The following is a 72,089-nucleotide window of genomic DNA, read 5'->3' as shown; positions in this document are numbered from 1 at the left end:
ACCACAATGCTCGTATCATCAGCGAACACTGTAAATTTACACTGCTTATTGATGGATAAAGGCAGGTCATTAACATATATGAGGAACAGCAAAGGCCCAAGCACTGATCCCTGTGGCACTCCATGCTGCACAATTCCCCACTCAGAGTCCACTATATATTGTGATACACTATCTGAAACATCTAGAATAATCTTCTGCTTCCTATTTTCGAGGTATGATTTTAACCAGTTCCCTACAGGTCCTGTAATTCCATAATGACAGGCCTTCTTGAAGAGTATCTGGTGATCTACACAGTCGAACGCCTTTGATAGGTCGCATAAGACACCAATTGGCAGCCTCTTGCTGTTTATAGACTCTAGAACATCATCTGTGAATGAGAAAATTGCGTTATCTATTGAAACTCCCTTTTGAAAACCAAACTGCTGACTGTTAATGATGTTCAGGTCACCAAGGTGTGCCACAATCCTGTTGTACAGAGCTTTTTCTAGGACTTTTGAAAATGTTGTTAATAGAGAGATAGGGCGATAGTTTGACACATTTGTAGCATCCCCTGCTTTGTACAGGGGCCTGACAACAGAGTATTTCATTCTGTCTGGAAACACTCCTTGTTGCATGGATGTGTTGCAGATGTGAGACAAAACTTCGGTCACTTCACTACAGCAAGCCTTCAACAGCTTGCTTGAAATATCGTCGATACCAGCAAAATGTGTATTTTTCAAAGACTGTATGATTTTTTTGATTTCATTGGCAGTAATGGGAAGCACACTTATTTGACTGAAAGGTTCTGCAAAATTATTTTTCATTATACAGGCAGCTTTATCTACAGAACCATGGCAACTTATCTGTGTTGAGACAGTTAAAAAATGTTGGTTAAAGATTTCAACAATTTCCTCACTATTAGTTATCTCTGAGTTGTCAACAGTTAAAACAATATTTTTGTTTTTGGTGTAGTTTACAGTCCCTGTTTCTCTCTTTATCACATTCCAGATTGTTTTAATTTTATTTTCAGAATTAGTAATTTCAGATGCTATACACATACTTTTAGAGTTTTTAATTACTTTGGCAAGAATTTTACAGTAGAGGTTATAATGTTTTAGCTGAGCAGGGTTGTTAGAAGTCTTTGATGCTATGTAGAGTTGTCTTTTTCTCTGACAGTGAGCCATGTTTTTTTTGCAGACCTAGCAGGTTGGACTCTGTATGACTTTTTTGGAAATACACTTTCAAAGGTACCTGCTATCTCATTTGTGAATAAATTGTATTTTGAATTAGCAGTTTCTGCTAGATAAACAGGTGTCCAGTCAGTATGCTGAAGACATGATCTGAACGTTTGAATAGCTTCCTCACTTATTTTCCTTACTGTTTTCCATCTAAGTGAGGTGTCACTCAGAGGAATTCCCAAGCTGTTGAAAGTAACTCATTGTCCGTCATGGTCAGACAGACCATTTATAACCATTTCAATATTAATATGGTTGACTTTACTCTGATCAACAAAAACGTTATCAATGAGAGTACTGGAAGAGGTTGTGGTTCTGGTGGGCGAGCTAACCACGGGAACAAGGTTGTACGTGCACATGAGATTTTCAAACTCCACCTTGCAGGGAGAATTAACCAAGAAATCTATGTTGAAATCCCCAACAACTACCATGCCCCTATTTTTTCTACTTAAGTACAACAAAAGAGTATCTAATTGTTTAACAAACACTTTAAAATTACCAGATGGTGCCCTGTAAACTGCCACAACTGTTAATCTGGAGACAGTGTCTGGCACCTCTATAGCACATACTTCAAAATGTAGCTCAAAGCAGAATCTTTGTACATCTATTGCCGTGAACAAGACATTGTTTTTTACATATACAGCTACTCCTCCTTTGTCCATATAGTTCCTGCAATAAGACGTTGCCAAAACATAGTTGGGAATAGGGACCACTTCAATACCAGCAGTGATGTGTTCTGTTAGACACAGAATGTGGGCACTGTTTATACCTTTTGTGTCTTCTATATTTACTGTGAACTGATCCAGCTTGCAGTATAGGCCTCTTATGTTCTGATGAAACACTGTTAACTTTTGTTTGTCTTTAATAGTATTGCTGTTTGAGTGAACTTTCGTTTGTGTATTAATTACTTGTTGCAGATTTTTGTTACTGGACCAAATCCTGCTAGAGTTGGCCCAGCTCACTAGTTTCCCTCGTTAGTTAGGGCTATGACTGGTCTGCTTTCATGATTGTTATTGTTTAGGCCTATTATTTCATAAAAAGCTTTTCCGATGTCTGCTGCTAGTTTATTTTTGCCAAACTGATTTAGATGTAGTCCATGCTTTGTGAAGCAGTGTCTCTCATACCTGTCTGTATCCAGTAGTGTCACATTCGTAAACTTAGTGCAAAAGTGTTTCAGTTTACTATTCGTTAGGCGAATTTTTCTGTTCACACAAGACCAGTCTGCCAGGTCACATCTCGTGGGCACAGTTGTTAGTATTATGTTTGTATGCTGTAATAACTGCAGCAATACGAGTAGCTTTTTAATGAAAGTGCTGGCCTCGTTGCAATAAACATCGTTTGCTCCTGTGATTATCGCAACACAGTCTTTTTCCGTGAATTTAGCACATTCTGTGTGTATGTCTTCTACCACATTCATGAATTTTGCTCCTGGTTTAACAATTGCTGATATACACGAACCATCTTGAGCAGAGTTCGACATGCATGTCGAAATATTGCGAGCATGACTGTCTCCAAATATTTTTACGTTATTTTTCCATTGTGTTTGTTTACGTACACGATCGGAACTTTTTCTTATGCAACCACGCGTGTTTTGTGTACACGTGTTGCCGTCTACTACAATTTTAGATGCACTGTTTTTGTTATTTGAATTATCACTGTTTATCAAGCACTGAACTTTGTCCACTGTTGAGGCTTCTTTATTCACTTGTGGGTTTCCTTTCTTGTATATGAATGTGGCGTCATTGACGGTTACGTTTTCACGACGTACATAACACCGATCTACACACACTGTCGAAGCACTACTGTTTTGTAGAGCTGTATATTGGTCTTGGAGGACAGCGTATTTCACTTCTAGCACTTCAGTATCGGTTTTAGCATTCTGATTATTTCGTCCTTATTTTTGATAATGTTTGAAAATTTACTTTCACACGTGACTGCTATGCACGGCTCACAGGTCCACAAATAGGCATCAGTTACGAGTTTTAAGTTGATCTTGCAGCAATTTTCATGAAACCAATACTTGCAGGTTCTACACTGAATTTCTTTATGAACTTTTCTGATACACAATTTACAATTACTATTACTTTTATCTTCATAACTGGGAGCTGAACCTACACATACTTTCTCTATAGGCGCCATCTTGATGCTATCCAAACACATTATTGCAAATTTATTGCTAAGTTTTGTTCCGTGAGTATTGAGTTACTTTACTGAATCACTCTGCATTTTTTATTTATATTTGTAGACCTTGACTTCAACCCTAAAACATTAAACATGACAAGTAAACAAGGTCATTCTTCATGTACTTTAAAACGAAAACTTGAGGTGTTACAAAGACTGGACAAGGGAGAAAGTGATACTAAATAATATGGTGTCAGAAAGCAATGATTAATGACTGGGAAGGAAACTGCGTTAAAATTGGGCGGTTTCATTCTGCTTCAAGTGAAATAACTCTTGAGAAGTGGCAAAAAACAACCGTGTCATCATATGAAAAACTTAACAAGGTCTTATTCTTGTGGTTCACTCAAAGACAGAAAGGAATCCCTATTTCTGGGTCTTTGGTAAAAAAAAAAGACACTTCAACTGAACGAGCTTATGGATTGTGACCCATCAGGAATTGGACAGGTCATGATTACTGGGGAGAAGCTGTCAGCTGACAATGAAGCAGCTGCCAATTACTTACAAGAATTTAAATATCTTGTTTTTTCTCAAAACTGCTCACCACAGCAAGTTTACAACACAGATGAAATCGGTCTAAATTTTAAGGCTTTTTCTATCACAAGTCTTGCTTCATAAGAAGGGAAATGCCCCAGGGTTTAAAATGGGCAAACAATGTCTAACTGTCTTAGCTTGCAGCAGTGCCTCGGCAACAAGCTAGTTTCTGTTGATGGTAATAGACAAATCGTCAAAACCAGGAGTGTTCAAAAACATTAATGTCAATTCACTCCCTGTGTATTATAAGAATAAAAAAAAATGCTTGGATTGAGTGTGACTTGTTCAAGGTATGGTTCAAGCACCAATTAGTTCCGAAAGTGACTGCATTAAATAGAGAAAATGGACTGTCTAATCTTGTTCTGCTATTTATAGACAATGCTCCATCCACCCAGAACAAATGAAACTTGTTTGTGGTGATGTCAAAGCAGTTTTTCTGCCATCAGATGTAACTTCAATTCTTCAGCCTGTGGACCAGGGAATGTTGCAGACCGTAAAACAAAAATGCTGCTTCAGACCATACTTGAAGAGGATGAAAATGAAATCACAATCCTGCAAAAACTGAAGAAAATTACTATAAAAGTTGTGTTTTAGTGGTTGGCTGAAGCATGGGATAACACCACTAAAGATGCATTACAAAAATCAGGGAAAAATCTCTGGCCTACATTGGAATTTGTTGAAACAATTTTTACACCAGTGAAAGACTGTGACTTCTTTCACTAGTCAAGAAAAACTGTGGCAGTGGACACAGAAGAAAGCTGTCTTGAGGAGTGAACTACTGTCAACATCAATGGCCACCAGGAGTATGGAGATGAAGACGTCGTAGCAATGGTGCAGGGCTCATCAGCTCATATTGACTCAGAGGAAAGCAAGGAGGAGGTGAACACTCAAATGGAACTCGTGTCACACACATTTGTGGCAAATGCTCTTGACCTCGCCTTATACTATGTTGAACAGCACACTTCATGAACACCAAATGATGATATGTTCATGCTACGCTGGCAGAACATTACATCCTCAAGTTGATTCAGTGCTCTTTGTCAAAAGAAAATGACTAACTTTATGTCTTGAGTATGTGTAAATTAGTATTCTTCTGTGTTTAGCAGTGATTGAAAATGATTCTGCAGAATTTTATTAATGGAGTCTAAGTGTACATTATGTACTGTACTGGAAGCAACCAGCTTTCATTCCAATAAGTTTTCATGCATTTTCATCAAGTTTAGGCCTTATGTATGTCTGTTTAACTTCTTTGTATAAATGTCTTAATTTATCTTGTTTTTAAGTTAAGAAAATTGGTATTTTTTCTGAACTCTGTTCAGAATAGGCAGATTTTCAGAATAGTGGGACTCTACTGTATTTTCTTAATCCCTTCACCAAACAACTTAGAGATCTGCACAAGTAATGAAGACAACTGCTGTTGCTCATTTTTCCCTCATCTATGTGAATTCAAATGAGGGTAAAACAAGACTGTAAGGAGCGTTTTTAGAGGCTAGAGTTGTCATGCTGAAGCAGATGTGAGGAATGCTTTCCCAGTTCTTTCCTGCAATAGGCAGCGTCCATGTCAACCAATCTACATCCACACAGATACTCTGAAAATCACATTTAAGTACCTGGCCGAGGGTTCATCAAACCACCTTTACAATTCTCTATTATTCCTATCTTGTATAGTGCGCAGAAAGAAAGAACACATATATCTATCTGTACAAGCTCTGATTTCCCTTATTGTATTGTGATGATCATTTCTCCCCATGTAGGTCTGTGCCAACAAAATATTTTCGCATTTGGAGGAGAAAGTTGGTGATTGGAATTTCGTGAGAAGATTCTGTCGCAACGTAAAATGTGTTTCTTTTAATGATGTCCAGCCCAAATCATGCATCTCTTCAGTGACACTCTCTCCCATATTTCGCAATAATACAAAACGTGCTGCTCTTCTATGAACTTTTTCGATGTACTCTGTCAGTTCTATCTGGTAAGAATCCCACACTGCACAGCAGTATTCTAAAACAGGATGGACAAGTGTAGTGTAGGCAGTCTCCTTAGTAGATATGTTACATTTTCTAAGTGTCCTGCCAATAAAATTCAGTCTTTGGTTAGCCTTCCCAACAACATTTTCTGTGTGTTCCTTCCAATCTAAGTTGTTCGTAATTGTAATTCCTAGGTATTTACTTGAATTTACAGTCTTTAGATTTGACTTATTTATCATGTAACCAAAGTTTAATGGATTCATTTTAACACTCATCCGGACGACCTCACACTTTTCATTATTTAGGGTCAACTGCCAATTTTCACACCATTCAAATATCTTTTCTAAATCATTTTGCAATTTGTTTTGATCTTCTGATGACTTTATTAGCCGATAAATGACAGCGTCATCTGGAAACAACCTAAGACGGCTGCTCAGATTGTGTCCCAAATTGTTTATATAGATAAGGAACAGCAAAGGGCCTATAAAATACCTTGGGGAACACCAGAAATCACTTCTGTTTTACTCTATGGTTTTCTATCGACTACTACGAACTGTGACCTTTCTGACAGGAAATCACAAATCCAGTCACATAACAGATGATATTCCATAAGCACGCAGTTCCACTAAAATCTGCTTGTGTGGTACAGTGTCAAAAGCCTTCCAGGAATCCAGAAATATGGAATCAATCTGAAATCACTTGTCAATAGCACTCAACACTTCATGTGAATAAAGAGCTAGTTGTGTTTCACAAAACAATGTTTTCTAAATCCATGTTGACTGTGTGTCAATAGACCGTTTTCTTCGAGGTAATTCATAATGTTTGAACACAATATGTGTTTCAAAATCCTGCTGCATATTGACATTAATGATATGGGCCTGTGGATTACTCCTAGTACTTTTCTTGAATATTGGTGTGACCTGTGCAACTTTCCAGTCTTTAGGTACAGATCTTTCATCAAGCAATTGGTTGTATGGAGCTAATGCATCAGCTTACTCTGAAAGGAACCCAACTGGTATACAGTCTGTACCAGAAGACTTGCTTTTATTTAAGTTGCTTCACTACTCTGAGGATAGTTACCTCTCCGTTACTCATGTTGGCAGCTGTTTTCAGTTTGAATTCTGGAATATTTACTTCATCTTCTTTTGTGAAGGCATTTTGGAAGACTGTGTTTAGTAACTCTGCTTTGGCAGCACTGTCTTTGATAGTATGTCCATTGCTATCATGCAGAGAAGGCATTGATTGTTTCTTGCCGCTAACATACTTCACATACGAGCAGAATCTCTTCGCATTTTCTGCCAGGTTTCAAGACAAAGTTTTGTTGTAGAAATTTATAAGCATCCTGCATTGAAGTCCATGTTAAATTTGGAGCTTCTGTAAAAGATCGCCAATCTTGGGGATTTTGCATCTTGTTTACATTTGGCACGTTTGTTTAATTGTTTCTACAACCAATAACTTACTGTACTATGTTGCAATCATTGTCATTTAGTCAGGAACAACATCAGTGAATGACACACCTTCTGAATCACAAAGCGTAGCTGCTAGAACTTCCCTGGTGACAGGTGAGTTCTACTCATGACAGACCTTCTCTCCTTGCACCCTTTTTACTTTATGGTACTTTTTTCCTCTGGTTCTGTGGAACCATGGGAACCAAATGCATTTGGTCATGAAAAGAGTCATTACCTAATTCACAGAATCCTAATAAAATAAACTGAAGAAAATTAAATTACTAAAAATAATTACAACAATTTTTTGATATAGAACATTGCTACTGATCACATAGAGGTGGTGTTGAGTGGCAGACAGGTACATTGAAATAATACTGTTAGATATCGTAAGCTGTCAGAGTCCTTTTCCAGATGTAGAAAAACACACACACACACACACACACACACACACACACACACACACACAGATAGATAGAGAGAGAGAGAGAGAGAGAGAGAGAGAGAGAGAGAGAGAGAGATATCCATGTTGAGGCATTTGGAGAATGATGAAGGCTAGGAAGTTCTGCAAAGTTATATGGCGATGACCTGGGGGTGGGGATCACAGGTAGGTGGATGAGTAAACTGAGTGAGGCAGGGTTCAGTACTGGTTTTGTATTGAGTCTGATTTGTAGGATTGGTGACAAAAAGTATTTGCACTGTAGTGACTGGGAGGAGGGGAGATGGTCTCTTATAAGCCCAGCATGATTGAATTTAGGAGAGGGACATCAGGTGAGGTCTTTGGAAGGGACCCGTACTTCTGTGACACTAAAGTTTTCAGAGGTTGTTGGTCTGTTGAGGCTGTTGATTCTATTGGCTATAGGTGGGGGGGGGGGGGGGGGGGGGGAAGTTTGTGAAGATGTATGGCAAATGTGTAGTACATCTGCAAAGAGGTAGGGGTTGGGTGACTACGAGGTGCATGCATGCGTGCATGTGTGCGTTTCTTCTGTTAAGTATCATAAGTCAGTCATTTTTATCCTCTCCATTTCCAGCCTGGTTCAGCAACAGCAGTCAAATTTTCAAATAAAAAGGTGGTCTCTCTTGCAGGTTGTTAGAGTATGCGATATGTTTCAGATCATCCATTTGAGGTTTTAAAAATTCGTAATTGATATACACTGCATACTCTAATGGCTACAACCCCAGCCTTGTAGATACATTGCACTATTTGAAATTAGCCAGTATGAATAATATGCTCCACTATTCTCATATTAGGACTGAGTGTACTTACATCACTTTGCCATTTGTGGGTAACATATCATAAAGGCTTGCAGATCTCCTTAAAAAGAAGTTGATCCATGATGAACTACATGGTAGATATTGCTTTGCTAATTGTGGGGTCTACAAATTGATATCCAACCAGTGCCCTCATGGATACATCAGACAGATGAGATGTAAGGTTAGAACTTGTTTTCATGAGCACTTACTAGAAGGGGCTGTGAAAAACTAATCGTCATTTGTGGAGCATAAGAAGGTTTGCAGGCACGCCAAACCAACAACAGTTTCTTCATGTGGAACTAAGGGTAAAAAGTTAACTCTACTAGAGGAATTTGAAATAACATTTTTGAAACATTATGAAGAATTGAGTCTCAATGAACAACTTGTCACTAGGAACAAAATTTATGATACTGTGATGACAACTTTATAAAAATTTCACTAGCCGGTTCCTCTATGACTAAGTAACTACCAGCAGGATTGCCATTTGTCAGCCACCACTATGACCTCATATTTACTCCTTTGATTTTCAATTTTATATTTGTTTCAACTACTTTTAAGGCATTATTTAATAACTGTTAATCTATTTAAACTATGTACTTCTGGCACTATCTTCTACCATTGTTTTTAATTATCCTTCAATATTTTGCTGTGTAAAAGCAAAATTGTGACAGTTGTAAGGATGAAATTACAAAGCTCAGGGAACGTGTGTCTAGTTTACAATTTATTACCGGTTCCTTGAAGATTAATATCAAGAAACTTAAAGAAGAAAAAAGTGAACGGAACATGACAGAATTGTGCCATGAAAGTACGAATATGTCGGAGAATTGGACGGAAGTGAAGTACAAAAGACACAAACAGATAACACAAGATACAGAAAACGGTGAAAGAAACATAAATGTAGTGAATGAAAATTACTTTCATGTTCTTTCAACTATGGATTGTGACAGTGTTGTTAACAGTTCCAGTGTACCATGTGGAAAACCAAACGACTTTGTGAATGAGGTAAAACATGGAATATTTCAGCAGCAGTTAAGTAAAAGATCACATGCAAAAGTGCTCACCAAAAATCTTCCACCATTAAGCTGTTCTACTGAGACAATATCGACGTGTGTTAACAAAAAAGGCATAATAAATAGTGCCAAACAAGACTTTGCTTACTGCAAAGGTAGGCAGAAAACAGGTAATCTCGAACGGCAAGTAGTGGTAAAATTGAACAGTATGCCGACAGCCAAGGACAAAATATAGCTACTTAATTTCGGTGTACAAGCAGTCAGAATTTTAATTTTAATTGTACAATAAAACCAGGAGCAAAATTCAGTGCTGCTATGTCAATAAGTCAAGAAAAATTTCCTCATTGAGCAAAAAGGACTTTTCCACCTTCCTGGCGAGATCAAATGATGTCGCTAAGAATGAAAAAAACGATCTCTTAATCTCACTAAAAAGAAAACTGTATGAGCTGAGATGAACATATGTTATTGGTTTTTCAGTGCCACACTGTTACAAGTTGATAGAATGGTCCTGTGTAAATAAAGAAATTGAAACTGCAAATAAAGAGATGCAAAAGATTTGCAGGAGGTTTGAAAATGTAACATTTGTGAACACTAGCAATTTAGGGAAAAGATTTCACACAACACACAGTTCTTGTCTAAATGTACTTGGAAAAAATGTAATAGTAACAAAAAATTTTAGAACTAGTAAATAAAATCTCAAATGTTCGGTGTGATGATAGAAAAGTCATACCTCTCATGGACAGGAAGTGTGTGTTACCTGGAGATTCAAATGTGAACTCTGCTGTCAGTGAAGCTACACCTCTCCAAGACAAGTCTGAAATTTTATTAATGCAAGTGGACACCCCAAATGTTAACAATTCACAGAAAGGCACAGCAGTTGTGTAACAACAAACTCCAGAAATAAGTGAAACAGCAGCAGCACCATCATTATCATCAGAAGCAGCAACAGCAACAAGAACAGCAGCAGCAGCAGCAGCAGCAGAACCAACAATAACTGGAGGAGCAACACAGCAGTGCTTAAGGAGAAGGGAAAAATACATCTGTGTCATTCAGTGATAATTTTTTATGGTTTCAAGCCAAGAAGAAAATTTTTCGGGGCATTGGACTGGATGAAGAGGGACCATTGAGTTCCCTCCACGGTCAACAGATCTAACACCTATGGACTTTTACTTGTGAGGAACTCAGAAAGATAACATCTATCAATGTAAGCCACATGTACTGGAGGAACTTTGCCAGGAGATTACAGTGACACGTGCAGTGACTAACATTGGCTGACATAGTTGCGATGACCGCTCAGCATTCTGTTATGCGTGTAGCCACCAATGGTGAAAATTTTGAACATTTAAAGTAACCGTGTGCTGAACTGAAGGGTGTACAACATGTGTGACCAGTTATTAAATGTAAAATAAACACATAAGTAATACTTTTTGTTCCTTCAAGTGTATATACATTTTTCTGCGGACTCTGTATTATCACCTAAATATGCACCCAAAAATTTAACATAATGTGGCTCATCTGATGGAAGATTGTCTTTTAGACTAAAAACCATTTGCTGTGTCTTATTTTCATTTAGCAAGAATACATTTGCTTTAAACCAATAGGACACTTGATCAGTTGTATTTGCAACACAAGTTTTAAGACTACTAAAATCATTTCTATTGTGAAGAATAGTATACGGATCCCTGTGGAACACCTACCTTAATTGTTCTGTACTGGAGATTTTTCCCCAACACAGAAATAAGAATAGACTAGATGACTGGACAGTGGTAAGAATCAAGCAAAAGGATCCAGAGATGCTACATGCCTACTGTTTTTAGTATAGACATAATTATCAGCATCACTGCTCTGGAAACAATGGACCATAATTGGCAGACTACACGAGGTGTCGAGGAATGGTCAGACAAGATAGGGAAAAAAGTGTAAGTTTAAGGTAGAAGTAGTCAGAGGTTTTAAAAGACAAGGAAGAAGTATCTACTAGGGAATATTCTTGTGAGGGGATCGTCTGAACTAGTAAATTGGTCTCTGGATTGTGTATATTGAAGAATTAATTTCTTGAAGCAAAGTGCATGCCACCTGTCTCTCTGAGGAAGATCTCAATATTGTAGAACTATGTTGATTGTTGGGGGAGCTGGAAACAGTTTGACCTCTGACCACAACAATGAAATCGAGGATAACATCAAGCACGTCTTTGGGAATGCTCCTCGCACTAATAAGGCAGTATCACTGTAGGAGCAATATGACAAACCCTGTATGAAACTTTTTCAAACATGTGGATGCAGAGCTGCAGGAGTTGTTCAAATAGGAGAGTGATATCACATGGGCCACACATCTCAATGTTTCTGGCAGTATTTTACTTGCACCACTAATTCCCAGCAACATTCAGTTTAACCAGAACTGCCGAATAACTATACGCACAAATGCAACAGTCATTAGAGAAACAAAAAAAGTATCTCACTATTCGACTTGAATAGCGGTTCTGACAATGTATGAGAACACAACAGAAAATATTTTAAACTCCATTACAAAATTGGAGCTGGTACTGATAAGACCTTTTTGATATAACTGGGCAGTTATTGTAAGTGATTTTTGATATTACTGACTGAGGCCCCTTAGGGGCTACTGATTTCAATCCTTGATTTAATCGCAAAACAACGATTAATAATTTATTTCTAAAACCAACTGTCATTCATAAAATAGATGTGTGTTCCATAACAAATGGGTTATCTGACAATGACAGTTTACATTGGACATGTGGAGGAGATAAAAAGACTAAAATGCACTGTAAGCAATTTTGTTAAATTCTTCATTGTATCGTCAAAAAGGCTAAAACCATATATTGAACAAAAATTTCAAAATTCCAATAACAGAGCAGAGGCAGTTTAGGATGTTACTAATCATGAAACTAATGAACTACTTAATACAAATGATTTTAAATTCCCTGGTGACAGCAGCAGACAGGTGATGAATTCTCTGCGACAGGAGCTGAAAATACAGTAGCAAAGCATGGACTATCTAGAAGTTCCATTAGACGGGTAGAGAGAAACTGCATACTCAACCACCAGATATGAGGTTTGATAAATCAGTTATTAAAGCCATCATTAAGCCACTGAAAAGCAGTAATTCTTCTGCTGATGATGGTATTTTAATCAATTTACTAAAATCTTGTGCTGAATTGATAGTGGTCCACTTGAGAATGTTTGTAATTGTTGATGAGTCAAAACGTGTTCCCTAAAAGACTGAAATGTGTGCAAGTGATAACCATTTAGACAAAAAGCCAAGTAAGCAAATGACATCTAATTGCAGACCCCTCTCTCTCTTATGTGTTCTCTAAATTTTGGGAAGCAGTATCTTATATAAGAATATGGAACCACCTTTCTCACGTTACCTCTGGATCATGGGGTCCTACGTTCGATTCCTGACTGGGTTGGGGATTTTCTCTGCCTGAGGACTGGGTGTTTGTGTTGTCCTCATCATTCCATCATCATTCATAAAAAGTGGCGAGATTGGACTGTGTTCAGATTGGAAATGTGTACAGGCACTGATGAACGCCCAATTGAGCGCCCCACAAACGAATCATCATCACCACCACCACCACCACCTTTCTCATAAACTTTTACAACAGCTCAGTTTGGCTTTCTACAAGAGAAAGCAATATGTAATCTCTCAAACTCAGTTATGATATAGCTAAACAAAATAAATCTTCTGTTACCTAGCCAACACCTTAGATTATGTGTAGATCAGTGGTAGGCAGCACTTGGTCCATGAAACAATTTTATGCATCCAAAGAGCAAGAAAACCATAATGAAATGCAAGATATTTTATGTTTTTTTTTTTTTGCACAAAAAATACATTTCAAAACAAATAGTTTGATACAGAAACTGGCAGCTACAATCCTTGTGAAGATATTGATTGATGGAGTAGAAGGTGTTGGCCAACAGGAAGTTCTTTAATTCACTCTGAGCCAACAGGAAGTTCTTTAATTCACTCTGTAACTGATCTTTAGCACTTAAAAGAGCTTTGATATGCTCTGGTAAGTTATTAAATATATGAGTGCCCATGTATTTGACTCCTTTTTGTACTAATGTTAAGCTTTTATAGTCCTTATACAGATTGTTTTTGGTTCTGGTAATATAATCATGTTTTGTACTACTTTGTGTAAAAAGAGACATGTTGGAAATGACGAAGGACATCAATGAGTATATGTACTGAAAAGTAGAAGTTAGAATACAAAGTTTCTTAAAGAGGTCTCTGCATAATGATCTAGGACTGACACCAGATATAATTCTAATGACTCGTTTCTGAATTTTGAAAATGTTCTCTTTGTGAGAGAAGTTTCCCCAAAAGATGATTCCATAACTCATTGGTGAATGGAAGTAGGCCGAATCAACCCACTTCTTCATTTTTAAATCACCTATTTCTCCTATCATGTGTACTGCAAATGTAGCTGAACTAAGATGTTTCATTAAGTCTAGAGTGTGAGTTTTACCCATTTAGGTTGTGGTCAATTTGTAGCTCTAAAAATTTGACATCTTCTGCAGCTTTAATTTCATTGTTTGAATACATTATACTTATAGGGTCAGTTATTCTTTGTGAGGAACTAAACTGTATGTACTGGGTCTTGTCAAAATTCAGTGACAATCCATTTGCTGTGAACCACCCATTGTTACTTACAAATATTTCATCAGCTGATTGCTCAGGGAGATCACAAGTACTGTTTTATATACCAATACTTGTATCATCTGCAAATAAGACAAAATTTGCATTTTGTGACACTGCATATGGAGGGTCGTTAATATATAATAGGAACAACAAGGGTCCTAAAATAGAACCCTGAGCACCCCTTGTCTGATGATTTCATATTTTGAATGACTATTCTTATGTGGTGAGCCTGATACAGACACATGTTGTTTTCTATTAAAAAGACAAGATGTGAACCATGAGCCTGCTACTCCTGTTATCCCATAATATTTTAATTTTTGTATAAGTATATCATGCTTAAAACAGTCAAAAGCTTTAGCCAGATCACAGAATATTCCAAGTGATAATAACTTTTGATTTATTGATTCTAATATATCATCTGTAAAAGTGAATATAGCTTGATCAGTTGACAATCCTTTCCGAAATCCAAACTGATCGTGAATGAGAATATTTTTCTGTACTAAGTGTTTATAAGTCCATTTTGTACATAACCGTTTCAAACACTTTTGAAAACATTGCCAGTAATGAAATGGGCTGGAAGGTTTCCACTGATGAGCCAAAACATTATAACGACTGCCCACTGTGAGACTGAATGTTGCCTGATGATGTTGTGAGGAAAGTATGTAAATGGATCAGAGGTGAACAGAGAATCATTCCAGCAGTAACACAAGCAGAAACTGGGGAAACTGACTGACATAAGTGACTTCGACAAAGGGCAGATTGTTATGCCCAGGCTTTTGGGAATGAGTATCTTTGAAATGTCAAAACTGTTCAGCTGTTTATGTAATACTGTAGTGAGCATCTACAGAAAGTGGTGAAACAAATGAATTGGTGACAAGGTGATGGATGTCCCCACCTAAACATGGAATGTGGAGGTTGGAGGCTTACCTGATTCTAAAGGAGGATGAGTAGTGGCAGATCTTATGGTAGAGTACAGTGCTGGTACACCCACAAGTGTTTTGAGAGCACACTCATCCATGCACATTGTTGGGATGTAGGGCTCCACAGTAGACAGCCTCTATGGTTCTCACATTGACCCAGTGACATCATAAACAATAACTGCACTGCACAAAGGATCATAGAGATTGGGTGGTGGATCAATGGAATAGTGTTGCCTGTTTGGATGAATCATGTTTCTTGTGACAAGGCCAATGGATGTGTCCAGATAAGTTGTCATCTCAGTGAACATATTCTCAAAACATGCTTTACACCATGGACACAGACTAGTGGGGGCAGTATTATGCTGTGGGGAAAATTCACCTACACTTCCAAGGTGCCCGTGCTAATAATTCAAATGGCTCTGAGCACTATGGGGCTTAACATCTGAGGTCATCAGCTCCCTTGCTAGTAGTTAAAGGTACCATTACAACTGGGAATTTTGTGAACATTATTGTATGGAGTGTAGCCATGTATGGAAGTGAAACATGGATGATAAATAGTTTGGACAAGAAGAGAATAGAAGTGTAGTGTTGGCAGAAGAGCCAACACTGTTTTTCTAGAGGAGGCCGAAATGCACGCGTTTAATTACGCGGCCCCCAAATACATAGCGCGGCCGAGGCAGCGAAGAATGCGCCCTGCGAGCCAACGCCGTGCCGTGAACCTCGATAGTTGCGATAATATACAACGTCGCCTGGAACAAAAGCAGGTGTCTGCCGCTGCACAGGAACCTGATGCGGCAGAAGCAGCAAAGACATCAAGGTTCGATGAAGACGACCGTGGAGTAACTCAGCCGCCGAGTGACCATCTCGGGGCTGAGAGTGATAAGAGGACAAGAAGAGCAATAACACGTCCTCCCGAGAATGCGACTCTTTCAACTTCAACATCTGGGACTTGACAGTCCGGACCAATCGTTCAGCGGCACCATTGGACTGAGGCGAAAACGGCGCGGATGTCAGATGTTGAATACCATTGGCCTTGCAGAATGACTGAAATTCTGCGGACATGAATTGTGGGCCATTGTCGGAAACAATAGTCTGTGGAAGACCTTCTATGCAAAAGACAGCGGATAACGCTTGGATGGCGGCAGATGACGTCGTGGAAGACATCCTGACAACAAAAGGAAAATTACTGAAGGAATCGACAACAACCAACCATCGAGCATTCCAGAATGGACCAGCAAAATCGATGTGTAAGCGTTGCCAAGGGGAAGTGGCTTTCGGCCATGCAAAGAATTTCCGCGGTGGTGCGGATTGTTGTTCGGCACACGCCATGCAAGAAGAGCACGGTTTCGTAATCGCAGCATCGATGCCGAACCAAGTACAGTGCTGACGAGCAAGTTGTTTCGTGCGCACTATACCCCAATGTCCTTGGTGGAGAAGCCGTAAGACAGAGGACTGTAACAAACGTGGGACCATGACCCTGGACTGATCATTATCAGAACGCAACAGCAAAACACCACGTTGTACACAAAGTCTCTCCTTGTGAGCAAAAAATTGGCGAACCAACGGATCCTCGATCCGTGATTTTGACAAAGGCCATTGCGTAGCAACAAAACGCAAAACGGCAGCAAGGACAGAGTCAGCAGCTGTGGCTGTAGCTACACGACGAAAATCAATCGGGAACGATTCGACCACATCATCGGTTTCCGAATCAATGAACATGCAAGCAAGTTCGGAAAAATCGAATGCTCTATCCTCAGCAATAGGCAAACGGGACAACGTTTCCGTGCATAGCAGTGGACCGATACAAGATATCGTAGCGGTACTGCGAGAGGAAAATAGACCAGCGAATGAATTTCTGCGCTGTACGTGGAGGTACAGGCTTGTTCGGATGAAAAACCGATGTCAAAGGTTTGTGGTCGGTGATGATGGTAAAGTGACGACCATACAAGAAATCGTGAAACTTAGTAACACCAAATACAAGAGCCAAGGCTTCTTTCTCGATCTGGGAATAATTACTTTGCGCAGACGAGGGCAATTTGGACGCAAAGGCAATAGGGCGATCATGCGAGCCATCTTTGTGCGCAAGCACAGCACTGATCCCAAAATCCGATGCATCTACCATCAACAAAAGGGGTTTCTGGGGATCGAATGGCATAAGGCAAGTATTTGAAAGCAACGCCGATTTCAACTGGCGAAAGGCGCGTTCGCATTCCGTCGTCCAGACGAACGGAACACCTTTACGGCGTAAGCGATGAAGCAGAGCTGAAATGGAAGAGGCATGTGGGATATATCGGTTGTAATAATTAATTTTACCCAGCACACTCTGTAGCTGCTTCAAATTCTGCGGCGAAGGCAAGTCTTGTATGGCACGGAGGTGCTCTGGACTGGGATGTATGCCTTGGGCATTGAGTACATGGCCCAGGTAGGGTAAGTCCCGAGCAAAAAACACACATTTGTCCTTCCGCAAACGAAGACCATTTTGTCGCAAGACCTGAAATAATGTTCGGAGATTGGCTAAATGTTCTTCTTCCGTCTTTCCAGAGATCACAATATCGTCCAGATAGTTTGCTGCATTAGGGACCGACGCACAAACTGTTTGCAGATATTGCTGAGACAATGCAGGGGCGGATGCACACCCGAATGGCAGTCTTTTGAATCGGTACAAACCAAGATGGGTGTTAACCACCAAGACGCACTGGGATTCGTCGTCCACTGGTATTTGCCAGTACGCATCTGCTAGGTCCAAATTCAAAAAATATTTACCCGGACACAGTTTGTCAAAAAGATCTTCCGGGCGGGGTAAAGGATAAGTTGCAATCACTAATTGTGGTTTCACTGTTGCCTTGAAGTCCACACAAAGTCTCAATTTTCCGGAAGGTTTTGGCAAAACTACTAAGGGTGATGCCCAGAGAGAAGCCTGCACACGTTCAGTCACACCTTGTGATTCCAATTCGTGTAATGTTCTTGCGACCTCATCACGCAATGCGTGGGGAACATTGCGCGCTCTGAAAAATTTCGGTTGCGCGTTTACTTTCAGTTCCAAATGTGCTTTATAGTAGCGCAACCGAGGCCCGGTGCAAAAATGTCTGCAAATTCTTCACATAGACGAGAAACACTGTCTGAAGGCACAGATTGGTTCACCGATAGGACCTGATTGACTATAGACAAGTTAAACAACTGAAATAAATCTAAACCAAACAAGTTCACTGCAGAAGAAGAACGAAGTACGTAAAATGACACAAGTTTTGTTTGTCCCTTGTATGTTGCAAGAAGGCTGCACTGTCCTAACACAGGGATATTCTGACCTGAATAACTATTTAACGTAACATTTGCGGCACGCAACGGAGGTGTGCCCAGTTGTTTGTACGTGTCTTTATTGATCAGTGAAACTGCAGCTCCGGTATCGAGCTGGAATGGGATCACGTTGCCATGAATGTCCAAGTCTACAAAAAGTTTATTGTCCAGCTGACGGCAAGAGCGACTGTCTCGTGCAATTTGAACAGACACTGGTACAGAAGCACTTGCGACTTGACGGGATTTCCATCGACGTCGACGCACACTATGTATGGGACGCACACAGTCACTTTTAGAGAGAGTGGCACTGGGCGGAGTGGAATTAACTACATGAATGTCCATGGGCGAGGGTTCACGAGCCTGAATATTCTTGGTTCGATTCCGGCGCGAAGCAAAGGGCCTGGAATGGTTGTGAATGTCCGATCTGAGCTTTTTCTGGCAAACACTCTGAACATGTCCTTTTTTATTACAAAAAAAGCAAATAGCTTGGCGTGACGGGCAATTCTCACGCGAATGTCTAGTAGCAAACCGCGGGCATGATTTTACTGCATTTGCTTGCTGCCACGGGACACGTGGTTGAGATCGTGGCGGCAGCTGCGCGGACGGGCGCGAGGGCTGTTTACAGTTCTGTGCAGCTCGCCCGGCGGGCCGGTTAATGTGACACACGGCTGGCGAAGTTTCAAATGATTCCTGAGCAAAGTCAAGTGTGTCTTGCCTATCCAATATGTCTATCACTTGTTGAAGGGAGGGATTGACTAGTTTCAAAATCTGCTCCTGTATATGAACATCAGAAACGTTCTGTGCAGTTGCATCACGCACCATAGTATCTGAATAAGGGAGTCCACATTCACACTCAAAAGCACAATCCCTTGTGAGGCCTTGCAAAGTTGCAACCCACTCCCGATTAGTTTGACCGGCTGTACGTTTTGTACGAAAGAACGTATACCTTTTTGCAACTACATTGACTGATTCCTTGAAATATGCATCTAATGCAGACAAAATTTCGTCGTAGGACAGAGTTGCTAAGTCGCGTCGGGGAAACAATTTCACTATCACACGGTATGCCTGGACGCCGACATATGACAATAAGTGAGGCTGCCGCTCATTACCTTGAATTCTGTAGGCGGCGAGATGGAATCCAAATTGGTGTGACCACTCCGTCCAGCTTTCCACTGCCGCATCGAAATGACGAAAAGGTGGTGCAACTGCATGTTGTGGCTGCGGTAGCGATGGAGCGGCGGCTGCCGCATCGGTTTGCATTGCACGTTGACCCTGGACGAGCTGTCCAAGGGCATCCAATAACGCCTGCGTCTGCTGATTCTGCAAGCGATAAAATTCGGACAGTACATCTGGAGATTGTGGCGAAGCCATGACACAAGTAAATTAAGCAAGTAGAAAAAAGAAGACCCTTTTGAGACTCGTCGCCAATTTGTAGTGTTGGCAGAAAAGCCAACACTGTTTTTCTAGAGGAGGCCGAAATGCACGCGTTTAATTACACGCTGACTGGCGTGAGGTCTGGAACAGGACAATATCTTGAGAATTGTAAATAAAGTACGTAGATGATGTAATACTTAACTTTAATCCACAATTGTAGAACATCTCTCGTTACGGTACATGCTTCATAATATTAATTATCAATTGAATACGGCGCCTTGCTAGGTCGTAGCAAATGTAGCTGAAGGCTATGCTAACTATCGTCTCGGCAAATGAGAGCGTATTTGTCAGTGAACCATTGCTATGAACGTCGGCTGTACAACTGGGGCGAGTGCCGGGACGTCTCTCTAGACCTGCCGTGTGGTGGCGCTCGGTCTGCTATCACTGACAGTGGCGACACGCGGGTCCGGCGTATAGTAATGGACCGCGGCCGATTTAAAGGCTACCACCTAGCAAGTGTGGTGTCTGGCAGTGACACCACAAGAAGCTTTCGAAATGTGGTGCTATAGAAGAATGCTGAAGATTAGATGGGTACATCACGTAACTAATGAGGAGGTATTGAATAGAATTGGGGAGAAGAGGAGTTTGTGGCACTACTTGACAAGAAGAAGGGACCAGTTGGTAGGACATGTTCTGAGGCATCAAGGAATCACAAATTTAACATTGGAGGGTAAAAATCATAGAGGGAGACCAAGAGATGAATACACTAAGCAGATTCAAAATGATGCAGGTTGCAGTAAGTACTGGGAGATGAAGAAGCTTGCACAGGATGGGATAGCATGGAGAGCTGCATCAAACCAGTCTCAGGACTGAAGACCACGACATCAACAACATTGCAGACCTTGCACATCCGAATCACATTGATACCTTGGCCACCAAATTCATCTGATCTGATCCTGATAGAAGACATCTGAGACACTTTTAGACACCAATACTGTAACCAAAAACTCATGGCCTTTGATTTAAGGAATAGTATAACCTGTACATAGATGTCTGATGCTATTTACCTCCAGAAACCTAGCTGGGACTTCTAACATCCATGCTATTGAGTTGGTAATCATAATGTTCTTGCCCATTAGTGTAGAGTTGCGATGTAGCAGATACAGCCAGGAAAATAATGAATAAGGCTTACAAGTAGTTCACAGCAAACAGCTTAAACCTTAATCTTATGAAGACTTGTGTTATGCAATTCTAAACAAATATGGCTCACATGGTTTCAGAAGTAGGGATCAGTGGGCACACTCTGGATGAAGCTCCATGTGTGAAGTTCCTAGTCATCTGGATGTATAATAGATTCAGTCCAAAGTCTAGTTTGATTTCAGCTCCCCACACAAGTTTGTTGCATGCAAGCCTCTTTATCTCTGAATAACTACTGCAACATATTTTCATTTGAACTGCTTACTGTAGTCATGAGTTGTTCTCCCTCTACAATTTTTACACCCCCCGCCCCCCTCCCACTTCCCCCCAGTACCAAATGACAATTTCTTGATGTCTGAGAATCTACATACCATCAGTTGATTTCTACTTGTACTCATGTTATATCTTAAATTTCTTTTCTCTGAAGTTCAGTTCAGTATCTGATTGTTCGTTATCCAGTCTACTCATTTAATCTCCCTCATGCTTCTATAAAACAGTGTTCCAAAAGCAATTATTCTCTTTTTATATTAACGTTATATACAAGATTACACTCCATATTACACTTCAGAAAATACTTCCTTACACCTAAATTTGTGCTTGATGTTAACAAATTTCTATTCTCAGGATAACTTTTCTTGCTACTACCAGTTTGCATTTTATGCAGTTTGCAGTCTGCTAAAACAGCAGAACTCATCTACTCAATGCCTTCCCTATGTCGTAAGCAGAAATCTATTTTTCCATAATATTAGTGTATGAACTTAGTTTTGTCTTTTTTCAACCTATCTTCTCATATAAGTCATAGGTATGTTCCTACATTTCACATTTCTCCAAAACCTAAACTAATCTTTCTCCAAGCTGGCTCTATCAGTTTTCCCACTCTTCTATAAGTAATTCATGTTAGTATATAAACTGGCGGTTTGGTACTGTCCACATCTTTCAATGCCTGTTGCCTTTGGTATTGGAATTATTACGTTCTTCTTTGAGTCTTAGGCCATTTCAGCTATCTCAGTTATCTTATATATCATCAGAATAGTATTTTCTCCCAAGGATCATGGCAATTCTGAAGGCATGGCCTTGATTCAACTTACATCTTTCACAACTCGGTCACATTTCTCTCACAACATTGTTTCTTCTATTGCATCACCATCTATTTCCATTTCCTTCCTTATTGTTTTTACACACATTTCCTTTGTAGAACCCTTCTACATGTCCCTCCCACCTTTCACCCTCCTTTGTTTAGTACTAGTTTATGATCTTAGCTCTTTGACTTCATTTAGTTACTTCTTCTTTCTCTAATGGTTTCTTAAATTTTTCTGTAGATGGAATCAATCTTTCCCATAGTCACACATGATTCCACAGCTCTGCATTTCTCCTCTAGCAATTTCTGCTTTGTCATTTTACTCTTCTTATCAGTTTTGTATTTTAGATATATGTAGTCTATTTTGCCTGCAACATTTGTTGAATTGTTACATCTTATCCTTCTGTCAGTTAAATTCAGTCTCTTGTGCGTTGGCTGAGAATTTATACCGAGCCTTGTCTTTTTGTCAACTTGATCGTCTGCTGCCTTCACAAGTCCATCTCTCAAAGCAATTCATTTGTCTTCTGCTTTTACTGGTACTTCTTTCTCCTGTTTCAGTCAGCTATTGTGTCTCATGTTAATTACCTGTCCGTCTGCAACAGATTAGTTAAACAAAAAGCTCAATTGTGCCTGCTTTACACTTGGAAAACTCTTTTATTGAGTTGACTTGCAAATGAGATTTCTGTATTCACTCAACACTGGGGTGTTGCATAATCTTGTGCAGCAATGCAGCCAAGGTCAACAAAGTATTTATTCCATAAATGTATACAGTAAGATTATTGTGAAAGGTGATAACCTAGCATGTTGCAGAATCCTTTTCAGGTGTGTAAGGATTCTTACACTTACATGCCAGTGCATTTACTACTTTGTATCATTTGCGATTATTAAAAAGAGTAAATATAGGATGAAACATGTAATTCAGAAGCACAATACTAGAATCAGAAGAAAATTATTTTGGAGTAACAGCTACACTGATGCCTTGAAATTAGTTTTACAAATACCAAATATATGTAATTTTCTGGAAACTAAATCCATTTGTGTTAGGAAAGCTTCAGAGAACACATACATTAGTTCCTTTTGCTTAAAAAGTTTATAGGGAGGTAATAAAAAATGCAATATGCAAAATGCTAATTTTGTTCCTGGTCTCCCCTACAAATCGCTTTTTATTTCTGTGGTTTATAGGGATGTAATAAAAAATAGGGGTGTAATGAAAAATGCAATATGCAAAATGCTAATTTTGTCCCTGGTCTCCCCTACCAACCGCTTTTTTATTTATGTCGTTGATTGTGTGTGCAAACGGTAAACGTTATTATAGTCCATAGATTCAGACTACCAGAGTGGAAATAAACGACTAACAGGCATAGCAGTCAAGAAAGATTACATATCTTCTCTGTGTATCCAATGAAAACGAAATTTTGACAGAAAATTTTTGCCAGATCGCTATAATAGGGCCAATTGTACAGACCCGGTCAGCAGACCTCAATTGTTTTCGAATTATCGTGGAAAACGAGATGTATGAACACGTAGTAACACCTAACCGGACAATAGATGCGGGATAACTGAACTGATCATTCTGGTAGATTTAAGTAAGTTAAACAGAGAATAGTTTTCCAATGGCAGGAATAGGCACAGAATTAGTGATGACAAGATGGTTTGTTAGAACGAGGAAGGGGAAGAAACAGGGACGTCACATAAATTATATGGAAAAATATGAAGATTCCAAATTCACATATAAATTTCGTACTGCTACTTTTCAGTCTCACGTTTGAGAAACTGGAGCATATGCATGAAATCTGAAAATGTTTCCTAACACAAAACGTTTTGCTTGTGTTGGGCATGATAAGCACTTAATATGGGTACTTCATGAATTATATTTTGTCGTGTTATTTATGTAAATGAGCTACATACAAGTGACCATTTGTGCCAAAGCAGTTTCTCGTATTTGGCGTGTGTTACAATTGCTGCAGTACTAGAAATACCTATTTTGTTTTACCTAGCAGACAGTGACAAAACAGATTTAATAAAATTGAGAAGCCACATCAATTTTGGGTACTATTTGAACTAATGATTTTTTCAACAACGACATTTTGATTTTTCATGTAGTAAACCATTTGAAGAACTTTGATGAGGTATTCTTTTGCAGAAAGGATAGCACTCTGATTAAAGCTCTAGCAAGATTAAAGAGAAAAATATACTAGAACCTAAGAATGGAAGAAATGTTTATTGTGTCGCCTGTCTCTTGTCTTTACTGGTTTTGTTTCCTATATTTAATTTCATGTCACACAAAAGAGAAAGTTATTAGCTAACAAGAAATAAAGAGTGCAAATTTTCTTAAGAGTTATTATTCTCCTGGTCACAAGCAACCCCACCCAGCATTAATTGTGAGTATTTTTTAATGGGGATATGGTGTCAAACCAGTCAACCAGGAGCAGGAGAACCACCAAAGGATTTTTATTTCCACTGTCCCGAACATAGGTTTGAATGCTTCCTTTATAAAATACACACATTTGAATTCCACAGAACGAAGTACAGGGACGTACGATAGAAGAATGCTTTGCAATGCACTGCACTTTGCACACTTAAGACCAAATAACATGTGTTCCATTTCGTCGAACAAATATGTTTTAATTATCAAACTCTTCAGCAAGATATGCGCTACAAAAATGAACATATTTTTGAAAAATCGATTTTTTAACAATTTTTCACGTCCTATCTCAAACGTGCAAGTTATATGACACAATGGCAGATAAAAACTCTTTCAAGCTAAATATATTAATTTTGCGTAACGAAATCGTAATAAATTCCCTCGAAACTATAAATAAATAAGAGATTGCAGTCATGATTCTGCACAGTTCTTGAGTACTCGCACGTCCTGTATCTACTGACGCCTTATCACTAAGATGGTTCTTGTTGTTATAATGTATCACCAGGATAGCAACTACAAGGTATGTCGTTTGTTAGGCACTTAATTGTTGATTAATTTTCTTCCTCGTTTCGCCGACCGAAGTTGCCGTGCGGTTGTAGGCGATGCCAGTCTGTAACCGCGAGACCGCTACGGTCCCAGGTTCGAATCCTGCCTCGGGCATGGATGTGTGTGATGTCCTTAGGTTAATTAGGTTTAACTACTTCTAAGTTTTAGGGGACTAATGACCTCAGAAGTTGAGTCCCATAGTGCTCAGAGCCATTTTTTTCTTCCTTGTTTCATCTGAATGTGCCATCTTGTTTTCACCCTGATTTGTAACGTTTTTACCTCACATAATGGTATTTACACAGAGATTGAAATGTTATTTTACAACCCACTTTGTAAATCATTAGTCTCTCAGACACAAATAAGATATTTGGATTTGGTCAAATTACTTTTTTTTGAAGGGCTACATTTTCGCCTTTGCTTGTTGACTCCAACTTAAACATCAGCATAAATGGTTATATAGGCAGGTTGAGCAGTGGTAAGACTCAACATTATTTCTTTCTGAGTTTCACTAAACTGTCAATTTTAATGCATAGCCATAGCTTCTTGTTGGGGTTAATTCGTAATTTCTTGCACATCCCTTACATTCGCACCGAGTGACTGACATATCACATAATTATTTGAACAGGTTCGATATTGTATCGAACGCTGCCGCGTAGCGGGAAATCTCGAGCCCATACGAACGCGAGTATTGTTTTCCCAATGCTTGATCAGTGTGTCGACTGCGACTGAAAATGGAAAAAAAACTATATTTCGTGTTGTCATTGAACATTTTGATTTGAAGGGTTGGACTGCTGCGCAAATCCAAACAGCACTGAATGACGTTCACACGGTCTCTGCACCATCACTGAAGACCATTTACTTTTGGATTAATGAATTTAAATTCAGTCGGACAAGCACCGAAGACGAAGCGCGCTTCAGCAGTGCAATCGAGATCAGCACAAAGGAACTCTTTGGCAAAATCCATATATGTTAATGCAAGACAGCCGAATAAACATTCATGAGATTGCTGACACTATAGGAGTCTCAACTGAGCAACTGTATAATATCCTGTATGGGGAATTGACTATGAAGAAACTGTAAGCGAGGTGTATGCCGAGATTGCTCACAGTAGGCCAAAAGCCGACATTTCAGCACAATGTCTGTCGGTGTTTAATCACAATCTACAAGACTTTTTGCGCCGATATGTGACTGTTGATGAAACCTTGGTCTACCATTACACACCAGAGTCAAAACAGCAGTTAAAACAATGGATAAATTCTGGTGAAAGTGCACCAATTAAGACTAAGACCATTTTGTCAGCTGGTAAGATTGATGTCTATTGTTTTATGGGATTCCCAAGGAATATTCCTCATAGATTACTTGGAAAAATGCAGAACCGTAACAGGTCCCTACTAGCTTTATTGTTACAATATATGTTGGCTGAAAACAGATGGTTGGCACGCAAAAAAGTTTTCTCTCACAATGATAATGTACCATCCCACACATCAACGATAAAAATGGCGAAATTGCATGAACTGGACTTTGAATTGGTTCCTCATCCACCCTATCTACCTGACTTAACCCGAAGTGAATTCTTCCTTTTCCTTAACTTGAAACTTTGGGTTGTTGGGAGAAATCTTCATCAAATAAGGATTTGATAGTTGCAGTCAATGAGTAGTTTGCAGAGTTTGGCAGAACCTATTTTTTGCGATGGGATGAAAAATGTGGTGAATCACTGGACCAAGTGTGTGGCCCTCAAAGAAGACTATGTTGAGAAGTAAGGTGAGTTGTTTACGAAACAAACATTTTTTTCTTGCTTTTTTACGAGACTTATCAAACCACCTAGTATAATGCTCGATCTGCTAGTAACATGCAAATAAAATCAGAAACCTGAAACTAATAACATATTATTTCAATCTTCTGTGATCGTATGGGTCTATTTTAATGCATACATTAGCTCCCAGTCAAGATAAAATCAGAGAGATTAGAGCCCACACAGAGGCATACCGACAATCTTTCTTTCCACGAACAATACGAGACTGGAATAGAAGGGAGAACCGATAGATGTACTCAAAGTACTCTCCACCACACACCGTCAGGTGGCTTGCGGAGTATGGATGTAGATTTTGTTTTCATCTGACATGAGAGCTGCATATGAACTAAAAACAGGAAACAGCAAACTCATGATAAGTAAACACGGGTTACGTGGAGAACACAGGATTGGTGACTAACGCAGCCACCCACTACAACTCTGACAGGTATGGGTATGCGCAAACCTTGCAGTTTGGGAGCGCTAGAAAAATTTCTCCGGGCAGATTCTGGTTGATTCTTACTACTTTTTGCTAACAACTGCCAGCCAGCCTCCAAGTAGCCAGAAACGCTGTTTAAACGTGACGTTAGCTCTGCGCGTACCCGTGAGCCCACTGGCAGCTGCTTAAACGCACATATTATAATTGCTGGTAAGCGATACATCATTTCAGAGTCGGGGCTTTGCAGTAAGAATTCTGACTGCACGTTTGGAAACATTTAGACCCGCTGGTATGTGTGGGATGGATGTGCAAGTTTTCATTCTCTATTCATATGCATCTTTACGAACTGGAGTCCCTACAGTACGGTTATATCGATAGTACGTTGACTTCTCGATAACTAAAGCCAGGCATTTGTTTACTATGAACATGTAGTTCAACTTTGGTCGAAGTGAGTGTACCGGCGTTCAAATTTCAAGAAGTAGAAATTAGCAGACGACAGGTTAGTAGCGATCTTGGATCTCGTAATCGAGTTGTCTTAAAGAGAAGTAAAATTCGTAAACAGTGTTGTTTATACCGTATCGTTTAACGAGTATAAACAACGCTGTTGATAACCAATGATGTAAGCACTGTGTTGTTTATTACTTGGTAGTTTCTCCTTACTAAGCGAGTAATTCTTATGTTTTAATTGAAACAGTACGCGTCAAACAATGGCAACAAGCAATTCATTGGCTGCTGATTCTGTCACCGCTGACCAGGTGAAATCGGTGAGTACTAATAGAGAATTATGATTCTTGTGTGAATAATTTTGGAGCGTGCAAGGTATTGCGACGCACGTTTTTTACTTTACATTTTTCGTAAATGAAACCAAAGTTTAATAACAGACATACAAATACGATGCAGTATGTGAATTATACACCAAAATGATCCAAAATAAATTTCAAAAAAATGCAGAGGCAAAAAATTGTTTTGTAAATTTCTCCATTTTATAACACTGGCTTTGGTGGCAACTTATTTAATGTTTTTCAAATAAGAATACATGCAGTTGTGTAAGTGTGAAGTCTGACCATGACTAATCATGAATGGGCCTACCATGTTACTATATTCTAAACCATGAAATATGTGTATCACTGAGGTAAGACAAAAGAAATTGGAAGTTTTGTTGCAATCTAGTGAGCTGTAACAGTGGTTAATGCACTTCAATCGCACATGAAGGAGTAAGGTACATATCCTTTTCTGGCCATTCTGATTTAGCTTTTCCATGGTTTCTTGAAGTGAAGATGAATGTGGAGATAATTCTTTAAAAGAGATGTAATCGATTTTCTCCACTGTCCTGTACTGGTCTGAGGATCTGCTGCTTCTCTCTAATGATCTTGTTGTCAGCTGGAGATTAAACTGTATTGTTCCTCCAGCCTTCCTTCATGTTAAGTTGCTTTAACACATGGATTATCATCCATACATGCCTTTGTGGCACAGTTTCTTGAGAACCATTATACCAATCAACTTAGCAGTGGACTGGGACAGCCTCTATTAAACAGTAGCAAATAATCACCATTTATCTTGTCATTAGTGTGCTTATGTTACTGAGAAAGTGCATTTGATGTATCCTGAACTGAAACACTATACATTACACATCACATTATCCTTGTAAGATAAAAGAAAAGACTTGTTTCCCTTAGAGTTACAAAGCCATAGTGAGGTTACATGAACAAGTTTGATGTGAGCAGCATTACCGTGACTCGAAACTGGCAAGGATCACCTGTGCCAGGTAACTACCATGGTACATCATGAGTTGCATTGGAAAGATGCTAGAGTGCTTGGTTAATAGCTGTGTAATCTGGATCTTGGGAACATAAACATAACCAGCTGCTTCCAATGTGGATTTAGAAGGCTCATATCCTCTCTAGACTATCTAGCATTTCTAAATGCAACTGTATGAAACTCTTTCCTGCACAAGCATTTAATAGTGAATATTCTATTACATTCACCGAGCTTCCAACTCTACGTTGAGCATCCATATTTTGCCTAAGTTACGTGACTGCGGTTGTTGTCATAACATCCCCATTTAGTGAGTCCCTTTATTGAAAATCGCTATTTCACTGCTTTTTTGGGTATCAGCTCTCAAGAAAAATTCTCCTAGCAAAATAGTGTGTCTCGTGAGAGTGCCACATTGTTTTCTTTATTAATTTATTTATCACCTGTATTATCACATTCATTATATTGGACTTGTCAAAGTACAAAACACTGTAAAATATTATATATTTACATCATGTACAAAATTTTATCATTCATGTTAACACATCTTTATAGCAAAAACATTACTCTACTTAATCAGAGTATAAAATTATACATATACATGAAGGTAGAGTAAAAGCTAGCAAAACACTTTGGTTGATTTTACTAAAACTATTAAATACCAGTAGGCCTACTTTACTTAAATAGGCATAGGGTCATTCCACGTCAGTTCAACCAGGGGCTCCAGGTCACATAGTCTCAGATTTGACTGAAATTCAGTATACTAATTCTACCAGGTGTGGAACACTCGTGTACAAAGTATTTGTTTCCCCTGCCAATTAGTTCCAGAATTGTTGTTGTTGTTGTTGTGGTCTTCAGTCCTGAGACTGGTTTGATGCAGCTCTCCATGCTACTCTATCCTGTGCAAGCTTCTTCATCTCCCAGTACCTACAGCAACCTACATCCTTCTGAATCTGCGTAGTGTATTCATCTCTTGGTCTCCCTCTACGATTTTTACCCTCCACGCTGCCCTCCAATACTTAACTGGTGATCCCTTGATGCCTCATAACATGTCCTACCAACCGATCCCTTCTTCTAGTCAAGTTGTGCCACAAACTTCTCTTCTCCCCAATCCTATTCAATACTTCATTAGTTATGTGATCTACCCATCTAATCTTCAGCATTCTTCTGTAGCACCACATTTCGAAAGCTTCTATTCTCTTCTTCTCCAAACTATTTATTGTCCATGTTTCACTTCCACTACGACTTCCTGACACTTAAACCTATACTCGATGTTAACAAATTTCTCTTCTTCAGAAATGCTTTTCTTGCCATTGCCAGTCTACATTTTATATCCTCTCTACTTCGACCATCATCAGTTATTTTGCTCCCCAAATAGCAAAACTCCTTTACTACTTTAAGTGTCTCAATTCCTAATCTAATTCCGTCAGCATCACCCGACTTAATTAAACTACATTCCATTATCCTTGTTTTGCTTTTGTTGATGTTCATCTTATATCCTCCTTTCAAGACACTATCCATTCCGTTCAACTGCTCTTCCAAGTCCTTTGCTGTCCCTGACAGAATTACAATGTCATCGGCGAACGTCAAAGTTTTTATTTCTTCTTCATGGATTTTAATACCTACTCCGAATTTTCTTTTGTTTCCTGCACTGCTTGCTCAATATAGAGATTGAATAACATCGGAGACAGGCTACAACCCTCTCTCACTCCCTTCCCAACCACTGCTTCCCTTTCATGTCCCTCAACTCTTATAACTGCCATCTGGTTTCTGTACAAATTGTAAATAGCTTTTCGCTCCCTGTATTTTACCCCTGCCACCTTCAGAATTTGAAAGAGAGTATTCCAGTCAACATTGTCAAAAGCTTTCTCTAAGTCTACAAATGCTAGGAATGTAGCTTTGCCTTTCCTTAATCTAGCTTCTAAGATAAGTCGTAGGGTCAGTATTGCCTCACGTGTTCCGATATTTCTACGGAATCCAAACTGATCTTCCCCGAGATCGGCTTCTATCAGTTTTTCCATTCGTCTGTATAGAATTCGTGTTAGTATTTTGCAGCCGTGTCTTATTGAACTGATAGTTCGGTAATTTTCACATATGTCAACACCTGCTTTCTTTTGGATTGGAATTATTATATTCTTCTTGAAGTCTGAGGGTATTTCACCTGTCTCATACATTTTGCTCACCAGATGGCAGAGTTTTGTCAGGACTGGCTCTCCCAAGGCCATCAGTAGTTCTAATGGAATGTTGTCTACTCCCGGAGCGTTGTTGTGACTCAGGTCTTTCAGTGCTCTGTCAAACTCTTCACACAGTATCATATTTCCCATTTCATCTTCATCTACATCCTCTTCCATTTCCATAATATTGACCTCAAGTACATCACCCTTGTATAGACCCTCTATATACACTTTCCACCTTTTTGCTTTCCCTTCTTTGATTAGAACTGGGTTTCCATCTGAGCTCTTGATATTCATACAAGTGGTTCTCTTTTCTCCAAAGGTCTCTTTTATTTTCCTGTAGGCAGTATCTATCTTACCCCTAGTGAGATAAGCCTCTACATCCTTACATTTGTCCTCTAGCCATCCCTGCTTAGCCATTTTGCACTTCCTGTCGATCTCATTTTTGAGACGTTTGCATTCCTTTTTGCCTGCTTCATTTACTGCATTTTTGTATTTTCTCCTTTCATTAGTTAAATTCAATATTTCTTCTGTTACCCAAGGATTTCTACTAGCCCTCATCTTTTTACCTACTTGATCCTCTGCTGCCTTCACCACTTCATCCCTCAAAGCTACCCATTCTTCTTCTACTGTATTTCTTTCCCCCATTCTTGCCAATTGTTCCCTTATGCTCTCCCTGAAAGTCTGTACAACCACTGGTTTAGTCAGTTTATCCAGGTCCCATCTCTGTAAATTCCCACCTTTTTGCAGTTTCTTCAGTTTTAATCTACAGTTCAGAACCAACAGATTGCGGTCAGAGTCCACATCTGCCCCTGGAAATGTCTTACAATTTAAAACCTGGTTCCTAAATCGCTGTCTTACCATTATGTAATCTATCTGAAACCTGTCAGTATCTCCAGGCTTCTTCCATGTATACAATCTTCTTTTGTGATTCTTGAACCAACGGTTAGCTATGATTAGGTTGTGCTCTGTGCAAAATTCCACCAGGCAGCTTCCTCTTTCATTTCTTACCCCCAATCCATATTCACCTACTATGTTTCCTTCTCTCCCTTTTGCTACTGACGAATTCCAGTCACCCATGACTATTAAATTTTCATCTCCCTTCACTATCTGAATAATCCTTTTATTTCATCATACATTTCTTCAATTTCTTCGTCATCTGCAGAGCTAGTAGGCATATAAACTTGTACTACTGTGGTAGGCGTGGGCTTCATATCTATCTTGGCCACAATAATGCGTTCACCATGCTGTTTGTAGTAGCTTACCCATGAATATTTTCCTATTCATTATTAAACCTACTCCTGCATTACGCCTTGTTTGATTTTGTGTAACCCTGTAGTCACCTGACCAGAAGTCTTGTTCCTCCTGCCACTGAACTTCACTAATTGCCACTATATCTAACTTTAACCTATCCATTTCCATTTTTAAATTTTCTAACCTACCTACCCGATTAAGGGATCTGACATTCCACGCTCTGATCCGTAGAACGCCAGTTTTCTTTCTCCTGATAACGACATCCTCTTGAGTAGTCCCCGCCCGGAAATCCGAATGGGTACTATTTTACCTTCGGACTGTTTTACCCAAGAGGACGCCATCATCATTTAACCGTACAGTAAAGCTGCATGCCCTTGGGAAAAATTACGGCCGTTGTTTCCCCTTGCTTTCAGATGTTCGCAGTACCAGCACAGCAAGGCTGTTTTGGTTAGTGTTACAAGGCCAGATCAGTCAATCATCCAGACTGTTGCCCCTGCAACTGCTGAAAAGGCTGCTGCCCCTCTTCAGGAACCACACATTTGTCTGGCCTCTCAACAGATACCCCTCCGTTGTAGTTGCACCTACGGTGCGGCTATCTGTATCGCTGAGGCATGCAAGCCTCCCCACCAGCGCCAAGGTCCATGGTTCATGGGGGGAGTTCCAGAATTATGACTTGTGAAGGAAGGTGGTGTGACCCAGAAATTGCAACCCGCATCTGGTAATCTATCTTCAGACCCAACTTCAGGTCTTAATAACTTTGGAACTATTCCACACAGTCCAGTGAAATTTTTACAACCCAGTAACATCCATTTAGAGAACACACTCCATTAATCAAAACACCAACAACATATTTATGAGGGAAAATAAGAAATTCCAAAATGTGATGAAAAATGTAATACATTAAAGGTACATATTGCAGGTGCCCCCTATGCCAAATATAATTCACTCAAAAAGGGTATAGGCTACATTTTTTTGTGGTAAGCTTAGTGTGGCCTAAACACACACAGAACTCATCATGCCCATATCAGTCACAAAAACATGCACACGAAAATACAAAAATTTGAAAAATTACCTGAAAAACATGGATTTTTGAAGTGTGGTAGCACAAAAGGGACAAGTGGTATCCAAGCCAAATTTCACACACTGCATAAGTAGACCATAACGATATCTCAAAATTTCAGCATGTTATTGCAAGACATTTGTGTACAATGGAAGTTGACAGATGTATTTAGTGATGTGGCCATTGTTCCACAACACAATTTTGTAAAAACTGTTCGTAAACTGTTCTGCCTCTTCTTATCCTCTCCCATAACTGTTTAATCACGAAGTAACAACATATAGACAGATTAACACAACCTATTGTTAATGTTTACTGCACCTTAACTGCTAAATACCAGTCAATCGTGCTTCGAACATAAGTTCTTACACACTTTAGCTACTGTACTCTGTATATTGACTGGCAAATTGTACTGTCTTCCTGACACTGTGGTAGGAACTGGAACTGTCATAAGAATATGTTCAAAAGGAATCCAACGCCTGTCTGCCAAACGTGGCCAATGAAATGATCTTGCTGGTCCTGCTGGTGGCATGAAGTTCACAAATACATCACCTTCTGCTTCACAGCACTCTGCAACACATCCTAAGTACCATTTGTCATCATAAAAAGCAATAACATAGCAACCTGTTTGTATGTTGCTGCTTTTGCTTCTGAATCCTGAGTCAGACACACTGTGAAGACACATGTTGTGCATGAACCTATAGTTATAACTGGACAGTCTGCTCATCTGCACATTGTCAGTGTCCGCTGGTGAGAACTGATGATGGCTCCTTGTGCCTGCAACAGTTTTAACGTGTTCTAGTCTGCTTTTTAGCAACTCTTCTACTGATTTCACCTCATCTTTCTAAACATAGAATGATTGTATGCCAGAGATATTTTTCTGTACCCGGGTAAATAATTGAAGAGGTGTTAGAATGTGACATTCTGTAGGGTGCTGCAGACTAGATCGTGATGCCATGCAGTTAATGGTAGCACCAATACCATCACATACATTTTTACCATGACTTCTTGCGAAAAAATTCCATTCTGCGTGAATCTAAAAATCGTGTATAAATTTTTGAGATTTTTACAGTTTTTGTACTGACTAGCTGCCCCATCACTGAAGTATTTCACAAAATGTATGTGATGCAGCTTGTTTTTCACATACGCTGTTATGAAAATATAATGTTAGCAAGGGACTAAGACTAGATTGTTGCTAAGTGCCGACCCTCTTTAAAATGTTTTTGAACAATGTACAAAAATTTTAAAATGAAATGCAAAAATATGGGAATTAGAACAGGTGATGACACTCTGTTCTCTCTAAATTTCACTGATGATCAGGTCATTTTAGAGGAGGATCTATATTATGTTGCACCCCAGCAAGAAAAATGACAAGAAGTTGGAAAAACGGCAATTTTTAGTTTGGCGATGAAAAATGTGTGTGAAGTACCCCGACATGCACAAAACATGTAATGGAATTTACTCGCAATAGTACTTACTGGAAATATAAGGGAAGCTTGTACTATAACAGTATAAGTAATTCTTTAACTTGAGTTTTATCGAGTATCACATTGAGTTGTCACAGTTCTTGCCGGTGTGCAGTATGGTATGAAAGGTTTAAGAATAATATGAGCAGTAGGGTATGAAAATAGACTTCATAAAGACTGAATGCCTGGTTGTTGGAAGTATAGGAAAGGAGGTTTTATGGGTGATGTATCTACAGTAAAATGTAGAAGATCACATAAACAGTTAGGGACAATCGTTTAGAACAAGGGTAGAAGCAATGAGCAAATGAAGCACACCATAGGAAAGGAAAAAATGACAATTAAGCAGCTGCACTCCATTATTGGAATAAAAATACATAAACAATGTGAAAGTTAGGATATACAAAAGTATAGTTGAGAGCATTGCACTGTATGGTGCTGAACTGTGGGAACTCTCCAGGATCAATGAGAAGAAATTAAAGGCAAATGAAATGGAATTTTGGAGATGAAATTGTAAAGTATCAAGAAGAGAGAAAATAAGAAATGAAGTGCTATGAAGACAGACAGCAGTTACGAAAGATATCATACACACAATTGAAAACAAATACCTAGCACTGGACGAACATCTGAAATGAATCCAGTGGAAAGATGGGCTTCTAAAATATGGCACTGGAGACTTCCATGACACAGAAAAAGAGGAAGACCCCGGCTACATTGGAACAATCGAGTGAGGTGTATGGTGCAGGACAGAGCCATGTAAGAATAAGAATGGCAAGGTAGAAGGAGGAGGAAACTTGGATGCAAGATGCTGCATGGTATAGAAAACTTGCAGAATGAAGATTTTTTCAGCTATATGTGAAATTCAGCTGCTGGCTTCAGATTTATCATTTACAATGACTTATTTTTTAACAAACACAGTAGACTTTTTTGAGACAAATGAACTGAAAAACTGGATATACACTTGGGCAAAGATTTTATATGAAAATGCATCAGGAAGCTATGAGTTGCTGGTGGTGGCGATCATGTGTATGTTTGTGAGGTGTACTTGTATGTGTGAATGAATGGTTGTGTGTTTCCTTTTCTGATGATGGCTTTGGCTGTAAGCTAATGGGTAAGTAGCAATCTATTTTTTCCTTATATTGTTGTAAGCCACAAACTAGCCCGTTGTGCACAATTCTGCCAGTAGCCAAAGTGAAATATCTGTAAAAGGAACAATGCAAGTAGGAGACTATACAAAAGAGTCACACATGTGATCAAATCCAGTTAGATGCTAATTTTACAGAGACAAAAGCAAAGTGACAAGCTTATGGGGGAGGTAGATGTCTTCCAAAGTTTCTGCCCATCTCCAGCAGCAGCAGCAGTGACACTTTCAGTATCAAGGAAATGCTTGTAGCACTGAAGAAGTTCCCATCTCTTCCCATGTGCCCTCTGAAATCTCTGACTGCAGCCTGGACAATAGACTCAATTTTTAATTTACTATCAGTTTTTCATCTCCTTACAATGATAAATATTAGAGAGAGAGAGAGAGACCAGATAATAAAGGAATCTTTCAACATTTGTGTATTCTGTTTTTTCAGTCAGTAAAACAAGCAGGTATTACCCATTATTGTTTGATTATATGACTGCTACGCAATTAGTGGAAACAGTCACATGCATTAAATATCTGGAAATAGGTGTACAGAGATATTTATTAAAATGAATGACCAGGTAAAACTAATTGTAGAAAAGGCAGGTGCCAGACAGATTAATTTTGAAGAATCATCAGAAAATGTAGTCTATTCACAAAGGACATATCTTTAAAAAAAACTGTTGTTCACCCTATACGTGAGTAGTGATCCTCAGTCTAGGACCATTACCAGATAAGGTGGACAGAGGAAATATATAAGATTCAAAGAGCAGCGCATTTTATCAAGAGTTAACTTAGTAACCTCAAAAGTATCTAAGAGATGCTCATTAGAGTGCCTGTTAAATGTCACTTCTAAAAGGCTTTGCTAATTTATCTTGGGATTCTCTCTGATTTTGTTCCCATTCCATGTAAAAGCTGTGCGAAATGTGGGCTGAGTAGGATAAGGGAAAAAGGTGTCATCATCATCATCAATTAAGTTTGCAGTGGGCATAGATGGTTCACTGAGATTGGACAGTGTATTAATGGAATTGTGTCACCTGGTCTATGGTCGTGTCCAGATAAGCTGTCATTCAGACGAACGGCTGCTCAAAACATTCTCCGTGCCATGGACACAGGCCAGTCTGACCAATTCTGTGCTTTGGGGGACATTCACATGAGTTTCGATAGGGTCTGTGGTAGTAATTAAGACACCATGGCAGATTTGGATTATGATCATTATTGGAGACCATGTGCATCTCTTAATGCTTGATGTGTTCCTCAGCTACAGTGGCATCTCCAAGCTGGAGAACTGTGTGTGTCACAGAAGCAGAATGCTGCTACAGTATTTTGAGTAGCATGGCATTGAACTTAAATTGATATCTTGGCTACCAAATTCGCTTAATGTGAATGTGATTGAATACATTTTGAGTACTTGAGCTAGACCGACAAACTGCTGGGGTGGATTCCTGATTGAAAGTGGAGGAGAAAAGGTCCTGTGATCATGTATCTGGAAATGGGCGATGTGTGTGCAAGAGATGTTCAAAGTGGCCTCCATGGGATTGCAGGTGATAGGGATAGCAGTAGGTGTCATGCAGGATACATGTAATTGTACTTTGGCTTGCAATATGTGGCAGGCCACTTACCTGGAGCTTGTACTAGGATTCGTCTAAATATCTTGTAGAACCTGATCCTACAAATGTGCTGTATGCACAGTCCTGTGCCTCTCTGCATGTTCATCTGTCTGAAAGGACCACTGAGCACGCAAATGCCCAAAAAGTGCTTGAAATGTTGTGTGATGTGGTTGGTGTCTGTGAGGGTACTTGTTCTGGTAAAGCAGAGTTCCCTCCCGACCATTTCCTTCTCCTTGTCTGTACACAAACACCATCTCGACTTGTTCCCAAGATGAATACGCAACTGTTTTGCTACTTATTGTAACCCACGGCACATGCTCAGACGAGCTGTCATTCATCACCACTATCTACTGTAGCAGTAATGCATTTCCATACATATGTTCCTAGGACCTATTTTCCTTCATTTCCAGTCATGAATTCGCCCTGCAGTTTGTCAGTTTTATTAAGTTCACCCTGTATACATCAAAACATTATTCTGTCCTTCTATGAGACAAAAGGACCATATTTGAATAATTTCAGTCTTTTTTCAAAACTTGAAAAATATCATGTGTTAATTGTGATCTCTCTCATGAGATTTTTGAAAAACTGAAATTAATTATGGTGCATGGCTCTTATTCTACCACCTTGGCTGTCTTTGATTGTAATTTGTCTTCTGAATCAGAAATCAAAGTGGTCATTGCAGTGAATCATGCTTCCAACAAAAATATTGAAAACCTTAAATAGGAATTGATCAAATCCCAGAAATTATCAGTAATCTGACTGAACTGCTTGTTTCTCATAAAATAAGTATATTGTTTTTCAGGGTTAACTTGTGTTCTTTAAGACAGAGCCACCACACTGGAATGAAAATAGAGATTTCATTAATACTTTACGCCTAGTTATTAAACTGAAAGTTGTAAATTTTCCGCTAGGTAAGGTTGCAAACTCACGGACTACTACAAATAATTTACATAAAATGTAGCATATGCCTCAGGTTGTGAGAATTTTTCAGGGAATAAAAACAAAAAACTTTATCTAAGAATAAGAATTTTTAAAGAAAAATGTGTTTGTATCACAAATGTTGTAAATAGTAGCTTTGGTTGTTGTATAGTACAGCAGTATGAACAATTAAGTTGAAATGTATTGGCTAGCCATCTATTTCTAAATAATATTTTTATACAAAAAGTAAATTATATTTTATATGACTTTTTTGTTTTTTCTTAATATAGAGACAGAGGAGCACACTTTCCCTTTTCCTATTAAGCCTAAGTTACATGCATCTTTCCTATTTTATTCTGTGTTTTTATATGTAACTGAACTGGGGTATAGCACACAGGTAACAATCAAATTTGGAAAGTAGTAGCCACCCTAATGCCCATCCAGACCAGTGGCAGATGTTATAAAAGAGGAATTATGCATCACTATGTATTTTACTGTTAAAATTTCAAGAGCATATATTGCTAGAAGAATTTAAAATACACACACACACACACACAGTCAAGGTAAAATTATATAGATTAGAGATCATGCAATGACTTTTGTTCCCATACACAGTTAGCAACTGGAACAAAAGAGAGGTAATGACAATGGTACATGAAGTACTCTGTGCCACACACACTGTAAGTTGGCTTGTGGAGTATTTTATGTAAAGAAATGAGTTATAAACCTGCATAAATTTTTAGTAGTGACTATGTTTAGTGCATTTACTAACACACCATAAATAAATGCAGCATACTGATGTTTACTGTTGTAATAATACTAATAACTGTGATTGTTATTTTCTAGTTCAGGGACTTTCTGCTGTCTTACAACAAGCTGTCAGAGATGTGTTTCATGGCATGTGCTTGGGACTTCACAACTCGAAAAGTTAAGAATCAAGAAGTAAGTCATATGTTAGTATTTGTTTGAGACAATAAGACAACAAAACAAGCAAATCATAGGGAATGTATGAAAATAGTTCCATGTCAATGTGTATACTCCACTAGTCATTTTACAGTCCATGGCAGAGGGTATTTCGTGTCATTACTAATTATTATCTAACTTACAAATGAAGTGTATAAAAAATGAATATCAGTAGCCTTGCATTTGCACCATAATCTTTCGTCTTCTTTGCTACATATTTCATTTATTCATTAAATTTTATATTGCTTTTTAGTATTTCCCCTTGGTATATGTATAACTGTACACCGATAAGCCAAAACATAATGACCGCTGTCCACCACGATGCAGGATGCTCCATGGTGGCGTTGCAGACATGACACGGTATCAAAAGTACTTAAGTGGAGAAAACATGAGTGAGGGATCACCCTAGCAAAGGTATGGGCTGCAAATGGGAAATTCATTGAGATAAGCTACTTTGACAAAGGGCAGATTATTATTACACAGAGCCTGAGAATGAGTATCTCGAAAAGAGGGAAGCGGATCAAATGTTTATGTGCTACTGTTGTAAGCATCTACGGAAAGAGGTGGGCGGACAGTGAAACTACCACAAGACACTAAATGGTTGGATGTCCATGACTTGTCACAGAATGTGGGGTTCAGAGGCTTGTCTGCTCTGTTAAGTAGAATAGATGGTGATCTGTGGCATCTCTACCAAAAGACAACAGTGCTGGTGCACGCACGAGTGTTTTGGAGCATACCATTCATCATGAGTTGCTGAACGTGGAGCTCTGTAGCATACCACTCCTACATGTTCACATTTTGACGCAGCGACATTGTCAGTTACGATTACGGGACTCGACCGTCTACCAATGGAAATGTGTCAGCTCTTTGAGTGAACCACGTTTTTGCTACACTAGGCTGATGGTGTTTTCCACAAATGCAGTCATTGAGGCGAATGGCATCTTGAAACATGCAGCGCACCAGATGCCAGCTGGTGGATGCAATATTATGCTATGAGTGACATTCTCCTGCACTTGCTTAGATCCTGTTGTATTAATTGAAGACATGCTGACAGCTGCAAACCACGTGCACCCCATCGTGCTTGATGTATTTCTCGGCAGTCGTGTCATCTGGAAGCAGGATAGTTGTCTGTGTCTCAGAGCCAGAACCATGCATTATAGTGAACTCATGTTGATGTCTCCATGACCAAATTCACCTGATGTAAATCCTATGGAACCCATCTGGGTCACTATCAGGTGCCATCACTGGCTGTGCAAATCAGTGGCCAGTTATTTATGCGAATTACATGAGCTGTGCATAGACATCTAATGCCACATACCTCCATAAACCTACCAATAAACTGTTGGATCCCTGATAAGCAGAATCAATAATGTACTTAGTTCTAAGATGGACAAACAAGGTCTTAATGAGGTGGTTGTAATTTTTTGGCTCATCGATGTATACAAAGACAATAATTTTACTGTGCCTTTAATGCCACATACCTTCACAAACCTACCAATAAACTGTTGGATCCCTGATAAGCAGAATAAGTAATGTACTTAGTTCAAAGATGGACAAACAATGTGTTAATGAGGTAGTCATAATTTTTTGGTTCATCGGTGTATACACAGACAATAATTTTACTGTGCATTTATGGTACATGACTGTCGTAGGGGGGTTTAATAGTGTTACTTCTTAATGCTTCTGTACCATTTCTAAACACTTCTGAATTGGGGGTGGGCTGACAGTGCCATGAGCCCTGTTACCATAACCTTTGGGTATGATTCATTGACCGTCATCTAGCCAGACCGCACAACATTGTGTGTCACAGAGAGCAGCGGTCTTGGTTTGCCTGCCTTGATAGGTACAAACCTCTGCATGCCAATGAGGTGGATTGCTGTTGAACCAAAACAGTTTAGAGCACTGGCCACAACCATACATTAAGATATTGCAGAGCCTGTGTTGATCAGGAGTACAATGCAATGTTCATTCGGACATGTGTACATGGCCAAAGGAACAGGCACTGCAGCAACTACTGCCATTATGAAATACAGAAAATGTATTCATAATTGTATGGACAACCATCAGATGTATAGTGGAATGATGACAATGAAAATTTGTGCCAGACTGGGACTTGAACCCAGATTTCCTTCTTATTGCGAGTGTTCACCGTATCATTAGGTTATCCGAGCATGCTTCACGGCCAGACCCAAACTTCCATATATCGTCAGTCGTGTGTCTACAACATGCACTCGTATATCCATTATGTATATTTCTGTACATGGGAGACAGTTTAACTTAAAGTTCCTTGCCCAGTGTCACTTGACTATTAAAAAAGGTCACTGAAGGTGGAAATGCTGTGCAAAAGCATGCCGGTGGTTGTAGCTGTTCCACCACACCACAGGATGATCGATACGTAGCCCTAGTAGTGAGAAGGTACCGACATTCCACTCCCAGGCAGATCACTGTGGACATTGCAACTGCAACCAGTACATGTTTGTTTGCCAGAAACATTTTGCAGTAATTAAATCAGGCTGGTTTATATGCATGGAAGCCTGTTAAATGCATCCCACTTCAACCATGCCATAATCAAGAGAAAATGTACTGCAGTAGAGAGCATGTTGGTTGGGGTCAGCGACAGTGGTCCACAGTCACCCTTTATTGTGGCAAGTTATTCTAGCTACCAGTTAGTGTGTGTGTGTGTGGGGGGGGGGGGGGGGGGGAGAGCAGGTGCAGGGGTTGTTACACATAACAGAACATTCATGAATGTCATCAGTGTGGCCTAGGCGTTGTAGTGTGGGCAGGCATTGTGCACAATGGCTGACCATATCTTTGTGGAGGTACTTTAGAGCATAGCGGTATTCCAGGGAGATTATTCTGGATTGTGTCCATCTGTTTTGGGATGTGGTAGGCACTGACTTTGTGTTGGACACACTGGAAAGTGAAGACAGCATACTTATGGAATGGCCTGTGTACCCTCTGGACCTAAGCCTTATAGAGCATGCCTGGGATGCTGTTGGCAGATGTGTTTCTCAATGAACACACTGTGCTGGAACTGCCTTGGAGAGATGTGTGACAATATCCCCCAAGAACCTGAGGTAGTTTGGTACACAGTATGAATAACAAGTGCAAAATATGCATCAGTGCCTGAAGACGGAATATTTCCTACTGAGAGGACGATATCAACCTTTATGTTGGGAGTCCGAACTGTGTCAAACATGAGCATTAATTATGCCTGTTATCCTGCTTTCCCATGTAGTGAAATCAGTACCATTTTTCATTATAAATATATCACTCCATCTCTGTTATGAACCTGATCCTGCTGGAAGTGGCAGCTTTTTCTACGAAGTAAACATCATGGGCATTTTTAAAACATTTTTTATTTAATTGAAAAGTAGTGGTAGACCATTACCTTGAGACACAGTGTTACCAAACATCTCCCATCTGTGAGGCTGTTTTAGTGATCTAATTATAAACATACAGTTTTTCCCATCTCAGCTGTCTTTGATGTACAAAGTTGGATAATTGACTGACACATTTGAGCACTAGAATGATTTCTGTTAAGGATATGTTCAGGTTGTAATCCAAATGACTTGACAGTTTGTAGCCAGTTATTGATATTTCAACAAGGGGGCACCCCATTATTTTCAAGGCACAGTTGCTAAAAGATATCACTGTGAATGGAAATTTAAATTCATTTTTTGTAGTCAGTAGACTATTTATTCCATTCAACAGGGTCTATAATTCTTGCTCACCTTCACAAAGAATAGCATCATTAGTGAATCTTAGCACTGATATTTTTAGCTCTGAGTTCTTATCTCATTTCTGAATTTTTCTTTTACTGCCTTCATTGGTTCTTTGATACACCGGTTGAACAGTAGAGAAGAAACAGTATTTCCTCCTCATATGCTCTTTTTAATATGAGCACTTTCGGTTTGGTTTCTGTACATATTTTATATTACCCATCTTTCCCTATAGTGTACACCTGTTTATTTATTTATTTTTTTTTTCCTGTTAAGCTTTGCTTAAGCCTTGCTTCCATTGTGAAATGCAACATTGGAACTGCTTCTCATGCTTTCACCTTTCTTAAAACCTGATTCTCAATTTTCAGTTCCATTCTTTTCTATATTATCCAGGTCAGCAACATGGGTGAATGAGCATTAATCTGTCCTTGCTGTCTTAGAGATTGTGTGCATGGTATGCTTCTGAAAATCTTATGGTATGTCTGTAGTCTTATAGATTCTACACACTATTTTGAATAATTGTTATGTTGCCACTTTTCCTAATGATTTTAAAAATTGCAAACGAATGTTATCTGTTCCAACTGTTTTGCTGTATAGCAAAACTTCCATAGCTCTTTCAAAACCAAGCGAGGTGGCGCAGTGGTTAGACACTGGACTCGCATTCGGGAGGACGACGGTTCAGTCCCACGTCCGGCCATCCAGATTTAGGTTTTCCGTGATTTCCCTAAATCGCTCCAGGCAAATGCCGGGATGGTTCCTTTCAAAGGGCACGGCCGACTTCGTTTCCCATCCTTCCCTAATCCGATGAGACCGATGACCTCGCTGTCTGGTCTCCTTCCCCAAAACAACCAACCCACTCTTTCAAACCCTGACTATAATAATGGTTCACCTAAGTCTTCCAAATAGACACCCACTTCTTCTTCTATCACATTAGCAGACATCTACTATCTTCTGTACACATAGTAGAAGCCCTTTTGTTTTCTTAATGTTAATGACATAGCTTTTATAATCTCCAAAAATTATATTGACTTTCCTGTAAGCAGACCCTGTCCTTCCGCCAACAAATTTCCTTTCTCTCTTCAAATTTTTTCTGCAGCCATTTTGCTTAAGCTTCTTTGCTCATCCACTTTATACCATACCTATATTTGTTTATCTTATCATTACCCTTTTTAGGGATCCTATTACCCACTCAGCCGGCTAGTGTGGCCGAGGGGTTCTGGGCGCTTCAGTCTGGAACCGCGCGACCGCTATGATCGCAGGTTCGATTCCTGCCTCAGGCATGGATGTGTGTGATGTCCTTAGGTTAGTTAGGTTTAAGTAGTTCTAAGTTATAGGGGACTGATGACCTCAGATGTTAAGTCCCATAGTGCTCAGAGCCATTTGAACCATTTTATTACCCACTCAGTCGATTGCTTTATAGTGGTAATTGTTATTGATTTATCTACAGTTTTAGAGAAGATCAGACACATTTCACTGTTCTTCTATACTTCAGTATCTCATGTCATTTTTATTGAGTCTTCCTGATGATTTCATTAACCTTCAGTCTACTGTCCATCAGTATTAAATTGTAACATGGGTCTGTATCTGCTCTGGGGTATCTATGAGTCATGTCCAGAAATTGAGTACTCAATAATTTAAAAATAAAAAAGGCAATATACTCATAAAAATTTCACAGATCTCAGGATTCCAAGTGTGCCCATCGGCATTCTAATTCCAGCAATCTACACAAATCTGGCAGCAGTGTATAAGGAGTGTTCAAATGAAAAGATACAAACTGGTTGAAATTTGCAAATGCTGCTTTGGGATAACATAGTGAGACATCTAGGGACGTGAATATAGTGTTGTCACAGCCCTATAAAAATGCAAAGCTGTATCATGAGCAGGAAATGTGATGCTCACCATCTTTTCAGACATCTGAGGTCTGGTAGTCATAGAATTCCTCGAGCACAGCCAAATCATTAACCGTGATATATACCATGAGACAGTCCATAACCTTTGCAAGTCCATCAGTAGCCTTTGTAAGTCCATTAAGAGCAAACTGCTTGAGCTGCTCACGGAGGGGGTGATTCTGTTGTACAATAACATTCATCCACACCTCACCATGGTCTCACAAATTTTAATGGCCATGTTCAAGTGGTAGCAGCTTGAGCATCTGCCCTAGAGCCTGGATATGTTGCTGCTAAAAATAAATAAATAAATTCTAAACTCTGATAACAAACTGAAGGACTTATTGTAGGGATGGCTCCTGTCACAGCCACAGGAATTCTGGGAACAGGGAGACCTTTGGCTTATGAAACAGTGAGATTGTTGTGCTCAGGCCTCTGATGATTACTTTTCCTTAAAGACTTCAATTATACCCACAGTTCTGTTTCATACCTTTTCTTTTGAACATCCCTCTTAGGATGCAGAAGTGTCTGGAGGAAGTGTTGCATTCTGCTTGAGCTGTTACAGTGTTCGTATATCTGCTCATGGTGATTAATATCACAAATTCTAGACATAAAGTCGCAAGTAAAGAGTCCAAGCCTTTCTTTCTTTTTTTAAACTACATTTTCTGGTCTGATAGAACCTCAAAGATAATTTCTTCGCTTTCTGATCCCCACCTGACACCCGCTACAATTCAACCAGGTGAATGCGGCACACCTTGGGTATCTCTCTGCCCATGCATTGATAAACGTAAAACTGTTTCTTATTGTAGTTTGATTGTCTATGCATGGTAAGTTTGATAAACATAGTGAAAAGTGTGCAGTTAACAAAATATGCATAGGTTGCTATGAATTTATCAATTTTCATTTCCTTGTTTGAAGTTGTTGTATTTGTCTTGCATTTGAAAATTGTATTTTGCATACTTGAATCTTATGAACTTCATCTAAGCATTATAAAATAGGTGCAAAAAGTTCTTAAAATTGGTGACATAGTGTTTGCTTTGGATTTAATAGAGGGGTAAAGACACCATAGGCAGCTTTGAAACATTTGTATTGTGCATGGAGTAGTTCTGTTGGCAGCTCACATAAGAAAAGGATTTTCTTGTTTAAAGCAAGAATGTTTTTCCACATTCAGTAAGTCTCAGTAATTGATGTATTTGATGAACTGTGACTATTTATTCTTCATGTGATGTTTGCATTCAGAAGGTAATAAATAGTTCAGCAAACTGTATATGTACAGATTGTAGCTGCAGTTATTCATGAAATAAGTTATTATAAGTAATACTGCTCGATACAGTTTGGTTCACACTATCTCATCTGATTTTGCACCATTTTTGCATGTGTAAGAATTCTATCAGCACATTGTTTCATAAATACGACAGGTTAAGTATTGATCACAATGTTGTTAAATCATGTGGCATCAATTTTAATAGTGTGACTTTACAAACATAGCCTTCTTTTCATGAGCTGCTAACAATATAAAAATCGCAACAGAATTTATTGTTGTGGCAATTCATTAATTCTGAAGATAATTGCACAACAAACATAACTGCCTGCTAGGCAACTGAAGCGATAGTCATTACACAAGTTCTGTACATTATCTGATCAAAGGTATCCATACACCCATTAATGGATGTTATTTGAAATGTGTCCACCTTCACCCTTTCGTCGCAAAAATAATTTATTAACAGTTACTGTATAACTTCTTAATAGTAACTGTATAATTTATTAATGTAGAACAGACATATTTACATAAAGTAATACATAAAAATATGTTTTTATTTTTATTTTATTTTTTATTTTTGGAAGGCTTGTAAGGGATCATTAGCGGTTGTGGATCAAGTTGGGATCGTGGTTAGAACTGTTCAAGGCAGGGCTCAGTGTCAGGTTTGTTGTTGGATAGGTTTTGGGATTGGGTTGCAAAGTGATATTTCCAGTCAACATTATGTGTAAAGGAAAGTTGGTCCTTCACCAAAGCAATATGGTTAAATGCAGGTTTAGGGCTGAAAGTGAGACCCTTGGATAATACAGATAATTCGGGGGGGGAGGGGGGGAGAGTGCATTGGGCGAGAAGTTGAGAACACTGTACTGGTGTGACTGGTTCTTGTGATTATGGGTTATTACGGGTCTGGGAAGCAGTGGTGAAAGTTGTTGGATGTTAAGAAGGTTGGCCAAGCTTGGTTTGTAGGAGAGGAGTGGTGGTTGATGGTATGGCTGTTTGGGGCACTGTAGGAGGACAGGAAAGGAAACTCCACAGTTGATGCGGTTTAGGAGAAAGTGGGATAAATTTTGGGGTGAAGTCTGGCATGTTGTTGCAGTCTGAAGTTGGCTTGGCAGATGATACCATCCAAGGAAACATTAGTGGCAGATAATTGCAGGATTTTGTAGGGGGAGAGAAGTCTGGTGAAGTGGGAACTGGCAGATGAGGCATATAGGTCACAGATTAGTGGGGTAAGTGCAAGAGATTGCTGTATTTGAAACTGTAAAAGAGGCTGGTTTAGAGTAGGATTACATCCAGAAACAGGAACTTTCAATGTTAGGCTTTTGGGAGTAACTTCAAGAAAAAGACTGTGGGACTTTAATTTTGATAGTGCAAAAGCATGTTTTAAAAAAGAATGGATGTAATATGTGATGGGATTTATAATGACAAGAGAGGACATTTTGGAATGTTAGAAATGGTGGGAATGGCAAAAATGAAAGGCAGAGGGTGGGAAAAGATAGAAAAACAGAAGAAAAGCAGGGAAAAATTCAGAAACATTCACATGAAAATCATGAGAACAGACAAGGTTAACAAAAGGCAATGAGTGAGCGAGAACTTCTCACCACAAGAGTGGTCTATATAATCCAAAAAAATGATTGGAAAAAAGGACCTGATAGGCAAAGTCATGAAAGGAGACAAAATTTTAAAAACTGGCCAGATGGAAAGAGAAAGTCACTGGAGATAACACAAACTACTTTGCTTGGTGAGTAAAATAATGTAGGAGACGGTAATAAAAGTTGATTAGAGTGGTTTGGCAAAAAACAAATGCATAAATACGTGAAAGGATTGCGTGTAAACAGGGTAAGTTGACGGTAGTAAAGAAAATAGAAATAGATGTCAAATTTGAAAATAAATTGGTGAAAGATGACCGGGAGAATGCCCTGCAGTGTAGTGAACTGTAGGTAAATTCCTAAATAACAGTGGAATTCTTGTACGCAATTTTGCAAATAACAATGGGCCCATCTATATGCCCTGAAACTGGTACTAGAAAAAGTGTAGGGACAAAGTGTTGATTAATCTGAGTGGTACAGATAAACAAACAATTGGAATACGAGCACAGAAGGTAGAAAACAGACGTTAGTGTCAACAAGACAGACAAAAAAAAACACAGGCAAAAGGGTTACATAAGAAAGAGTGATGGCCACATGGGCTAATATAATAATGAAAATTCTCAATTATTGATGATATAAAGTAAATGGATAGATAAAAAAACTACTCACCAAGTGGCGGCAGGGGAAAACGCGCGCACACACACACACACACACACACACACACACACACACACACACACACAGATTTAACTTCTACAAGCTTTTGGAGCCAGTGGCTCCTTCTGGCAGAAGAGTTGGAGGGGAAGAAAGAGGGCTGAAAGAAAAGGAAAGGGGTACAATTCAGAAAAGTCACCCAGAACCCCAGTCAGGGGTGACTTATCAGACAGTAAGTCCTTTTCCTTCATCCCTCTTTCTTTCCTTCCAACACCTATTGTGCTTGCTGCCGCTTGGCAAGTAAATTTTTTATCTATCTATTTACATTACATTGTCAATAATTGATTATTTCTGTTGTCACAAAAATATTTGTTATTCAGCACTTTAAAAAGTCTCCCCCCCCCCTCTCCATGCAGCAATAACACTAACAGCTTATATTTATGGTGTGGTCATGATTTTTAACATCTTGTCAAAGCTTTCTGTATATTTGGTTGATGTTGTGATTTTCCAGTGTTTGTTTTCAATGTATGATAAATAGTCATAATACATTGCTGTTGGGTGATGTGCTAATATGTTGCAGAATGTACAAGCCTCCAGATTACAGCATTGTTCTGTGTTATCGGGCGTCTGAGTCTTTCCAACTGTATCAATTCTATCTACATTTGCAGGAGTGTTGTGTCAATTACTGCCAATTTCTGATGCAGGAAATTCCACACATCTCCTCCATGTCCATCCACAACCAAATCTGTGGATTAATGTATCAACGTTTCTATGTATAAATCAATCACTGGTCTGATTAAGGTGTGTTTCGTGGTTTTTTTTTTTTTCATTGATCAGCAATTTTCCATTGACAATTATGCAGCATTTTATTTTGATGGCCGATGTGAAGTGAACAGTGTGTGCATTTGTAAAGGTTTTTTTTTTTAAGTTACCACTACCAGTCACATACTTCGTTGGCTATTGAATTACTTATTTATTTAGCAACATGTTTCGAAGGACTACCTCCAGGCTAAATGGCATTACAAGAACAATTTTACAATAAGGTCATACTTATGTTACATAGTCTTTTCGTAAATGCTGTGATTATCCTGTGGAAGAAGAGAAAACTTAGTAAGAGGCGATGTCACTCTGGAAGTTGGACTGATGTTTGCATGAAAATGTTTTGTAAAGGTCACTCAGAATGGCTTCAAATTCGTGTGTACATTTGTCCAGGTGATCCATTTTGATTGAAGATAATTTTCTTTAATTTGGTTACAGAGAGCTGTTGTCAGGAAATTGTAAATGACCTTATGACAGCTTGAACTCTGCTGGGGACAGTTTCAGTGACATGTTTAAATTTCTGTGGAGGGATGGCAGCCCATTCTTTCATGAGAACTGAAACCAGAGAAGGTAGTGATGCTGGGGTCTGAAGAGAAGTCAACATTCTAACTCATCCCAAAGGTGTTCCATTGGGTGCAGGATGGGACTCTCAGCAGAGTAGTCTATTTAAGGAGTTATAGTTGTCCGCATATCCTTGCCTCACAGATGCTGCTTTATGACAGGGTTGTCGTCTTACTGATGCAAACAAACATTGTCTCCAAATTGTTTCTCTACTGTATGCGGTACTCCAGGACTTAACAGCTCGCAGATTTTGAGCATGAGCACTCGTTTCTGCTTGTGAGCAGAGCAGTTGCAGTTTGATAGGGAGCGAGAGAAATAAGCATACAGCATGTGGTAGAGGCAATGTGGGAGAAGTGCCGAGGGAGTGAAGGACAGTTTTGATGGTGGTGCCATCTAATAGCGGCAGTGGCAAGTCAGCATTGTGCAAAACTGACAGTTTCACTTTTCATGTACGTCTACATATATACTCCGCTAGCCACCAAGCGGTGTGTGGCGGAGGGCACTATTTGCGCCAAAGTCACATTCCCCCCCCCCCCCCCCCCCCCCCTCTGTTCCACTCACGGATCGCATGAGGGAAAAACGACTGTCTGAACGCCTCAGTACGAGCTCTAATTTCTCTTATTTTTTGAATGGTGATCATTGCACAATTTGAAAGTTGGTGGTATGATCTACATTCTCAACGAAGATCAGATTTTGGAATTTAGTGAACAGCCCCTTCCATTTAGCGCGTCATCTATCTGCAAGTGTGTCCCACTTCAAACTTTCTATGAGATTTGTGATGCTCTTGTAATGGCTAAATGTACCAGTCACGAATCTTGACGCTCTTTTTTGGACCTTCTCAATCTCTTGAATCAGACCCAACTGTAAGGGTCCCATACAGACGAACAATACTTTATTAATGAAATTAAACAACGTAATAAATAAAAAGAAATCTTTATTAACATCAAACATTACAATAATAAAACATAACATCTCCTTGTACAGCACAGTCATTACCTAAGGAACCACCACTCTTACACCATACAAATACAGATTCAGAACTTTCTGTTTTACGACAAACATCCTGCAGCCGCACGATGAGTCGTCGACGTTATGTTAGAAGGCGTTTTAGGCCATTGGTTTTTAAAGTTTGTAAGAGTATTAGTCTGTCTCCTAAGGCAACCGATGAGGCTTCCATATTCTCAGGTGCACACAGGTGGATGGGTTTCATTGCCAGATTTAGTTTGGCTATGTCAGTTCAAGGAACTGGTAATGGTTGGATAACTATTGCCTTTGTTCATACTAGTGATGCTAAGAAGAGTTCTTTGGATTCTTTTCCTACACGTGATGTGATTGCGTGGAAGACATTTAATATTATTCATCAGTCTAACTGGACGAACTAAAGTATTGAAGCAATATCCTTTGTTGAAAGACTGCATCACTTCAGGATTCTACCAATAAACTGCAGTCAAGAGTTCGCCTTACTCGTTACTTGTGTAATCTGATCGTTCCATTTGAGATCATTTCAAATAGTCACACCCAGATACTTTATGGGTGTTACCGCTTCCAAAGGCTGGGCATTTATTTTGTACTCGTGCATTAATGGGGATTTTTGCTTTGTTATATGCAGTAGAATATTGAGAGATAACTGCCATTCATTGAACCATGCATTTATTTTCTGCAAATCCTCATAGATTTGTTCACAACTTTCGTGTGATACTACTTTCCTGTAGACTACAGCATCATCAGCAACCAGTCTAATGCCACTGTCAATACCATCAACCAGATCGTTTATGTAAATTGTAAAAAGCAGTGGACCTGTTACGCTGCCCTGGGACACACCTGATGTTATGCTTGTTTCTGTTGAAGTCTCCCCATTCAGGACGACATACTGCTCTCTGTCTGTTAGAAAACTTTTTATCCAACCGCATATATCATCGGATAGCCTGCAAGCGCGCACTTTTTGGAGCAAGTGACAGTGCGGAACTGAGTTGAACGCCTATCAATAGTCAAAGGTTGATGCCATACCTGGGAGCCGGTATCTAGAGCCCGTTGTATATCATGAACAAACAGGGCCAGCTGTGTCTCACATGACCGCTGTTTCCTAAAACTGCGCTGGTTCTACAGATGATCTTCTCAGAGTCCAGAAAGGTCACTATGTCACTACTGCCATGATTCTATAACAAATCAATGTCAGTGAAATAGGCCAGTAATTATGTGCATCCAATTTTCTACCATTTTTATAAATTGCTATGACCTGGGCCTTCTTCCAGTCTCTTGTAACTTTCTGCTGTTCCAGTGATCTCTGATAGATGATGGATAAGAATGGTGCTATATTGGTAGCACAGTCCACATAAAATCTTACAGGGTTACCATCTGTGCCAGATGCCTTCGTGGCGTCTAAGGATCTTAACTGTTTTACAATCCCAGATACACTAAACACTATGTCAGCCATCCTTGCGTTTGTTCGATAATTGAAGGAGGGAGTAGTGCTGCAGTCCTCTACCGTAAACGAGTTTTTGAAAGCAAGGTTTAGAATTTCGGCCTTCTGTTTATCATCATACATTACATTACCCGTACTGTCAGCAAGAGAAGGTATTGAATTACTTGTAGCGTTCATAGATTTTACATACAACCAAAATTTTTTGGGGTTATTTTTAGAATCTGCAGATAAAATATTGCTTTCAAATTCATTAAAAGAATCTCTCATTGACATTTTGACAACTGCTTTTATTTCGCATAATTTCTGTTTGCCAGCAGGGCAGTGACTACTTTTAAAATGACTCTGCAAAATTATCTGCTTTCTCAGCATTTTCCTAATATGTTTGTTGAACCAAGGTGGATCCTTTCCCTCCCCTATATTTTTGCTAGGCACATATTTATATAGCATGTGGTGGACAATACTTTTAAATACTGACCAAAGATGTTCAATATCTTTGCATCCCGCAGTGAATGGTTGGAGCTGACTATGAAGATATTCATTAATGACACTTTTATTTGCTTTCCCAAACAAGAAAACTCTAAAACTGTGTGCCAGACCGAGACTCGAACTCGGGACCTTTGCCTTTCGTGGACAAGTGCTATACCATCTGAGCTACCCAAGCATGACTCACAACCCATCCTCGCAGCTTCAATTCTGCCAGTACCTCGTCTCCTACTTTCCAAACTTCACAGAAGCTCTTCTGCTAACCTTGCAGAACTAGCATTCCTGGAAGAAAGGATATTGTGGAGACATGGCTTAGCCACAGCCCGGGGGATGTTTCCAGAATGAGATTTTCACTCTGCAGCGGAGTGTGCGCTGATATGAAACTTCCTGGCAGATTAAAACTGTGTGCCAGACCGAGACTCGAACTCGGGACCTTTGCCTTTTGCAGGCAAGTGCTCTACCATCTGAGCTACTCAAGCACGACTTATGACCCATCCTCCCGAGTTTGAGTCTCGGTCCGGTGCACAGTTTTAATCTGCCAGGAAGTTTCATGTCAACGCACACTCCACTGCAGAGTGAAAATCTCATTCTGGAGGAAAACTCTACACCGTTTCTTTGTGTGTGTGTTTTTTTTTTTGACGACATCACAGCAAGGAATCTTACATTTTTAAATAAAAATATAAGTTTGCAAAATGTTTAGTGTATCATAAGACACTGACTACATTCAGGAAGTTCATTTTAAAGGCACTATATGTTTTACACCACATCAAAGAATACTGAAATGGAAAATGAGAAATACCTGAGGTTGTAAAAGAGATTTTAAAACTTAAAAGTAAGCTCTCTGATGAAGAGGAAGGTAAATAAAGTGTGTGTGCTGTTTGGGTGAACCACAAATTGTTCTGCTTTTAGTAAAATCCTTGTGCTCTTGCACAGACGGTGATTTAATAAAAGAATACTTGGTAACTGCAGCTGAATATTTATGTCCACTTTAGGTAGAGCAGTTTTGTGTGCAATCATGTGTCCCACACTGGTTATGGCAGGTGACTGTCAGAGCCAGCTTGTGACATATTTGTAAAGTGTTAGTTGCATATTTTTGGTGCTATATGAAAGTTTAAATATCATGGGCACAAAGCTGGCTGTGACACTCTTAGCAGTGTTGAAGAAAGTGTAGAAAATGTAGATTTGTCATGAATTCTTGTAGTTTGTGTCTACAGACGGAGAGCCAGTCACATTAGGAAACAAATCAGGAGTTTTAGTGCAGCAGAATGGGAAAATGAAAAAACTTCCGCTACACAATTCTATGGTTTGAAGCAATTGATCTGCAGTGTGATTGGGAATACGTGGTGTGCCTAAAAAGTTCAGTAAATGGTGTAATATCTGAATGGCAACTTGGGGCACATGGAGCGTGCATGCGCATGGGTCTTTAGTGATTTGAGGAGAATCGATACATGGCATGCACTGCATGTGACTGGCTGTGTAAACAGACTGCAGCCAATTGAACATAGTCAGTGTGAGACGAAGTGTCACAGTGCAATGGAGCAACATGGAAACATCAAGTTCTGCTACAAATTGGGGAAGACTGCAATGGACATACATGGCATATTGGTGCAGATGTATGGGAGGAAAGCCGTGAGCAGAAAATGTGGTTACAAATGGTTTACACACTTCCTTGAAGGGAAGGAAACAACTGAGGATGAGCCACGTTCATGTCAGCCATCGACAAGCAGAACCCCAGAAAAGATTGAGAAAGTGCAACAAATGCTGGCACAAGATCAGTGATGGACTCTGAGATTGATTGCGGAGGAATTGGGCATTAGCAAGGACATGGTGCACACCATCGTCCGTGATGATTTAGGTAAGTGGAAGATCTGCTCCTGATCTGTGCTGCACAAACTCACAGACAAGCAAAAAGCAAAATGGCGGAAACTGCTAGTGATTTCAGTTCCATGTGTGACCAGGATCCATTGTTTCTGAACACCATCATCACGGGAAATAAGACCTGGTGCTAACAGTTCGATCCGAAATAAAAACGGCAATTGATGTCATGGTGTTCACCATCTTCCCCGTGACCAAAAAAAAAATCCAAGGTGGAAACACTGTTGATCGCCTTCTTTGACAACAACAGCATCATCCACAAGAAATTTGTTCCTGCAGGTCATACCATTAATGCTGCATTTTACCAGGCCATTTTTAACCAATTACTACAGCGTATCCAGCTGGTTTGGCCAGGTTGCACACATCTGGAAAATGGATGGTGCTCCATGACATTGTCCCTGCACACTGCATGATCCGTGTGTGCCAATTCCTGGCACAGAAGATGGTAACTGTTCTTGAACACCCTCCGTACTCCCCTGATCTGGCTCCTGCAGACTTCTTTCTATTTCTCCACTTGAAGGTAGCCATGAAAGGTGAACGTTGTGCGGATGTGAATGCCATCAAAGATCATGTGATAGCCATTCTGTGATTGATTCCACAGGAGGCCTTTGCTGATATTTTCCAGGAGCTGTATGAACGTTATCAAAAATGTGTTGTTGTGGGTGGCAACTGTTTTGAAGGGCAATAAAGAACATTTGTTTGTACTTTTTGTTTTGTTTGTGGTCTGATAGCATTTACCGAACTTTTTAGACACACCATGTATAAAAGCAGTCCAGATTTATCCAAGCATTTCCCTCAGGATCAATTTCCTTGTTTACATAAAAGTCTTGACACAAGTCCCCACCCTGTCCTCTGTGATGATGGAGGAGGTACAGTATCCATTGCTCCCAGGCCAGTGCTCGCTGGCTGCCAGCAGAGCATATTTGCTGTGAAGCTGCAATGCACGAAGTGGTGTTAAATGTGCTTGTATCCTTTGGCATTTAGCATTGTTTGAAGTGCAATAAGGGGACTGCACCCTAACAACCACCACCACCACCACCACCACCTCCTCCTCCTCCTCCTCCTCCTCCTCCTCCGTATTTCACTGTTGGCACTACACATACTGGCAGGATAATGTCCTCCAGGCATTTGCCAAAAAATAAACCCTTCCATTAGATTTGCACAGGGTATAGCATGGTTAATCACTCCAAGCCACTTGTTTCCAGTAATCCACCGTCCAGTGGCATTGCTCTTTAAACAACCTCATGCGTTACTTATTATTGATTACAGAAGTATGTGGCTTATGAGTAGCTGTTAGAACATTGTACCTCAGTCTTTTTAACTCCCTAGGCACAGTCATTGAGACTAGTGGTATCACTTTGGAACTCGTGAGTGATTCCTTCTTCTAATTTCGTGCTATTTTTTATGACCATTGTCCATAATGCTCATCATTCCCTGTCTGTTAGTACAAGAGGTCTGCCTGGTCTTGGTTTAGGTGTGATTGTTCGTTCGTGGCTCCACTTCATAGTCACATGACCAACAGTCAACTTGGGCAGCTTTAGGAAAGGTGTAATGTCTCTTATGGATTTGTTACTTAGATGACATCCAATGAGTAGTCCATGTTCGAAGTCGCTCAGCTGAGCTCTCTTGATGACCCACCCTGCTGTTACCATTTCTCTAATGACAATGCAATACACCACACCTCATTTTACACGGACAGGTCCAATTCTCAATGACATCTAATCGTCATTTACATACTACATAGGGGTGTCCAGATACTTTTCATCAGATAATGTGTTATATTTAGTTAATAATCAGCATACTACAGTCATAATACCACTGTTCTGAAATATAATGGCCTTGAATTATTTCAATAAATTGTTGCTGCCCTCTGATTGACATATATGCTATAATCTGCTTAACAATGACCACTGTTGCTATAAAATAATGTCTGTTATAAGTTCTGATCTCCCGTAATATTAACGTAACTGACAGTGTTTGTATGAATTTGCAATTGGACCATTTAGGGAGAGGCTTCCAACAGTCACAACAGATTTTCCCCCACTACTGATGACACATGCTCACTATTCACTAGCATTGTCCATGTGACACTACAATGCCCCGTCTGCCGGAGGGTACAGAAAGTTCTAGAAGCTAAGGCTCGTCAGAAAGCAAGTGCTGCTGGGTTGCTTGCTGCTAAGGATGTCGATAAAGGTATCCTTTCACAGTTTAGTGTGTAGTCTGCAGATTCTAGAAGTGCAACTGCGCCGTGGCATTATATCTCAATAATTCTTAAATGAATATTATGGTTGCCTAGAGGCATCATTCATATGAAACTGCCGGTGACAAAATTAATGACACTCCAGAAATCTTCTTGCTGGTTCCATTAACCTGTAGTGTAAGGGCAAAAAATTTTTGACTGTACAGTGGATAAAGCCTTTTTCGGTTTTGCCAATATAACTTTATTTTTTTAATATATAATTTTAGTGGTACTGAATAACTTATTAACTGGGTTTCTTTATTCTTTCGTACTACTTGAGTGCAAGAAAGGGTAGCATGTAAACAGACTGTTTCAAAGTGTGTTATTTATGTTACTAAAATACTATCTTGGAACCAGTTGCATTGTGGAGCAGCAGAAATTCCATTTTCAGTATTTCACATAATTATTGACCGAATTTAAAATGTTGTCATAGTCTACTCATAAAGAGATATTATCTTATGTTAAACTTTTAACCCAGTAAGATGAGTGTTACATTTATAAACTGTGTGTTTGTCCTGAGGCAGAGTACCCGAACTTCATTCATCCAGTATTTAAGAATGAGAGCACTTGGCAACTTCCAACAAATTTTACATGTAATTTCAAACATTTACAAAACTTTTTCTTGTGATACCCCCCCACCCCCTCCCTCCCAACATGCGAAGCATGTGCGGGCGCGCACACACACACACACACACACACACACACACACACACACACACAAGAAGAGAGAAAATTTGTATCGCTTACTACATTTTTGCTGTTCATGCAGTTATACTTCAGCAGCAGGCATAACATTTTAATTTACTATTTTTTTACTACAAACTTTAATCGCAACACAGTTTGCAGACTGTATCCACATATAGTGCTGAATGTACCTGAAAAATTATCACCATGTATGACACAGTGCAGGAGATATGTCATAAACACAGATGTGTGTGAAAAACCAGCTTTTGCTTAACATGCAGTGCAAATTACCCAGTTCATATTCATCCAGTGTTTCATAATGAGAGCAGTTGATGATTTCCAAAATCAAACATTAACTGAATTTGCCATCAGTGCTTGGCAGAATGTGATGATAATATTAAATAGGAAAATATTTCCTCATGTTCAGCAAAATTACATTTATACAGGAACCAGCTTTCGGCTTCTTAGGCCATTTTCAACTAACAATTGGATGTCACAAAAATGGGTAAATGTGTGCAACTCACACAGATATTATTTTTGCAAAAAGAAAAAAAAAGTAATTACGTTAACTATAAGAGGGCAACAAAGATTTGTTTCTTTATAGTAGAGATACATTTAACATGTGATGAGATTTAAAAGGAATTAACAATTTTAATCTAATATTTTTAGTAAAAACTTAAAGGGAAAAAATGAAATAGAGTCCGATCGTGTAATACTAAGCTGTAATTCTGTGTTACTTGTTGGCTGATTTCCAGTACTGTTTTTTTATTATTTTTGTACGGAATGTAAAAAATTCATGTTCTACATCATACGAATGGATTTCTGTTGAAAGATGATCAGCAAAGGTTGAGTCTCGATACATGAATCTCCAACGTCTCAGATTACCTAATTGGCGCAGCTCTGCCTGACTGACCAATGTAATTTTTCACGTCACTTACATGTGATTTTTATACACACCACTCTGTGCCAAGGATTGCAATTTGGTATGCTGTTGGTGTTATAAAATGCAGGTCTGAAGTTGCAACACATTACCTCTTTTGCTAGGTTGTCTGCAATTTGGCCATAATATGAGATTTTACATCAGCTTTTATAACTGCTGAGTGATTGCACTTGCCCAGTGTACAGATATGGTGTAATTTTACACATTTTTGTTTTTTGTGGTATATTATCTTTCAGGGTAGAGCTATAGCCATTGATGGAAGCAGTATGTTTGATGGTCTGTAGTTCTCTTTGAAAGGCTTATTCAGATAATGGAACAGATATGAGGTGAAGCGGCAGTGAATGGAAAGCTGCAGGTTTTGTGCCTGTGTGAACTTTGAAGGGTTGCTGTCTCTGTTTTTCTGTACGTGCTACGTAAGTGTCAGTGTGGCAGTTAGTTTCTGTTTCAATAATCTCCTGTACATGACAGTTAACTGCAGTTGTTAGTGTGCTTGCATGCGCATGCACTCACGTCTCAACTCTTGAGTCAGTATAACTTTGTGTGGTTGGATGCCCAAATCCTTTTGCAAGATTTGCCAAGTTGGTATATCAGATAGCCACAACTGTTGAGATTATGTTGAAGCTGACACATTTGGCTCTTCATCAGTACTGGCTTGTGTTATAGGTTTTTATTCCTCTGGACAAATACCACAGTACACACTCAGTCACTGATCTTGTATTGTATTTTTATGCTTTTGTAGGTGTTTATGGAGGTGTTATATTATTGTTTTTGGTCCGCAGCACATCCTCGCATGGATGTGAATGAGGTATAATTTTTCTGGCACAGTAATGGAAAGGAGTCTCAGTTGTTGACATCAAATGCCAGCTGTGCTGGACACTTACCTGGGAGGTGTTTGTAGTGCACAATACCCTCTTTGTACCACTGAATGCAAAATATTATCTGTTCACACTGCCCTTTGCTCAAGGAGATGTCTTTTTGCTAAGATTGTCATTAATTCCAAAGCTAACATAAAGGCATATATCTTGTCATCAGTAACAATTTTTCATAGGAATGCTCCATGATTGAACTGGTGACATTCAAGTAAAAATGCATTGATAGTCACCCTCTTTTGATTCTTGTTACTTTGAATTAGAGCACACCATACTCCTACAATTGATTTTTGAATCTTGCCTATTGAATGCAAATGTTGCACGATGATTCAATGGTTGCAATTCATCACATGTCTTCCTTAATGTGGAAAATCATTCATGCCAAAACAAACTTTCTTTAAACAAGAAAATCCTTTTCTGATCATATCCGTCCAATGGCACTCGCCCCAAACACAGTATAAAAATTTCAAAACTGTGTATGGTGCCTTCCTCTATTAAATCCCATTCGAGCAGGTTGAGGTATGACCAAAACGTAATGGGAATTTTTTTAATTTCCAAGGCTTTGTACAGCCGATTTTCAGTTTTTTTATCATGGTACTCATGTTCCTGATGAATATTTGCTTTTTCAACTGTTTTGGATATTTAGTTTGTTGTTGAAAGTCAAAAAGGTTGTATGTATTTCTGAGTACTCTCCAAATTTTTACTTTTGAAAAAGATGGATCAACGAGCTCACATTAAATTTCATTCGATAAATGGAATAAAGAACTGCACAGCAATCAAAATGTTGACTGTGGCTTTTGATGAATCTATTATAAGTAAGACAAGAGTTTAAAAGTGGTGCAAACATTTCACAGAGGATTGAGAATACGATGTAGGTGACGACCACCCTGGACACCCTAGCACATCAACTGCTGACGACAATGTGGAAGAAGTAAAGAAAATGGTTCTGGGAAATTGCTGAATCAGAGAGGTTGCTGCTGGTATTGGCATATCCTTTGGCTCATACCAAGCAATTTTTTCAAATGTTTGGGCATGAAATATGTAGCAGCCAAGTCTGTTCTGGAATTGTTGAATTTCAACCAAACATGTCTTGTAGACGTCGCTCAGGAATTGCTGAATAGTGTCGACAATGATCCAGAACTTTATGATGTTGAAACCAATGCCCAATCATCCCATTGGAACCTGCCTGAAGAGCCAAGACTGAAAAACAATCAACTAGTTCTATAAATTCGTAGGTTCTTCTTACTGTTTTCTTCTTACAGTAGGATAGTGCATCATGAGTTCCTGCCTTATGATCATATGCTCAATAACTAATACTACCTGAAAATTATGCTCTGTTTGCTTGAAGCAGTCTGAAGAAAACAACCAGCATTGTGACAAAATCACTTACAGAAAATGCATCACAGTAATGTTCCTGCTCACACCTCAATGCTTGTTCATAATTTTCTGGCAGAAAACAAAACTGTTATGTTGCCTCAGCCACCGTATTCACCCGACATGGCCCCCTGCGACTTCTCTCTATTTTCGTTGCTGAAGAGAACTGTGAAAGGACATACTTTTGCTACCGTCAAGGAAATGAAAACAGAATTGCTGAAGGAGCTGAACACCATAACGAAAAGTGAGTTCCAGAAGTGCTTTCAAGATTGAAAAAATGCTCACACAAATGTATGATACCTAAGGGAGATTACTTTGAAGGGGACAAAGTTGATGTTGATGAACGAATAAAGATTCTTTAAAAGAAATAAGAATTCTGTTACTTTTTGATCACACCTCACATGTCACAAAGTTTAAGACTTTTCCCTTTGCAACTATTTTACAACACTTTAACAATGTTCATAAGAGTCAGATATGCAAAATCCAATTTGTAAATGCAAGACAAATCCAGCAGCTTCAAGTAAGGAAATAAAAATTCATAAATACATGCATAGCAACCAACACATGTTCAACTGCACTGAAGTTTATCAATGTTTATTCATGCAGAAAATCAGACTATAGTGAGAAATAACTTAGTGCTTACCAGTTTGAAAGCAGAAACATGCCAAAGCTGCTCAGAACCAAATCCACATGGTAAGATGGCAGCTGGCATCAAGCAGACAGTAGCATGTAGTCTTTGGTCAGTGCCTACTGTAGGGTAAGAGAAATTGTGAGGGTATTATCATTTTGACACAGCCACAAGTGCTTGTGCAGAAACATTTATTGAAGATTTTGGTATAAGTGGCAGATTAGAAACTAAAGTAAAGTGAGCACAAACTTATTGGTGAGGCCTTAGGTCTGTTCTGACTGCTGCCTACAAATCAGTATAAGGAGCAAGTTGATGATCACGGGGCATATAATCAGCATGTTGTAAGAGTCCCTCCATTCATTACTGCCAGTAGATGGTGGTGATGCTTCTTTATTCACGCAGCTCCTCATTTGGACTCATAGGGGCTGAGTGGGTCCAGTACCAGACCCCCCCACATCAGAGAAAAAAGTCTAAGAGGGTACCGGCTGTCAAACCCAGGTCCTTCTACAATGAAGACAGTGATGCTAACCATTGCTGTCGAGGCGGTTCAGGTTCCATCTGACTGACACCTGTAGCAGGCAGCCAACACATGGTTTAAAATATGTCAAGGAATGAGTGTCAACATCATGTGATATTTAGCTATAGACTCTGAGCAAGTACAGCACTGTTACAACTTGAGAGGAAGAAAGCACTTCCTCCAGACTCTTCCAGTTACTAAATGTTACTGGGTCATGCTGATTGCCCAGGCTTAGAATTCTGAGGGGCAACCAGCTTTATTAGCCTCTTAAGTGAAAAACTCAGACTTTGTCACTGCAGCAGCTGGCCAGCAGACAGGTTTTATGTCATAGTGTGTCCATCAAACACTATTTTCGACATAGATGCCTTAATTCTTTATGAACTTTGTGAGTAAAAATAAGTTTCCCACCACCTATTTGGTCCATAATTTGATGGCATTCTGACCCTCATTGTCAGTAGGAAACCTTTTTTCACTCATAAACGACTTCAGTGAGGTGAAGAGATGATAATCTGAAAATGCCGGATCAGGGCTGTGAATAGGTTGGTTGATGATGTCCAAGCCAAATGAATCCAAGAGTTGTTTTGTGGCATTCGATGTATGGGGAGATGCATTGTCATGCAATAATTAATACTGCCTTTGTTAACATTCTCCTCCTTTTGTTCTGTGTCACTCTCCATAGTTCTTCATGGTTTCATAGCATTGTACAGTATTGTTTCCCCCTGGGGCAAAAATTCAAACAGGAAAATCCTTATATGGTGTCAAAAGACAGGCTATGATTTTTTGTGCTGAAACAGGATCTCTTCACTCATGGTGAGGAGGGATAATGCCACTATATTGATTGTCTCTTCGTCTCAGGGTTGTAGTGAGCCATCCAGATTTCATCGGCAGTCACAATAGTCAAGGAATTGTTCACCTTCCAGTCCAAAGTGCTAGAGCAATTCTGATAAAGATGCAGTTCTGTTGACTTTATTTTGATCTGTGAGCTGTTGTGCTACACACCTTGCACACAGTTTTCGAAATTAACGTGTTTAAATAATTTTATGCAGAAGAGATTTCTGGAAATATTGCGCCATCTCATCCAAAGTCAGTTGGGAGTCATCAAAAAACATTTATTTGACCTTGTTCACCATCTTATCAGTCACAGTTGTGGAATGTTCACCCCTTTGTTTATTTTATGAACATTTATTCTGTTATCTTTAAAGGTGTGACACCATTTGTGAACATCACTGAGATTCATCACACCATCTCAATAAAGTTTTGATTTCATTAAAAATCAGGAAGTGTGTTTTCCTTTGTAAGAAGAAAACAGATTGCACTCATCACCTCTCAGTTCGCGGAATTCAGAATAGAAAGGTTCATTTCAATACAGCACTACAACAAGAGTTTTGAGCCAACAGACAAACAAGCGTGCATGCCACTGTCAACACTTTGTCACTGAACATAGTGGTGCTAACTTTGCTGAAAAAATCCCCTTAGTCGTCAGAGGCTAAGTACTCTTACTTTCTAGTCATGCATCTTGTTACAATCTAACGTATTATTTTGCAATTTTTGTCTCACCATCATGTAATCCCACTATTACTAAACAAATTAATAGCGGAACTGAAGGAATCTTCCTCATTTTGAATTCATATTTCGAGCCTATTTTCTCCTGTAACTCAATCATTCCTATACTATGAGAGCATATTTGACATAATAAACCAAAAATTATTATGGGAAACACTGGAAAATATTGATAGTACCAGTGCACCTGATATCAACAATACAATCTCAGTACGTGAATAATATAGTAAAAAGATTTGGACACAGTAGTGGAACAGCCTCATTATTTTCTGAAGATAAATAGCCAAGAATCAAAATGAGGTCTATAAGTTAAGTCCATGTTACTGCTAAATATTGAATGATGATTTTTCACATGTAAAATTGAAGTGATACCTGTCAGGCAGTTTGACAGAAAAAGATCCGTGTAATCTGACTGATAGTGTATCAGTGTAAGCATGCAAAGTTGAAAGTTTGTGAAGTGTTGTCCCATAGATTCCAGCATTTATATAATAGTATACAGTTAACACTGAAACATAATATTACAAGCAACAAACTTGCAAAATCATGTCCATAAAATGGCAGAATTACAAGACTGATCCTGCAGTATAGTTTGAAAGGAAATCTTAATGTAAAATGTCATGTTAAAAGATGACTTTTAATTTTATAATATTATTGCCCTATTAAAAGATGACTTTTAATTTTGTGTTATTATTATTATTATTATTATTATTATTATTATTATTATTATTATTATAATGATTGTTCCCCTTTAGGAGAGCGATTAAACTTGAATTCATAATTTCATCTTCGGATGTTTTTCTTCTTTGCTTCCCAAAACCCCCTCATCCTCTCAGAATGCTCCTTCTTCCGTTCCTCTGTCCATTTTTTACCAGGCTGACGCGATGTTCTTTCCCCAAACTTCACACTTGTGATTTTATGCCGGCACTCGGTGCGATCTTCGAGATTTTTTATGTTGATCTGCTGTAGATCCCTCTGGACTTCTTTCAGCCATTCTGTGCCACATTTTCTCCTTGTTATGATATTGAATAATTTCTTTGCTGTTCTGGAGTCTTCCATCCTGTAGATGTGTGTATAAAATTTGGCTCGGCGCTTTCTGATTTCATCTGTTACTATGTTGATCTTTCTATAGAGTTCGTTTTGTGGTCTCTTCATCCAAAATGCCATTTTCATTGATTGGACCGTAAATCTTCCTGAGAATTTTTCTTTCCTGCTTTTCTATTTCCTTACTTTTTGAATGACCATCAATCACCATTGTTTCAGCTGCATAGATTGCTTCTGGAAGAATCACTGTTGTATAGTGCCTTAATTTTGCGTCTGTCGAAATGCACTTCTTGTTGTAATGTGTCCATGTTAGCTTGTAGGCCTTCTGGAGCTTGGTGATTCTTTGTTCATTGGCAATTCGGTTTAATCCTGAGGACTGTATAGTTTCACCGAGGTATTTAAAATGGCAGACTTGTGCAATTTTACCATATTTTGTTATTAAAGGGGATTTATTTTCTGGCTGCCTTTCCATATATTGGGTTTTTTCATAAGATATCTGTAGTCCGGTTTTTTGTGAAATTTCATGTAGTTTTTCCACTGTGTGAACCGCTTCTGTTCTGTTATTGGTGATAATTGCAATATCGTCAGCGAAAGCAAGGCACTTGACATTAATTCGGTTCTCTTTCTTGATACCAATTTGGATACCCTTTACGTGAGGTTCCCATTCCCTGATTATCTTTTCTAGAACAATATTGAAAAGGATTGGGGATAGTTCGTCCCCCTGTCGGACTCCAGATTTGATTTCGAAGGGTTCTGATACTTCGCCCATGAATTTCACTTTGGCCGTTGTTCCTGTAAGTGTCTGTTCTGTGATTTTTCATGTCTTTCGGTCGATCCCAAATTCTTCCATGATTTTAAACAGGGTTCCACGGTCCACTGAATCATATGCTTTCCTGAAGTCGATGAATGTAACTACTGTGTTTCTGCATTTCCTCATTTGTAATATTGTCTTTAAGCACCAGATCTGTTCTGCACATGAGCGTCCTTTTCTGAATCCGGCCTGGTATTCACCAATTAGTGTATCTACTTATTATTATTATTATTATTATTATTATTATTATTATTATCTTCACTTTCTCAGACATTAGGTCCGGTTAAAAATGGAGTGACGCGGACCTTGATCAAGCGTCACTTACTTTTAACTGTACGGTATGTGTTATATTGCATTTGGGAACTGTCGGGTAATTGAACATGTATCAATAATTACGGATTTCTGTAGCTGTATATATATGTTTGGATGTAGCTGTATTGCATTGATGTACTGGTGGATATTGTGTGGTATGACTCCTGTAGTTGATAGTATAATTGGTATGATGTCAACTTTATCCTGATGCCACATGTCTTTGACTTCCTCAGCCAGTTGGATGAATTTTTCAATTTTTTCTCCTGTTTTCTTTTGTATATTTGTTGTATTGGGTATGGATATTTCGATTAGTTGTGTTAATTTCTTCTTTTTATTGGTGAGTATGATGTCAGGTTTGTTATGTGGCGTTGTTTTATCTGTTATAATGGTTCTGTTCCAGTATAATTTGTATTCATCATTCTCCAGTACATTTTGTGGTGTATACTTGTATGTAGGAATGTGTTGTTTTAAAAGTTTATGTTGTAAGGCAAGCTGTTGATGTATTATTTTTGCGACATTGTCATGTCTTCTGGGGTATTCTGTATTTGCTAGTATTGTACATCCGCTTGTAATGTGATCTACTGTTTCTATTTGTTGTTTACAAAGTCTGCATTTATCCGTTGTGGTATTGGGATCTTTAATAATATGCTTGCTGTAATACCTGGTGTTTATTGTTTGATCCTGTATTGCAATCATGAATCCTTCTGTCTCACTGTATATATTGCCTTTTCTTAGCCATGTGTTGGATGCGTCTTGATCGATGTGTGGCTGTGTTAGATGATACGGGTGCTTGCCATGTAGTGTTTTCATTTTCCAATTTACTTTCTTCATGTCTGTTGATGTTATGTGGTCTAAAGGGTTGTAGAAGTGGTTATGAAATTGCAGTGGTGTAGCCGATGTATTTATATGAGTGATTGCCTTATGTATTTTGCTAGTTTCTGCTCGTTCTAGAAAAAATTTTCTTAAATTGTCTACCTGTCCATAATGTAGGTTTTTTATGTCGATAAATCCCCTTCCTCCTTCCTTTCTGCTTAATGTGAATCTTTCTGTTGCTGAATGTATGTGATGTATTCTATATTTGTGGCATTGTGATCGTGTTAGTGTATTGAGTGCTTCTAGGTCTGTGTTACTCCATTTCACTACTCCAAATGAGTAGGTCAATATTGGTATGGCATAGGTATTTATAGCTTTTGTCTTGTTTCTTGCTGTCAATTCTGTTTTCAGTATTTTTGTTAGTCTTTGTCTATAATTTTCTTTTAGTTCTTCTTTGATATTTGTATTATCTATTCCTATTTTTTGTCTGTATCCTAGATATTTATAGGCATCCGTTTTTTCCATCGCTTCTATGCAGTCGCTGTGGTTAACCAATATGTAATCTTCTTGTTTAGTATGTTTTCCCTTGACTATGCTATTTTCCTTACATTTGTCTGTTCCAAAAGCCATATTTATATCATTGCTGAATAGTTCTGTTATCTTTAGTAATTGGCTGAGTTGTTGATTTGTTGCTGCCAGTAGTTTTAGATCATCCATGTATAGCAAATGTGTGATTTTGTGTGGGTATGTTCCAGTAATATTGTATCCATAATTTGTATTATTTAGCATGTTGGATAGTGGGTTCAGAGCAAGGCAGAACCAGAAAGGACTTAATGAGTCTCCTTGGTATATTCCACGCTTAATCTGTATTGGCTGTGATGTGATATTATTTGAATTTGTTTGGATATTAAGTGTGGTTTTCCAATTTTTCATTACTATGTTTAGGAACTGTATCAATTTAGGATCTACTTTGTATATTTCCAATATTTGTAGTAACCATGAGTGGGGTACACTATCAAAAGCTTTTTGGTAATCAATGTATGCGTAGTGTAGCGACCTTTGTTTAGTTTTAGCTTGATATGTCACCTCTGCATCTATTATCAGTTGCTCTTTACATCCTCGTGCTCCTTTGCAACAGCCTTTTTGTTCTTCATTTATAATTTTGTTCTGTGTTGTATGTGTCATTAATTTCTGTTTAATGACTGAAGTTAATATTTTGTATATTGTTGGTAGGCATGTTATGGGGCGATATTTAGCTGGGTTCGCTGTGTCTGCTTGATCTTTAGGTTTCAGATATGTTATTCCGTGTGTAAGTGTATCAGGGAATGTGTATGGGTCTGCAATGTAACTGTTAAATAATTTAGTTAGATGTGAATGTGTTGAGGTGAACTTCTTTAACCAGAAATTTGCTATTTTATCATTTCCAGGGGCTTTCCAATTGTGAGTAGAATTAATTGCTTGGGTGACTTCATGTTGCAAAATTATCACTTCAGGCATTTGTGGTATCATCTTGTATGTGTCTGTTTCTGCTTGTATCCACCGTGCATACCTGTTATGTTGTACCGGGTTTGACCATATGTTGCTCCAGAAGTGTTCCATGTCTGTTATGTTTGGTGGATTGTTTATTTTAATGTGTGTGTTATCTATTGTCTGGTAAAATTTCTTTTCTTTTGTGTTGAATGTTTGGTTTTGTTTCCTTCTATTTTCACTTTTTTTGTATCTTCTGAGTCGTTTGGCTAATGCTTGTAATTTCTGCTTCTTTTCGTCTAATTGCTCTGTCGCTTCTTGTTGTGAGATTTTACCTAACCTTTTTCGTTTTTTTTCCGAGATTTCATTTCTTATAAATTGTGTTAGCTGTCCGATGTCTTTTCTCAGTTTTTCTATTTTGATCTGTAGCCTGTGTTGCCATGCTGGTTTTGTGGGTTTCTTCTGTGTGTTGGTTGGTTCTGATCTCTGCCTAGTGTGTATATTTAGTGTAGTGAGTCCTCCTATATAAACCAGTAGTTGTAACTCTTCCATAGTTGTGTTTTCATTTATTTTGTTGTATATGACTGTGTTGATAGTTTTTATTGTTGTTTCGACTTGTGGGTTATTTGGTGGTCTACGCAAGAATGGTCTAATGTCTGTATTTGTGTCTTTGTATTCTATATATGTTAGCTGAAATTTTTCTTCTATATCTAACATCTGTGTCACTTCGTGTTCTATTTGTGCTTGTTCTGGTGGCTGTCTTAAGATTTCGTTTTCCTCTGATTGTTTAATTGGTGCATGTTGTTCTTTGTTTGTTTGCTCTGGGATGTTTGAGTCCATTACTGTATTTTCTTCTTCTTCTGATTGCACATTATTTTGTTCCAGTATTTGTTGTACTTGATGTTTGATGTTTTCTAATTCTGACTGGGGTATCCTGTTATTTTTTATTATGACACGGATCTGATCAGCTAATCGTTGTTCTGTTAAAAATTTTAATTCTGGGTATCTGGTAATAAATGTTGTGTATACTTGTGATCTGTATCCAGTTGTGTTGGTTCCTAGGTTTGTTGCTTGGTAATAACAGAACATGAGGTGTCGATTAACTTCATCTGACCATCTCATCCTCTGTCTTTGTTTTCCTTCTAGGGTGGTTGCAGGAAGCATATCCTGCAAAACACCTCTATTTGGATTTAAATCATTTTCCAGTTGGCTAGCAGTGTCGTTACCATTGTGGGCGGGCATAGAGTTCAAGCGTCGTCCCCGACCATGACGGCGCTTGTCCGAGGCTTCTTTAGTTCTGTCCTGAACCAACTAATCACACTAAAAGGGGGGTTAGCCCTATTAGTGGTTTGTTCTTTTCGTCGCCTTTTACGACTGGCAGAACATACCGGAGGCCGATTCTTTTCCCGGGCCTCCACGGGGTTTATTATTATTATTATTATTATTATTATTATTATTATTATACTAGGACCTTAATTCCATTAAATTATATTTTGTTGAATATACATATTGCACATTTGGTGAACTGTTATGCATTATATAAGTATGCAGTGTGGTTTTTGCCCAAGCTTTTTTTGTATTTTTGGGAGCAATACCCAAACACAGAAAAATGCAATATCACACTTTATCTCATCTACCTTATTGAATAGCGCGTCCATGTATCGTAATACTAGGAAATGATTTTCTGTAAGACACACTGAGAATGATTAATTGAAGATAGGACAGAACGTATTAGGAATATGTTGCAAGCAAATCCTATCAGTTGGATTCATTGCATGACAAAGGAGGTAAATACAGGCACTTTTTTTTTAAAAAAAAGGTCAGGAGGAAGTTATTAAGAGTAACACCATGTGCACTGGCTTTATGTTTTGGAGAGGCATGGTTCAAATTTGCATCCAACTATCCTGTTTGAAGTTTTTCATTGAAAAAAAAAAAAAAAAAAAAAAAAAAAAAAAAAAAAAAAAAAAAAAAAAAATTGCTTAATGCAAACATCCAGATGGTTTTATATATAAAAACAAAGATGAGGTGACTTACCGAACAAAAGCGCTGGCAGGTCGATAGACACACAAACATACACACAAAATTCAAGGTTTCGCAACAAACTGTTGCCTCATCAGGAAAGAGGGAAGGAGAGGGGAAGACGAAAGGAAGTGGGTTTTAAGGGAGAGGGTAAGGAGTCATTCCAATCCCGGGAGCGGAAAGACTTACCTTAGGGGGAAAAAAGGACAGGTACACACTCGCACACACGCATGTGCATGGATATGTGCGTGTGTGCGAGTGTATACCTGTCCTTTTTCCCCCTAAGGTAAGTCTTTCCGCTCCCGGGATTGGAATGACTCCTTACCCTCTCCCTTAAAACCCACTTCCTTTCGTCTTCCCCTCTCCTTCCCTCTTTCCTGATGAGGCAACAGTTTGTTGCGAAAGCTTGAATTTTGTGTGTATGTTTGTGTTTGTTTGTGTGTCTATCGACCTGCCAGCGCTTTTGTTCGGTAAGTCACCTCATCTTTGTTTTTATATATAATTTTTCCCACGTGGAATGTTTCCTTCCATTATATTGATATCATCCAGATGGTTTATTTGAAAGGATGAGACTGATTTTATTTCCTGTAATTGTCTGGTTGGAAACTTGGATTCATCATTAATTACCTTTTTGTTGGCAGTATGTTAAACTCTTATCTTCCTTATTTGTATATTTATAATTTTCGTCAAAAACACAATTGATAATTCCAAGAATAGTATGAGAAAAGATAATACTTTGTATAAAAGTAGTGGAGAGGCGCATAAAATAAGGTTCTCTGATGGTGAACTACTCAGGAGAACATGTCATACAAATAGTGACTTTGGGTTACAGGAAAAATGTGCACTCAATTGCATGGAGAAGTACCTCAGCATGAATCAGCGTATTTCGCAGAGGTTCCAGGAATTCCAGATGATTGCTAATGAGAATGCAATGGCAGCAGCACAGAAGATGGGAGTAACACCTCAGCGGTGACTTCTTGCAGGATTGCAGAAAAGTATCAGCTGTGTCTGTTGAATTTTGCAGATGAGATACTTATTTTGTACAAATTTTTATTTTTTTGTAATTATAGTATATTGGTGTGTTCCACCTACAAAAACTTATTTCTCTGTAGATAAGAATCCTTACAATAAATTTTTTTTGTGCAACTATCTTCCTTTTGTAAGCTTAACTACTGAAATATGATGTCTATTACTAATTTCATCAGGAAATTTCTTTATGTCTTTCAATCATCTCCCGTCAGTGGGTAAGTGTTAAGACTACAAATCAGAAGGTTTAGGGTTCAAGCCCCAGCCATTCCTAGTATTATTTTCTTTTAATTCTTTCTCACATGTGAATAGTTTGCTACTGTCAAAAATTCCAAGCTACATCATGATTTGGCAGCCACCATGGGTGCCAAAAGGGGGTGAACTTGCACAACCCCACCCCCTCAGCATATAAGAAAATACACACAGAAAGATGAGGAAGTAAAAATTTTATTATTATATTATGTAAAGAAGTAGTTCTTTCAGTGTAAGCTTTGGGGACAATCACTGAGCAAATACAAACTGGGGGCATCTAGGCTGTTGTCCAAACCTGTTTAACACCTTGTCAGTGAATTTCATGTCCTTCACTTGTGTTCTGTGAAACTGAGCAGGCACAGGCCACTGAGCTTCTTGTCTCCTGTTGTAAACTGATTTCACATCTTGACACATCGTAATGTACTAAATGTATGTTCAGTTCTACATGTTGTTGGTGGAATAGCCAGGCCAACCATGATTGCAGCTGGGTTAAATGGGGCAACTTGTTCAATCAAATCTGCATATGCCATGGATTTATTTTAGGTCACATCACTCACATTATTTGCGTTAAACATTTCATACCACGTGATAGCCTCGGGAATAAAATTCTGTAAAAAGGCTCCATAAAAAA

The 72,089-nt window shown here is 38.9% G+C and overlaps 1 protein-coding gene across 1 annotated transcript; it reads left to right on the top strand.

Moving 5' to 3' along the window:
• The first annotated feature begins 27,691 nt into the window (after positions 1-27,691).
• LOC124711830 (mitochondrial import inner membrane translocase subunit Tim9) lies at positions 27,692-71,329 on the top strand. The gene is made up of 4 exons (XM_047242057.1): positions 27,692-27,819; positions 28,015-28,084; positions 39,521-39,616; positions 71,013-71,329. Exons 2-4 carry the CDS (start codon positions 28,028-28,030, stop codon positions 71,151-71,153), a joined length of 294 nt encoding a protein of 97 aa, XP_047098013.1. The 5' UTR covers positions 27,692-27,819; positions 28,015-28,027; the 3' UTR covers positions 71,154-71,329.
• The last annotated feature ends 760 nt before the right edge of the window (positions 71,330-72,089 follow it).

The sequence above is a fragment of the Schistocerca piceifrons genome, chromosome 8 (assembly GCF_021461385.2).
Source record: "Schistocerca piceifrons isolate TAMUIC-IGC-003096 chromosome 8, iqSchPice1.1, whole genome shotgun sequence".
Classification (NCBI taxonomy): domain Eukaryota; kingdom Metazoa; phylum Arthropoda; class Insecta; order Orthoptera; family Acrididae; genus Schistocerca; species Schistocerca piceifrons.
Note: the sequence above shows the minus strand (reverse complement) of the source record. Positions and strands in the feature narration are given on the sequence as shown.

What these genes read in the sequence shown, in the direction of transcription:
- LOC124711830 (XM_047242057.1), top strand. Translation starts at nt 28,028, where the DNA reads ATGGCAACAAGCAATTCATTGGCTGCTGATTCTGTCACCGCTGACCAG. An exon ending in CCGCTGACCAGGTGAAATCG is followed by an intron (nt 28,085 to 39,520) that starts GTGAGTACTAAT and finishes GTTATTTTCTAG; the next exon opens with TTCAGGGACTTTCTGCTGTC. An exon ending in GAAAAGTTAAGAATCAAGAA is followed by an intron (nt 39,617 to 71,012) that starts GTAAGTCATATG and finishes TTTGGGTTACAG; the next exon opens with GAAAAATGTGCACTCAATTG.